The sequence below is a fragment of the Glycine soja genome, chromosome 2 (assembly GCF_004193775.1).
Source record: "Glycine soja cultivar W05 chromosome 2, ASM419377v2, whole genome shotgun sequence".
NCBI classification, from domain to species: domain Eukaryota; kingdom Viridiplantae; phylum Streptophyta; class Magnoliopsida; order Fabales; family Fabaceae; genus Glycine; species Glycine soja.
The window spans coordinates 1,380,758-1,452,458 of NC_041003.1; the positions used below are offsets into that span (position 1 = coordinate 1,380,758).

The window sequence follows — 71,701 nt, forward strand, 5'->3', positions numbered from 1 at the left end:
AAAATTAATTCTTAATTTAGAATTAATTTGACTTCAAGCAACATAAAGTAACTTTTGCATTGGATTATGTTTTTTAAAATGAATTTTATTACTAACTTGCTTTTAGAATACAAATATCTAAATATAAATCACATCAATTTCATTCAAAATCAATTTTGATAAGACTCACTCAAACATGCTAGGTTTACTTCGAAGAGTCATTTTTTTCTATAATATTTTTAGAGTATTTTTTTTAGGGGGGAAACAAGTATTTTTCAAAAATTAAGATGAAAGAAAAGAAACATGCATGCTCACAACTTCATACAGTTTTGTTTCTTTCTTCTTCTTTTTTTTTCTCTTTGATATTAATCTTTTTGCAATTTTTGCAGCAAGAATAATGTTCATTCTTCTCTTGGTCCTTCACCTTCAAGGAAACAATCAAACAGTGTCTCACATCGAACAGCAAGACATCCAGCTCCAGTTGACATGAAACGTAAAACTGGGAGTAGAAAGTAAACTTGTTTTGAAACGTTAAAAGGGTGATTTCTATTTTTATTTTTTATTTCTTTCCCCCTTTTTCTTTTTTTCAATTTTTTAGATGGAGGGCTTTTGCAATAATATTTCTTTTTATTTTTTATTTTTTATTTTTTGGGTTTATGCTTGTAAGTTTTGTAACTTGTATTTACGCAGATAATGGAGCAATAATGCCCGTTGCTTGTACCATGGGTCCATGACATTCTTTTCATTTTACACTGTAGCTTTTAGGTGATGTAAAAATTTCAAAACCACTGAAACGATCAAAATTGCAACAATGGTTTGATTTGTAAAGTCTATTTTCCTATGTCTTGATCTATTGGTTGCCCGTTGCCCCTTTTCTCGTAGAAGCAAAAGCTGTAGTGTCTTTTGAATTTTCCCTTATTTCTTTCCTTTTCTTGTTTGATGTATGGTGGAGTGTCTGAGTGTCAAGCAATAATGTAAATGAAACATGAATTTAATTAATATACATTAACTATTTAAAAAATAATGTCGTCATTCAATAATGCAATCATATTATTTCAATTAGTTTAATCAATCTTTTTTGAAAATTTATTTAATTAAAATGATTAATTTCAAGCCAATCAAAATGCCTTTAGACTAACTTATTTCAATAAAATAATAAATTAGATAATAAAAATAATAATAAATTAAATTAAATAATTAATTATATGTGTAACATCTGCATAATGTTAAGGTAGGGGTCCTAGGGGATAAATGTTAGAATTTAGAGTATGGATCCTAACGTGCTGCCAATTTTTTTTTAAATTCAAATTACTTTTCAGCAAATTTATCCAAAAGAAAATTTAATTATAATTATAATCAACTATACATATAATTAATTATTAAAATAATCTAATTTTCTTGTGTAATTTAATTTTTCCAGTTGTGATTTTCTTTTGCATTATATACACTACTAGTAACATTATTTTTATCCTAGTGATACACCAGAAATTTTACTAATATTATTTAATTTTATGAGGTAGTGTTAAAATATTAAACTTATTTTATATAATTTGTGAATATATTTATGTTTTATTTAAGATAAAATTATTATAAACGACTGAATTTTTATTTAATTATAAATTATGTTTTGTAAATATTTTTTTGAATATTTTTTAACATTTCTTCTAAGTAGATAAAAAGGTTACGAAATACTACAACGCACTTTTTCTTTGAAAAGATTTTAAAATGAAAAATCTATGTAAATATTCTTGTCAAAATCCATTTATAGTGTTGTATAGATCAAACATAGGTACTAATGATTTGCATGGAAAAGGTCAAAACCTTTATGGACATAGTCTAATAACATAACTTTAATAATTTAAAACAAAGTCTAATTACATATATATAATATTTTTTAAGCTTTAAATACTCTAGAGTTACTGAGGTTTCATATACTTAGACTATATATGTAGATGCTTAATTAATATAGCTTTCAACTTCCAACTAAATTAATTATTCGCGGAAAAATGTTTTTTATTATTGCAAAGTTTGGAATCATTCTATAAAATGTTTTTTTTAATAAAAGGTAGAATAATATCAAATATGTTCATTTATAACAACAGGAGATAAAAAAAAAATACCAATATATTAAGAACCACCTTGCCAATCAATATAATAAGCACAACTTTAAAGGTGTTTGAATAATGACTTATCCTTATTCAGTCATCTGTCATGTATATCCTTTGTAACAAATAACAAGATTCTGGTGCAATTTTTCGTCTTTATAGGATACAGTTTATTGATATATGAATATGGCGTATCACAATTATCTTATCTTTAATGTAATAATAATAATAATAATAATAAATTCTTGTCAAATTGCTCTGATTAAACTTGTACAATCCAAATAAACTATGAGCATATAAATAGTTATCAATAATAATAGAACTAGATTGAAAATTATAAAATGAATGATGCGAATGTAAGTATGTATCCCTCACTCTAACACCTTTATTATATATTACTGTGAGTTATAATATAAGAAGATGCATATAATATATGAAACAAAATAAGAATAACTTTGATTATGAAGACAAAAAATTATAATCATGATATTTGTATGAAAATAGTTATGTTCTTTGTATACAAATACACCATAAGTATATAACTAGTTATGAAAAAAAAAGCTATATTAATGTTCATTGTATCTAATAAAAAATAAATACTAAAATATTGGTGTATCACAATTTTTTTTTATATGAACATGATATTGGTACAAAATAATCCTCACCAAAAGTAATGATTAATTTTTATTGGAACTGTGAGTGTACATAGAATGAATATTTTTTTTTTAACATAATTTTTATTGGAACTGTGAGTGTATATAGAATGAATATTTTCTTTTTAACATAATTTATTTCATACCACTTAGTTAAGGGATACAGGTTGCTACCATTTGTGTAAATTCTTATTGGTCTTGAATCACAATGCTTAATTTGTCATCACAACATAATCAAATTAGGAAAATAAATTAGGATAGACAATTACGTAAAAATAGGTATAAAAAAATTGCACAAATACATAATAATAAGTAAATGGTAATTTTCCTTCAAATTGAAGGACAAATGAAAAGGACAACAATAAAATAGCACAAAAACAGGAAAACATTTTAATGTTCTCATAGTCTCCAAATACAATTTCTCAAAGGCAGGTGTTTTTGAGAAACCTATGATGACAAAGTATCAAATAGAAAAAAAAAACTGTAGAATTTTAGTATGCAATAGATTATCTTAGGTTCACCCCCAAATATCAATGACACTTGAATAAGATGTAAAAACAAAAAGAAAGAGTGCTTCTTGTTGGTAAAAAAAATTATATAGAATAAATGGCTTAGTAAGGGACTATTGACTAACATTTGAACCAGAGAGAGAAATATTAGCAAAATACTATTTTTTGTTGGTGAGATTCATATAGATTGAACACAATTAATAGAGAAAATAAATATTTTCGAAATAGGGATTAAGACCCGCGTAAAAAAAACACATATTTTCGAAACACAATTAATAGAGAAAATACAAAAAATGTTATTGAACAAAATCTAAAAGAAAAAGGTCAAAATGAGATATTAATGGCAATAAGAAGAGGAGAACGGAAAAGATAAGTGGATAGTGACTATGGAAATAAAAGAAATGAAAAAGAAATTAGGGTTTACAGTGCTTGAACACAGAAAGCTCTAACATAATAAATAAATCATTGATGAAATGTAAGGATGTGAGATTTTTTTGGAACCCATTTAAGAACCTATAGAGAACGGTTGGATTGGAGAAATTGGGTGCTTACGAGGTACTTAAGTTGAAAAGAGTAAAGATGATTGATTAATGTATACAAATTAGATCCATTTAAGCACCCAAAGGTATGTGTTGGGTTGCAGATGCTCTTACGTATCCACCTACAATATAATTTTTCTGCCTAATTAGAAGGAATCACAAGGTTTCGATAAGAATAATGAAACAAATTGGTACTGTAAAATTTGTTAGTATAGTTCTTACGGATAAAAAAAAATTGGTACAAATTAGAAAACTGATTTTAATTGGTCAGAAGAACGATGGTAATAGTCTGATAGATTTTTTTTATGTGGGAACTACTATTTATTATTATTGAGACTAATGGAAGGATCATAAATAACATGATGGAAAATAAAATAAAATGACAAAAAAAAATCTCAATTTAGTCAAGGAAAAATTACTCTTACATTACCTTGATTTTATTCATCAGGATTACTTTAATAACCAATTCTGCGAGACTTTATCTTTTCAATTTTTTCCCTCTTCCATTAGAGGTGTCTTTGGTTTCTTTTAGCAAAAATCTTTGAGAAATTGGATGCCCGACCACGTCCTGCCCGATCCAAAAAGGTGGGAACAAAAAATGTCAAGAGGTTGGGTTGCAGACAAAGTGGAAGGCAATTTTTATTTTATCACTTTTAATTTATTTTATCTTTCTCCCTTGTGCATTATTTTTTTATAGAAAAAAAAAGATTGGATCAAACCATCTTTAAAAGATTCTCAGAATAGACCAACTTTGCTTAGATTCTCCTTAAAGGGTTGGCCACCCGTCATAGTTGCATCACTATGATATAGATTAAGAATGTCAAATCAAAGCATGAGATTCCTTACAAGTTAAAAGTTGTTTGTATGATCCAGGTACCATCACACTAATTGATGTAACGTGTCACCCGTAGATTTGATGATAATGATCACCATGTTTTGCATGTCAGATGCGAGTTTAGTGCTACTTCCATAAGAAAGTTGCCATGAGTTGTTATAGGTTCCCAAGATGGGTGAAAGTGGTACAATGAACTACCATTGATGAAATTAGTGGTGACAAGGAAATAGCCGTGCCACTCTCACCATGTAGCTCTGTCTAGCAATTACAAAATGCTTGAGATGAATCAAAAGCACTAACCCGACATTGGGACAAGAATCTTTAAACCTTAGAGCATGCAGCACTCCCATGATTCCTACCTTAATTAGTTAAGGATTGGTAGCACTTGTCATTTATGACAACAAAACGATTCAAACCCTATAAGCCCAAAGGCTTTCCCTATCTTGTATTAGGGCACCATCCCCTTCCTCTAAATTTTATCAATCCAAAAAAAAATGCAATGTTAAGAAACAAAAAACAAAGATACTCTAGATTAATCCAGTGGTCTAACATAAAGATAACTATGCAAAGAAAACCGTAGTTTTGTCAAGACCAGCACACCACACACCCTCACAATGCCCAGCCATGGACAACAAATCAATGTAGCACTCCATATTATACATGGTAAGTGGAAAATAATATCTTGGGCTGTACACCAACATCAAAATTTTCTAGTACATGAATGAACAAATTGAGGCTGTACATAAAATATACTATTCAGAGACGGACTTTTCATGCACAGACAAGAGGAAGGTTCATTGAAATGTTGAAGAGAAAGAACATCTTTACATCAAGAATTTCCTTTTATTGGAAAATTGTAATGAAGTTCCTGATGGAATATGAATTTTGTGTCTCATGTACAGGTTGAATCAAAGGAATGACTAGATCCTTAGAGATGGCTATCTCATGCGCTTGAGACAAAACTAGATGACGGATGTAGGGAAGAAAAGCAAGAGGAAAAGTTTGAATACGTGTTCTGCAGATCAGGACATGGCTCAGGAAACACCTCCTTGGAGATTCCCATTACGTTAGAACAAAACCATGAAGGAGATGACTCGGAACTGGTAGAAAAAGTCACGTTTGAAAGACAGATAGGAGTGAAAGGCGAATCAACTATTCCTGAAAAATTCCCAGCAATAGCAATATTTGCACCAATCACATTCTCAAAAGTAACATTACCAACATCCGGAACTGCATTAGGATCATACTTGTCATCTGGATGGGAGCCAGAACTTCCCGTCATGCTGATACCCAAGTAAATATTTTCCAATTTTGCGTCAGAAATGAAAATGTTTTTCATGTAGCCACCTCTACCCCTAGTTGTCTTCAGTTCAATGCCAAAAGTTGAGTTGGTAATATGGAGCTGCTCTGCAATTATATCAGATATGCCTCCAGACATCTCACTTCCAAACGCTAGGCCAGCACCAGATGACGATTGTAGATAAACACCCCTGATGTGGACGTTTGAGGTTGGTTTGCCATAGGCAACTCCATATTCATCCCAACCACTCTTCAGCACAATTGCATCATGACCAGTGCTAATATTGCAGTTGTCAATGCAAACATGCTCAGAAGAATCTGCAAGTAGCAAATACTAATGAGATTCATAATGCCTACAAAAAATAGTTCACAGAACAGGCTCCAAGAAAAGCAAGATACATGAAACCATCACTGCCTGACTAAACCACATGTTGAATACAAATAGAGGAACATTTTTCAGAATTGCATAAACAAAATAAAAAAACCTGTGAAAGGGAATACACCAAATATGAGAACTGGGAACAATACCCTTTCTTCAATCATATTGAGAACTCTTACTGCTAACTAAATAAAAGATTTAGACAACTAAAAAGTTCATGATTCAAATGTGTGAGGGTTATGTACTGCATCACTGCTCTGAAAAGTCACAAGTAATAATTTCTCAATTTACCTGGAACTATACCGCTTGTGTAAGGGAACTTGGTTGGTGCCTGAACTGTTATCTTCTGGATTTGAATGTTACTGCATACATTGTGTAAAGAAGATACTTATAAAACAGAACAGTTCCATTTAAGAAGTCAGTGACACAAACATGAACCACTTGTACCTGCAATATACGGGATGGATGCTCCAAGCAGGAGAGTTTAAAAATGTCAAATTTGAGATTATGATATTATCAGAACCAACAAGTTCTATAATATGTGGTCGGCTATAATTTAAGGAATGAGTACTGATTAGGTCCCACCAAACAGAACCCTGCCCATCAATAATTCCATTATCACCTGTTGCATTTATTAAATACATCAATTTGAGTATGGTAGCACAGCAATGTTCATCCTATCAGAGAAATCCTAAAAACAAATATTGTAATGGAAGAAAATCCCTGCCTGTAATCACCACATCACTTAAGTTCTGTCCATAAATCAAACTGCGGTATCTCCCAACAGGAACATCAATACCTCGACCATAGGAGGGTAGGGGATCCATTGCAGTCCAGTGTGCATAATCCTGAAATTATATAAAACAAAAGGCACATGTAAAATATTCCAGAGCAAGCAAAATTGGCATTCCAGTAAATATTTTTCATTGACATTTTCCTTCCGCAGATTGCAGAAAATTCACTTCATGTACATTTTTTATGCTCCAGCAGTGTGACAGGCAGGATTACCAGAAAAGATTAGAAGATTGGCATTAAATAGTTTATCCCGCTTCTCCTTCTGCGGGGTTTTCACAGTTATTAAACACACTCTACTGGTAAGAATATGAATAAGGTGAACCTAATTATTTTGCAGTGCAAGTACAACATTGATTTGATTTAAAAATATAAATTGCTACCAAATACTGACTACATGAATTTCCCACCCTGATTGAATTTCCTGTGAGAAAATTTCAGTTGAGTGTAAGAAACAAATCTATTTGGTAACCTTCAGTTTTTGTCTATGAAATGGACAAGGTAATTGGAATTGAGGCTAAAATTCAAGTTAATGATTGAAACCTGTGATGCGATGATGGTTGCGCCTCTTTCAAGAAAGAGAGTGAGGTGGCTGGTAAGGTTAAAACTTCCAGTGAGCCACTTGCCAGATGGAACATATAGTTTAGCCCCACCTTTGTCAGCAAATGACTTGGCATAAAAAACTGCATTTTGGAATGCAACTGTGTTCAGTGTTTTTCCATCTCCAACTGCCCCAAACTCTAAGATTGACACGCTGTGAGGCCTAGGATCCAACACTTTTTCTTTACACGGTTCATGATCATCTTCTCCATTGCCTTCCAGAGCAGTGCTTAATATTATGAGTAAAAGCACAGTTACCTAGAAAGGAAAAAAGAAAAGGAGAAAATTTAAAGCACACCGACATTGCTAATTGGGTAAGAACTGCAGAGAGGGCAATGTGGAGATCAAAACATAAGATATAATGAAATTAAAGTCATCAAAACTTCAAAAAAATAAAATAACAGCTTGAAGAACAAAATAAATATTCCATTTCAGCTTCCTCTTGAAGAGATGTTGGCTTTCGCCCAGAGAACCAAGTACTGCTAGATAGTATTGATTACAGAAGCAAACGGACAAAAGATGCAATTTGATATTAAAGGCGCGAACACTTCATATTTTCAAAAGGTAATAAACAAGGGGTATTTGTGAAACACCCTAACAATTAACAACCTATACTTAAAGCAAACTAATTAAATTTGGATATAATTCTTAAAAACGTTCCAAGAAAATTGAAAAGTGAATACATAGGTATAAATACGATAATTAGAAACTGAACATGTAATTGAAACTAGCAGAGCATTAATAGAAAATTTCCAGCTAGAACCATAAACATTGACCGAAAAGATCTCTAGACCCATTTTTTCAGAGACATGAAAACAATGCCACAACGAACCTGCCACGGCGTAATCAATCACCAACCTATATATTCACTAAATTCGTTTCGGCAAAAATCCTTTTCAATAGGAGAATTGATCTTGACAACAAGGGGTTGACGTAATTCACGATTAAAACCCAGACATTATAATAAAATTTAACCTTGAAAGTCACTACAAAATCTAGGACAAACACCGAGATCAATTGTGGGTGTTGAGGTAAAAATCAAAATAAAAATTAAAAAAAAAAACTTTTTGTTTTACGGGTTGCAACATAATTCAAAACAAAATAACCCCACGGCGAAAAAAAAACATTTTTTTTTCTCTTAGTAATTTGTTGAAAACGTACTTACGAGCCTCTTCATGGGTCTGTGCCCCTCTTCTTCAAAGAGAAATAGGAAGCTCTGAAAGCAGTGATGGAACAAGAGTGAAGAAGAGGGTAGAAGAACTAGAAGAAGAACATAAGGACAGCACAAGAGGAAGAGAGCAAGAGCTATTTCGTATATAATGCCAAGCAAGTACTGGAAACAATAAAAACAAACGGGGGGAGGTAGTAGAAAGCGACGGCTATAAAGGAAAATGCCAGCTCCGCACTTCATTTTCCTTATTATGTAAATTTCCACGCATACAAAAAACAAGGACACTGGATTATAAAAATGTTATTTAATTAATTAATTAATTAATATCAAACAATAATTCCGGGTGTTTAATTTCCCATTAGTCCTTTGATTATCAAGAAAATATTAATTTATGATTCCCTCTTGCCGACAAAAAAAATAAAATTGGCTCTATCCACCAAAGGCTACCAAATGGACATTATTCATGGTCAATGTGCTTATGAGTAATGAATTTTAAGGAAAAAAAAATATATAGTGTGCCCATTGATTTTGTTAAATATGTAAACTAATTAGTTACGTATTGCACTTAAGTGAAATGTGACTATGTGAACAAGTGACAGGTTTGATCAGTTCTTCTCCTTCCCTCAATCATTGCTCTTATATGATATTTTAGAAATGTTACTTTTAATCCTTAACCACATCCTTCCCATTAACCCATTTAGCATATTTGGTTTGTATATAAAAAATATATTATATTTATTGTATTCATTGATTACACTTTTGATCTTCTAAGTGTATATTATATTTATTATATATAAAATATATGATAAATTTATTAATTAAATATGTTGTTTTTATTATACAAATTTATAAATTTTATATATTTTTTTATTAAATTATATAAAATTTTCAAAATAATAAAAAATAGTGGAAAAAATGTACAATTAAAAATAAATATATTATACAATTATAATTAAGATATATTTTATTATATAAGTCAATATAGATAATATCAATATAAACATAATATTATGTTATACAAAATATTAAAATAGTATTTATTAACTTAAGAAGTTGTATTATTAATACATAATTATTTAAAATATATTTTTTTTAAAAAAATATAAGACATTCAATAAAAAGACGATAAAAAATATAACCTAAATCTGTATCCAAAATACAACAATCTATTTTTTTAAAAATCTGAACTAATTAAAAGTAACTTCGAAGCGCAAGCCAAATTACTAAAATGGAATGAATCATAAACACTATCATTTTTTTTACAAAAGTCATAAACACGATCCTAAATCTAAATATAATGTTTATGACTTGTAAAAAAATACCAAAATGTCATTGTGGAGTACAAAAATTGTCAAACAATCTAGGAGGTATATTTTAGTTAATTAAATATGATGTGTGACTTGTTATAAATTTTTTGATAGAAATGTTCATAAACTGATTTAAAATAAAAGTTGAAAATTGATCTAACTGATTTTTTTTATTTGTTTGAATTTTTTTTCTCAAATCAATCCGTTAAGTTTAGTTTGGAGTTTTTGTTTTTGAAACGCAATAAAATCATAACATATTATTTTATTAAAATATGCTTTATGTGTATATCATTTTAGTTAATAATGTTTCATAGTGTTATGTATATGAAGGTTTACAATGTATATTATTATTTTTAGATGAATTTTTTTAAGATATGTTTAGTTTAAAATAAATGAAAATTTTGTAAATTTTTTATTATTATTAATAATTTTTAAATGTATTTTAATTTAAAAGGTGAAAAAAAAGTAAATAAATTTTAATAAAATAATATTTTAGTAAGAACCATATTAAATCAAACCGTAAAATATTGGTTTAAATTTTATTTTAACTAAAAATCAAATCAAACCGCATATATTTTATAAATTAGATTCGGTGACTTTGTGATAAATAACTAAATCAAATCGAGTATTCTTACTTAATTCTTACTGATACACAAATTATGAAATACAAGTGTCATAAAAACTATACCAATAATATATAATACATTACAACATTTAGAAGAAATACTAAGCAAATCGAGTAAAATACTCGTGTTCCAATTGTGTTTTTTTATATATATGTAACGTGTTGCAATTGTTGGATTTAAAATCCATCAAATCCAAAAGCTAAAAAAATTATACAATTCCTCAGAGTTACATCCATTTGAAATCGTTGATGTCATTAAATTAGAGAAAGTTCAGGAGAACTTCATTTTATCCATCTAATATTCAAACCTAGAAGCTAATGTCAAGGAAAACGTGCAAGTTCAATGAGCTTCCAAATCACGCAATTGTTGACTAAAAGGCATATATAATTGGCAAAAACATAGCTAAATATGAAAGTTGATTTGTAGTTTTCAATTCATCATTGGCCTATAAACAGTAGCACCTCAAAAAATATGAAAAATAGTACAAGCCTATATGGTTAAATTATAATTAGTCAAAATAAACATGAAGTTTTTTTCTATACTAGAGGAAAAAATAAACATGAAGTTTTGGTATGATAGATGCGTACAGACAAACAAGATTTAAGCTCTTTATGGGGCAACGATTTATAGAAATAATATTTGAAATTGAATTGTTCCTAGTATAGCTATGTTTGGTTTAAAGTCATAGAAGTATTTTACGAATTTCAATGTAAAATTATGTGTTCTAATATATAAAATGAGAAGAAAAAATTTATTGTTTTGGAATAAAACTACTTTTGAATTCTCAATATTTTGATCCAACCATACACTATAACAATGTTAAACATTCATTTATTCATAGTTACTAAAATTAAATTTAGATTCATAAAACAACTTAGTAGTGTTTATTTGCGTAAAAAAAATGTGAGATGTCATTCAATTTGGAAGAAATGAAGGAGATTCTATCTCATGTTTTCATCTTTTGTTTTTACTTTATAATTATAAATTTGGCACCTTATTTTTAATTTGTTTTATGTTTTTAAAAATTTGTACATGAAACAAAAAAACAAAAAAAAATTACTTTTAATGTTTCTTGCACAATTTTTTAAAAACAACAAATATATTAAAAACAACGTGACATTTTTTTATCAGGACAACGTGAAAAGTTTATAATAAAAAAAGAAAACAAAAAATAAAAAACACAAGGACATGTTTTGCTATGATTTTTAGTTGTAAGTGTTAAAATTTTTAAAAACAACAATAAAGTTTTAGTTTCAAGAATTTTTTAAAAATCAAAATTTAAAATTTAGTTAGTTTTAAGTTTTACTCTAATTTTTAGTTTTAGAATAAACTAATTTTAAAAGTTGAGTCGTATTAAAATTATTTTAACAATGTTCTTTTATGATATATTGGTAGTGACAATAATGATGATGACAATGTCAATGATAATAATGATAATGATAGTGATAGTGATGATAATGATATTAACAATTTTGTCACCGACAATAATAAAAAATTCACAACTACTATGAGATATGTCCTTAAGCAATCCTTCCCAAGATTTGCTACCTTTACCTTTTCAAAAATTATTCTCAACTTACATTTACATTATAAAATAGTAAATTTTAATTTATTATAATTTTTTGTTCCTAGTTAGGAGAGTACGAGTGTTCCCCAACCTATTAAGTTAAAGGTTAATCTCACTCGAAGTAAGTGATCAAGAGAATTTTATACATGATAAAAATCAAACACAACTTATTCTATTAAATAAATTTTTTCTATTTATATAAACACAACATATTCTTATATCATTTTATCAATTCTTTAGATTATTCTAATTTATTATAATCAATAAACTTAAATTTATTCATATTTAAAATATAACTTCCAATCACGAATTAATCTTTTTTAGCATCCACTCCTTCACATCAATGCTTTAAAAATTAATTTTACTAAATATAAAATAAGCTTCTCATTACTTAGTCAAACATGGTATTAAAAGCAAAATTACGAAATTACCATTTCTTGGATGATTTTTTTTATCTACCTTGTAATAACTTAAAAAAATATTTATTGCCCGCATAACGAATAATTTTATTTTTTTGACATTGCGTTAACTTTTTTAAATATATATTTACGGTAAGAAATAAAACTCGAAAAAAACACCTATTAAATATTAATAGCACTGAGAAGTTGGAAAAGAAAAACTCTAGATTGAAAATAGCATTATTGCTAGTATTTAAATGAATTTTTATTTTGTATGTGGGGATTATTAGATACTAATTTTTAATTATTACGTATTTATTACATTGCTTAAATTTTATAATCTGTTCACTGCATTATTTTACAATTATTACAAGAGAATGTAAAACTGGGACCCACAACAATAATGTGTCGAAAATGCTAGGCTGGCCTTACTTGGCTTGCCAGATCAGAACATGGGGGATTTCATTGACGTGTCCCACCAAACCCATTCTTATTGAGTCCATCTAATTTTTTAATACTTTTTTTTAAAGGTCTAATTTTTTAATACTCAACCTTTACATCAAATTGAAACCCATCTTATGATTTTCTTTTTATTAAAATGAAACCTATCCTTTTTCTGGACTCCATACAAAATTTAAAATTGTAACAACTAACTTGTAAGATAAGTAGTTGCAAGGTAAAATATAAATAAATCACTTAAATATATTTGAAGAAGGTTATTAAGTTAATTAATGTAAGATTACTCTATTAATTAATTATCAAAATTATAAATTAAAATACAAAATATGAATTTGTAAATTTGAACAATATTAAAAATCAATTTAATTCATATTTTGGTAAAGTGGGAAGAGAACAAAACAGGAGAAATTACAAGACATGGGCTAATTCATATGAAGTGACTTAAACTAATGATAACTTATAAATATTTATTATAATCAACATTAATTATATAATGAAATTTGAATCTTATTTTAAAAAATGAAGATGTAATAATATCTTTTGACTAAAGTAATTATCTAAAAAAGTATTGATTATTTAACTTGAGTTCAGTACATATATATATTTTATAAAATAAAAGATGTGACTGGGACAAAAATTATATATTATGACAGTAACCCATTTTAAGAATACGAATTCAAACTTATATATTACGTGAAGGTAAATGTTATGTCCTAGGCCATATCAGGTCCCCTTGTGAAATTATACCCTTTCCCTACTCATTCATGAAAAATACTAAAAACAAAACAATTTGTTCTGTTTTCCTTCTTCTAAGTGTTGCCTGGCCATAGTTGTACAGTTGACCCATCATGAGATTTTAGGTTGATTTAGTGAAAGTTAAAAAAAAAGTAAAGAAAAAAAGAAGGAAAAAGAGATCCCTTATTCAAATCTTCCAACTCATATTTTTAATAAAATTAACAAATTTAACATTTATGGATGATCGATCATAGAAAAAAATGATTTTATGGTAAAGTTTTTAAAAAAAATATCCACTTTACTAGATTTTGAACTGAGCTGATGCAAAATTCTGACGATCAGACCTTGATTTAAATTTAGTAGAATGAATAGTGATTTGTGATCCCAGAAGCCAAAACAAAGAGACAAAAATGGAGAGAAGAGAAATAAGCAAAGTTCGCATGATAAATGGCTGCTGATAGTGATAAGTGGTTGGGTGATGATAAATTGGCAGAACAACAAAGTTGAATGAATAGCACACGTAAGTGTATATGAGAGTGCTAGGTGCAGTGTATAGCTGGCTGCGGTGAGAAACTCCACACCAGTGACACCACATGACATGTGCACCGTTTTAAATTTGGCACTACACTTCATTTAAATTAAACGTATTTTCTATTTTGGCTATGAATTTGATAATGTGGTTTTTTTTGTCATATACTCTTTTAAAGGTGTCGTCGTTATTGCCAGAGTCTTATTTGGTTATACTTTGCAGCAATGTCAGGGCCCCATCCTTCTGGAGAGATAAAGAATCCAAGGATTTTGCATTTAACCAACTCATTGCATACCTATTCATGTGCGTGATGATGCTGCCACTTTAACCAATATTTCAGGCCTAAATAAACCAGAATTTCATATGTTATAATATAATATAAATTATACAGAATGCATGGTTGGTTGCATATCCCAGATTGGAAAGGCATAACCTTCCTGAATTAGATCGAGTGACTGTATTTTCTCCCATATATCTAGCAGTATAATCCAATCTTTTTTTTTTTTTTTTGGGTTTAATAATAGCAGATAACATTGGACTTAACTTTTCTTTGCTGAATATCAGCTCAGTTGTATCAAATTAAAATTGGATATAACAAGTGTTTGATATAAAGATGAATATCTGTTTGTTGGCATGGGCGTTCAAGAAAAATGCGTTCTATATTTTCTTCTTCCATTCATTATATTTAGAATGTGTGCAAAAAAAAAACTTCAATCTTCTATTGAAAGTGTGAATTAACTGACATAGAATTATCTCATTTAACTAATGATCTTGAATTTAAATTTTGTATAAGCAATTACATAAAATATCCATTGGAAGAGTTTTGTTTCTCATAAAAGACATTAACCATCTAATTTTCATAGCAAACATATATTATCTTCATCACAATCATTCCTATATATAAAAGTCCTTTTTAACTAATTCACAAATTTTTTTACAAAAACAAACTAATTCACTTAAATTAAAAAAAGTTAGTTGATTTAAATAGTCAATTAAGTTTATTGACAACATGAAGTATTTATAACAATCCACTATACTGATATAAACGGTCTATATCGAGATAGAAAAATAGAAAAAACTTACAATCTCGAGAAAGTGAACCAATTTATTTCATCATTCCAATATAATTTTATTTTAATTTTGAATAAACATGTTTTATTAATTTATTAACCAATACCGACACTTATTGATGGGATTGCATATATTTTGATTGTATTGTTTTTTAAAATGTAATGTTCTATTGAAGAGTGACATTCAACTAACAATGAAAGGTGGAGTGTGGAATCACTGTGGAGCAGCAATGGCCCCACGTACTAGGCCACTATCAAACCATCAATAATGTCTTTGCAAATGCTCGTGTAAGGCATAAAAGTGAAGTTTTGGTGGCAAAAAACGTAAAGAGAAGGCTCATTTTCATGCAAACGGCAAGAAGCGATGACTTATAAGAGTTGAATTAAATCCATTTCGTGCTATTTGCTTTGGAGAAGAATGTGCAACAAGGGCATGCAGACAGTTTAAAAGTAAAGCATGTGAGTGATGATGAGGCACGCCTTACATAGTCAAAATTGTCTTAACGAACTCCATAGAATAGAATAGAATCCAATACAAGCCAAGACAATTCATAAGACAACGCGTTTGCATGATTCCATGCGAATTACCAATGAGACAACCACCAAGCCAAGACAAAAAATTGAATAAAGGGAATTGGAAGCATGCTTCAAAGTTGTAACAGCAGAAGAACGGTGAGTGATTGATGTGTTTAGCGATTCAAACGATATTTATTTAATTTCATTCCTGAAAGACGGGTTACAAGGTTTGGTTTTTTATAAATTAAACTAAACTAAATTTAAATATGCATATTGAATTTTAAAATCAAATCACCTGTTTTTTTTATTTTTAAAATAGTTTAATTTTTGATCAAGAAGTGCTTAATTACATAACCATTAAATCTGCAACGAAACTCATGTTTTTGTGAGATGAATATGTTTCTTACCAAGTGAACCAGCATTTATTAGATTTTAAAAGTTTAAGATAATACCAAATATAGTTTTTAATTATTTTAAACATTAGTTATTATTATTTTAATTAACCAAAAAAATTGTAATGAAATAATAATAAAGGATCTTTGGTAAAAATAAATAAATAAATAAATAAAGGAACTAATTTAACAAATAAGAAGAAGACTAAATTGAACAAAAATAAATGAATTAAATGATCAAATAATAATTAAATCACAACTAAGGATTTATTGATAAATTTAATGTACATTACATATTAATTATATTTTTAATTTGTGCGCAAAAAATTTAAACGACAAAATTGATACGTTGTTATACTATTTAGTGAAATTAATAACACGTGAATGATTAAAACTCGTTATGATAATATATAAATATTCAATAAATAACAATACAAAATTTTTACGCTTACAATGATTAAAATTAATTTCAAAAAAATGAAGTGGTGGGTATAACGTATAAGAGTCCTAGCAAAAACTAAAAAGTGGAAGCTAGTAATGAAATGGATCTTAAAGAGAACCAATACTTCCCGCAGTTCAATATTGGGTTATTGCTTCATGCAATTCCCAGGTTGCTTCCTGCACTTTTTTTATAATTTTTTTTGACATTTTGGGATTATTATTCCAGAAACCAAAAAGGAAGTTTGTTCTAGAATATAATTTTACATTTTGGATTGATCATTTGAGAAAGCAAAAAGGAGTGCACCAAGCAATAGCCTCAATCTTGTCTTGTTTAACTATTTTTTTTTTTCAAATGATGTTTGCATATGATGTTTTTCGAGATTTTCTTTAAGAAAAGGGGTTGTTAAGCCACTCACGAATTGTGTAACCCACATGTCCAAAGCAGATGTTAAATTATTGGGATTTGATATTTACACTTCCTAATTAATAAGTATACTTTCTCCTTCGGCTCTCTTGTGGAACTCAGATATTTTCATAAGCTTCCATTCTTTGGGCTGACTATTGGCAGAAAATTTGTTCAAGCAGGTAGAATAGTTATGGCGACAAAACTATTCTTTTAAATATTTAACACCATTACATATTATATACTCTGTTCAAGCTTAAAACTGCACAAATTAAGTTTAAATAACTCCAGACACAAATAAGAAATGGAAAAGAAAGAAACATTTTTGTGTTAAATGGAACACATCTTGATAAAAGCGTTGCTTGTGAGGTGTTCGTGTATGTCTCATAGACATGCCAATTATTGATTAGAAACTAGAGACTGGTATTTGAAAGAAACGATTGCTTAATTATAGTATTAATTTTAGAATCTATATATTTTGTGAAAAAACTATTCATTTACTCATCTATCTATCATTATATTAATTAACTAATTAATATAATATAAAAATAATTTTAATTAATACATTTTTTCACATTTTTTTAAAGGAATACAATTTATCAAAATTTGTATAAAATTTATTTATTTTATCAGCATGACATTGGTCTAGAGAATCCACCATATATTTTAAAAGTTTAATGCTTTATACTTTTTATTGTCTATATCAATTATAATGTGACATATATAATAAAAATTAAAAAAAGAATAAAATTTTAATTTTTATGCATTGATTGATAGTATGTAAATAAATTTATCAGATATAATTAATGATATGATAATGTAAAAATCTAAATAAACTATTTACCAAAAAAAATCAATAAAAGGTATTTATTATACATAAAAAAAAACTATGCAGTATTTAATTTTGAAGTACTAAAATTACAAAATCATGAATAAAACGGATGGAATTAAAAACAAGTTAATTTGAGCTAGATCCTTATTTTATTGTCTGGTTGCAAAAGCTGGTGTAAGATTAGTAGAGTATTCGTGAAGACCAAATCCGAACATTTGGCTGCGGTATCTATCTGGAACCATCTCTTTCTCTTTTTTCCGAGTTGCCACTCAGCGCTGAGAGCTGAGTCACTTGGTTTTTCACTTTGGTATACACAATTCATTTCCTGTTTCCTCTTCCTCCCTAATTTCTGTAAGTTCCCATTTTGATTCTCCTAGGTTCAATCTAATGTTGCATTTTACACTGCATCCTAACCTCACTAAAAACGTTTATGAGAAATACTAGTTACACTCTTTCTATCATGAAAATTATTATTTTTTTGGTAAGTTTTAGTTTTATTTAATGATTCTCTCATAATTTATATTAAATAAAAAACAAAATCTAAAAAAAAAATGATGTTTCTCAATAAATTGTACCTGAGAGTCTTCGAGAGAGTACAGAGAGGTTGCCCATATCATTCCTCATCAATCGTTTCATTACTATTGGGCCTTTACACAAAAAACGAGGGAATTGCGTTGCACACACCCAGTGACTTTTCTGTTTTTCCAAAATCACCCCTGGTAAATTTACATAATCCATATGGGCTCATACAATTTTTTTTTTAATTTTTAAAAAATATGTTTTATGAATTAATTTAAAATTAATGATCCATGCAGGATTCAAACTTGTGACTTTCAAGTTATTAACATGACATTCTAACCAACTGAATTAATATATCAATTATGTTATAAAATAATTAATGTCGCTATATATAACACTAAAATTTCTAATGTATATTTAATGTATATGTAAATTTATATAATAAATTTTGTGATAATTAATTTTGTACTAATATATTTAATGCACCAAAATTGTCACAAAATTTATTATGTGAATTTATATGTACATTAAATAAATATTAGAAATTAATGCAACAAAATTTATTATATAAATTTAAATATACATTAGAAATTTTAATGTTATATATAATGACATTAATTATTTTATAACATAATTGATCTGTTAACTCAATTGATTAGAACATTATATTAATAACCTAAAAGTCACAAATTTGAATCATGAATGGAACTTTAATTTTAAATTAATTATTTGTTAATCCACATGGGCTCATAAGAGATTGCCAATCTGTAATGGATCCATACAGATTACGGATCCATAATGGATTCATATGGATTATGGATCCATAAATTTGCCCAGGGTAATTTTGGAAAAACAGAAAAAGCGCTGGTGCACCAGCAATTTGATGGTGTGCAAAGAAATTCCCCAAAAACGTTACCAAATCCAACTAGCAACGGAAACAAAAAAAAGTTGTGGCCCATTTTATTATTGCTTTTCATGGACACGAACAAAAAATGAAAACTGGTATGGGTTTTTGCTGAACAAAAATACTAGACTATTCATTTGGGGTCCAACTTGGAAGAAGACTGCGGAATCGCGTATCCTGATTGGTCAGACAAGTGTTATGCTCCGGTGACTCCTTCCTTCGCCACCCCCACTCAAATTCAACCATGGCGTTGTACGTGCTCTCGCGTCGTTTATCAGCTGGATCCAACTCAACCACGCTCCTCGCCTTGCGTTTTGTTTCCTCTACCAGATCCTACTCCTCTTCCTTCAGGGAAGAAAGAGATACCTTTGGAGCCATTCAAGTTCCCTCCGAGAAGTTCGTTCGTCTTCCTTAATTAATTTCGCTTTCTGCCATTTCCTCTTTTTTTTTTTTTCACTTCTTATCTGATTGTGTTGTGTTTCTGAACTACTGTTATAGATTATGGGGAGCACAAACTCAAAGATCGTTGCAGAACTTCGATATCGGTGGGCCCCGCGAACGCATGCCCGAACCCATCATTCGCGCCTTTGGCGTCTTGAAGAAATGCGCTGCTAAGGTCAACATTCATTTTTTCACTTCTTCTACTTCCACTGCAACATTTTCTATGTTTAGGTATTTTGGTCGTAGATTTCGATTTTGATTATTATTCCATCCTCTTTCAATTGATCAATGGTTGTTTTGATGCAGGTGAACATGGAGTATGGTCTTGATCCCGCCGTTGGAAAAGCGATTATGCAAGCGGCACAAGAAGTGGCCGAGGGAAAACTAAACGACCATTTTCCTCTCGTTGTATGGCAAACTGGCAGTGGCACTCAAAGTAACATGAATGCTAACGAGGTTAATTAGTTACTGCTTCCTACTATTATTTTTGAGCTGCACCTAACCTTAATGTTCTGCATATAAATATGTTATAGCTAACATTTAAGGATCTTAGATTAGTGTACTTGTGATAATACATATTTATCTTCATTTTATATTATAGATAGTTCATAATTGTATTTAAGACTTGAGAATCCATTTTCTTTTTTCTGATCTTTTCAGGTTATTGCAAACCGAGCAGCAGAGATTCTTTGGCATAAGCGGGGTGGGAAGTTAGTGCACCCAAATGACCATGTCAATAGATCACAGTCTTCAAATGATACATTCCCAACTGTAAGCCTCTTGTAATTATATATATTCCCGTTTTTTTTTGTTGTTGATATGTCTCGCCATCTGTGTAGTGCAACTCTTGATAGACTTTCTTAAACTTTGTTTATCCACTGTACAGCTCTTGTTTAAAGTATTGATTTCTTTTTAATCTATATTTGTTTACTTCTTTCCAGGTAATGCACATTGCAGCCGCAATGGAAATAAACTCAAGACTAATTCCCAGCCTGAAAACCTTACATGGTACACTAAACTCAAAGGTTTGAATTCTAGTTCATACTTTTAGACTAATTATAATTTATAATATGTTGGATATATTACAGTCCCCCTCTTGCCATTTTGTGAGTTGTGTCATTCTGGTTACAGAGGATTCCAAGTGATTTACATTAGACTTGATATGTTTTTATCATGCTACATTGAAATCTGTGATATAAATGTAAGAATTCTGGTGAATTGATATATTCTTCAGTCTTTATATGATTATCTTATGGCTCTGGGCTTCTGGCCATTTTACCAGTACTAATACAGGGCTTCCTTGGTTGTATTATAGCTAGATACAATTTTCTAGTTCTATTCTAAGTTTGTTGTTTACTCTGGCTCTTTATCTCAATTTTCTTTTTGGGCTACCCAGTATGCAATTCGGATTGGAAATATCTAATGATGTTATTATGACAGTGGACATGTTAGGAACCTTTTAACTTTGATAAAATATGGAGCCTCTAAAATGGAATTTTATAAACTGAAAGCATTTGACTTTGTATTTAGTTTTCTTTAATTGGTTTTTATCATTGTTTTTGTTTTTATCAGTTTTAATTTATTTTTTGCCTCTTCTTTTTAAAATATACCAGTCAATTGAATTCAAAGATATTGTCAAGATTGGACGCACTCATACTCAAGATGCAACACCTTTGACTCTTGGACAAGAGTTTAGTGGGTATACTACACAAGTAAGCTTGCTTATGTTTGGCTTGTGCTGTTTTGTATTTTTGCTATAATGGATGCTGCATTGTAAAATCCTGACAGTTCGTGGGGTGTGATTTCTCATTACTTTTTTCCTTTATCTGCAGGTGAAGTATGGTATTGATAGAGTAATTGGCACTTTGCCGCACATGTATCAGGTTAGATTCAAATGCAAAAGCTAACTGCTTGTTCTTCACTATTTACTTTTAGAGTTCTGACTAAAGCAGAGATTTTGCTTGAACAGCTTGCCCAGGGTGGGACAGCTGTAGGGACTGGATTGAATACAAAGAAGGGGTATGTATGCTTTTTGATAGCTAAGTGGGGGTTCTTATATTTTATTTTTATTTTGTAACATGTCAGTGTTTTTTTTTTTTTTTTTAAATATGCTATTTGATGTTTTCCAAAATGGATTTGATAGCAGTTTTCCTTTTCATTCTGCTTGGCTTATTATTACATATGATATGAGATTTTCATCACAGCATGGCCTTTTTTCTTACCATCATTCAATACCAAAAAGGAATGAACATTGCCTGGACTGATGTGCATTCACATTTTCCACCATTGAGTTTAATAAATTATGGATGTAATTGTTGAAAATTAGATCTTAGATATTTTCTATACCCTCTAGAGACCTTATGGATATGGGTTTGTTTTATCATGGAAATAATTACTACAAGCTTGTAATTTTATGCTGAAGAAAATATGTTGTTTAACTTTTAAAGAAATAAATTTGGATAAACAATGATAATTTCCTGGATAAAATTCAGGTTTGATGCCAAAATAGCAGCAGCAGTAGCTGAGGAAACCAATCTGCCTTTTGTTACGGCAGAAAATAAGTTTGAGGCCTTGGTTTGTTACTATAACCCCCCCCCCCCCCCCCCTCTCTTTATATTTAATGCGTCATGTTATTTCATTACATCAGCTTTTTTCATTGAAATTGCTTCACATGCAGCAAAACATTGGCTTGCAGTGTGTTAATATTCTCCTTTTGCAGGCTGCCCATGATGCTTTTGTTGAAACTAGTGGAGCCCTTAACACTATTGCGGCTTCTTTGATGAAGATTGCTAATGACATACGGTTGTTAGGAAGGTAGGTTGCTAGTTATATGACACCGATTGACGAATTTCTTTTTCATGTTCAATAGAAAATTATTTATATTCATGGGTTTTCTTAATACTATCCTATTATAGTGGTCCACGCTGCGGTCTTGGTGAACTCATTCTTCCTGAAAACGAACCAGGGAGCAGTATCATGCCTGTAAGATCCTCATGCTGACTGAATATAAATTTGTTACACAAACCAGCTGTTTTCTTGTCACTTGCTATAGTTCATTAATTTATTTGTCTTGCAATTGGAATTTGACTCTAAGCCACAACTGTATTCTGTTTCAGGGGAAGGTTAACCCTACCCAGTGTGAGGCTTTGACAATGGTGTGTGCCCAGGTAGACATCAATTCACTTCATTTTATTAAAATACTTTAATGTTATGACTTATGAAATACTGATTGGCAAACACAGTTTCTATGACTTGTAATAAAATCACACATATTGAATTTTATGGTGACTGGGAATTTCTGAATTGGTGTCATGAATTTCAGGTCATAGGAAACCATGTTGCAGTTACAGTGGGTGGATCAAATGGTCATTTTGAGCTTAATGTGTTCAAGCCAATGATTGCCAGTTGTCTCCTGCATGTATGTTTTATGTATAACTTTTGTGGTGTTACGTTATTTCTAAATTATCAATTACATAAAGGGGAACTTCTGACTAGGCATTATTTTGGTTCATTTTTATTTTTTTTGTGAAATTAGAACAGCTAAAATTTTGGCTATAGATTACTTTGGCTCTTAGAAATTAGAATAATACTATCAAAACATTTCTTTTCTGTATACTTACGCCTGGACTTTTGAACTGGTTCAAAGCCCACATGGTGCATAGAAACCAAGATGTTCAAGCAGCACAAGCTTGGTATATGGGAGCTGTTAATTTCTTTATTGTTCCTCTGACAGTTTGGCATCAGAAAATTTATGATACAAGTCTGGTGGACTTGGCTGGAAAGTTAGACGCTCTTTGCTATGTCAGTAAAATAGGAATTGGGATGGAAGATACTTTAGATACCATCATGTTTTATGATTTTTTTTTTCTACACTGCTTATGTACGTGTCTGTTGCGATGACATGGTATATGGTGATGCCCCAGAAAAAAAAGAAAAGATAAAAGGCTGCAGTGTGTGCTATATAAGCACACCACGTTGGCTTTTATGTTATTCCAAAACTTTGCAATATGAAATCATATCTCCTACTGCATTACCTGAAAGATGTACCGAAATGCTTAATCTTCATTTGGATTTTGATAGTCACTGAGACTGCTTGGAGATTCATCTGCTTCCTTTGAAAAGAATTGCGTGAGAGGCATTCAAGCTAACAGGGAAAGAATTTCAAAATTACTGCATGAGGTGAGTTGTTGACTTATTCGAAACAAATCTCAAATGATGCCAAATGTTAGATTTACATCCCTACGCTAATTTGCTGTGTTTCACTTTTAATTCACCTTGCAGTCACTAATGCTTGTCACATCCTTAAACCCGGTAAGTGTCCTCTTGTCTTCTCCGGTAACTTGCTAATTTTCACATATTTTTTAAACGGAATTGAATTTGCCTGTTTCAGAAAATTGGTTATGACAAGGCAGCAGCAGTTGCCAAGACAGCCCACAAAGAGGGGTGTACTCTTAAGGTGATGATGTCATGTTATACTTGTTTTTCTGTTTGTCTTGCTTATTTTGACCTCTTTTTGAATATTAAAAAAAAATCATGTTTGACATATTAATTCTTAACAAATTAAGTTTAAGAACCATATTCTTTATGCAAGTATATCCTTGCAGAAGCATTTCAACTCTTGTATCCTTTTTCTTCCATTAATAGTTGTGATGTTTAAATGAATGAATTGATCCCTTCTTAATTTGTGTTTTTCGTGGATGTCCAATAAATCTTGGCTAAATATGGAAATTGAAATATTTGTTTAGGAAGCTGCATTGAAACTCGGAGTGCTCAGCTCTGAAGATTTTGACAAGCTTGTGGTACCTGAGAAAATGCTTGGACCATCTGATTGACTGGCTCGTAATGTTTTGTTCTAATTATTCCTTGTTTTATCATCGGCTACATTGAGGTAGTATTTTTTAGCCACACCCGTTGATAGGTTTGAGAAATGGCAATCCAATGAACAATAATTTGGCTTCCTCAGTTGATATTCGCGAGGGAAGAGCTCTTCCAAATTTGTAATGAGACAATGTATTGCAGAAATTTACTGACCCAAATAAAGGGAAAATTTGTATTCATTGTCCTTGCATTATATTTCCAATTATTTCTGGATTATAAAATGTCATAATAGAGTTATTAGTTTTTACATAGTGTTCTGTCTTGCTTAGGCGATGAATCCGTGTCGATGATAAAGAGAAGGAGTGGTAAAATAGGTGTTTAATAATTTTACTATAGTTAAATAAATCTTTTTTTTATAGCAAATATAGTTAAATAAATCTTAGGTTCGCTGTTGTTTTTGTTTCAGGTTCATCTAAGGTGTTTTTTAATAATATTTTGTAAAAGGATAGATGATTAATAGAATGTATTTTTTGGTTTTTCCCTATAAATTTTGCATGGAGCCTATTCTAATTGGTATAAATGGCTTAAATCTACTCATTGACTGAAACTCCCCGTTTTCTATTCCTTTTCTTATTTATTTTGTAATAATAACGGGGTTGAATTTGGACCGTACACTTAACCAAAATTTGCATACTCGGTTTTTGGATTAATAGAAGGATCAACCCCTATTTTAAGAATTATTCCTGATCTTGCTATACCCTTTATTACAGGGCTGGTTACGTGCGTCATTATGGGAGCGGTTAGCTGTGATTAAAAGTTATGCCAACGTTAATTGTGATTAAAAGTTATGCCAACGTTAATGTTTGATTGGTTAAAATTATAAAAACTTTTACATATTGCTGTCTAATAAACTCTTTCCCTGATTTATATTTGATATTATAAAGCTATTGGTAATTTTTTTATTAATTGTGTAAAGAGGGCTAGAGTCCAAAACTACCCAAGATCTAATAGCAATTTTGCACAACGTTCTGGGAAATGAAGACCTATATCCTTCTAGTGATGTATGTATAGTAACACATCCCATTCTCTTCTTCATAGGAGGTCGATGGATTTAACAGGATATGCACAAGAATCAGATTCTATATAGCCCTCTAATAAGTTGTCAACAACTAATTAAGAGTATAATTTATCCTGAATCTCAGTAATCCTATATAGGTTCACAAGTTGTAAAGCAGATATAATGGCTCACCCCACAATTGTGATCTAAACACTCGCCCCATATTTCGAACAAAACCGAAAACTTCAGGTAAACATCACTCTAATGATATTAATAAACAATTATTTAAGGATTTGATTTCTATGAAAACTCAGTTCTTTAGTTTTTAAGGAGGGAGGGATTATGTACAAGAACATATATATGACAATGCAAGAGTTGAGCAATTCTTAAATCTTTCGCTTCCTTTTTATTTTTGAAAATTTTTTGTGTGTTTGATTTCCATTTTTAAAAACTGATTTTAGTTTTCAAAAACTAAAAAATAGAAAAAAAATTGAATGGTGAAAATAATTTTTTTAGTAAGATTAAATTGGAAATAGCAGCTACCGTAGCCTCCAGCGTATGTTTGTCACCTCGTGCCATTTTTTTTCTGGCTTGCTGCCAATGCCATTTTCCCCCGTCTGTGTCTATTAATCCGAAAACAGAATTTGACAAAGGAAGAAACACACAATCAACTCAAACCAAGCGGATCTAATTCAGTTGGTTAAGTTGGTTAAATAAAATAGGTGAATTATTGTAAATATCTTATACCATCTAACTTCAATTACTACAAATAAAATAAAAAGAACTTAACTCAAACCTAGTAGACATTTTAATTTTTAACCCATACGCTATCATTGAAAAGTGGAAAGTGAAAAGGGAAACATCTTTTAGCTGGTTTTTAAAATATTTTTTAAAACTTAAAAGACCTTACATGAGAAATTGATTTAAAAATAAAGACAAATTGTTTTAGAAAATAGTTTTTAAAAAATGAGAAGGAAATCCGACCCTAAATATTTATTTCTCGAGAATAATCAAGTTAAATCTATTTTCAAGTGCAAATAAGTTTATGTGCACAAAGTTGTTAAACACAACAACTTCATAGTTTAGGAAAAGACAAAACTTAGAATTGGAATTATGATTAGCTATCTTATACACTCAACGTTCATCCGGAAAACCTAGTTAATTAAATGTGTAATTATGATTAGTTTGGATTTATAGGTGTTTAAAATTAAATAAATACAATTGTATACAATGATCAATATGTGATTTATACTAATCACTTTTAAGGTACAGTTAATTGTTGTTAACATTTTAATAACTCCACAATATTTTTATTTATTTGTGAGACAAAGTTAATTATAGTTTGAAATTTCAACACCGTACCCTTATAACATTATTAATCACATATAAATGATTGTATACAATCACGTTTCTTTACTATTAACCAGTTGTTAGACAAAGTTAATCATGTATGGACATGTAATCGAATCATATTATTCAGGCTCGATTTAGGTAAATTTTTTCATAAATACTTATAAAAAAGAAAATAAGAAGAAAAAATAAAAGAAGTTTTTCAATAAATTAAAATTTGTTTATGCATGAGTTAAAAATATTTATCCTTTTCTGAAATGTTGATTTTAATTTATTCATGAGCTAATTTTTATTTATAATTTTTTTTATCATAGTGATGTTGGTGTGGATATTTGTCAATTTTGTGAATAATTAAAGTTTGTCAAAAAAATCTAATTGATCATTTTTAATAGAGTTTTCTATTTTAATTATGTTTTTTTTATCCATGAAATTTAAACTTAAAACTTTACTAAAAAAAATTGAAGTCTGTCTCATTCCAATCAATGACTTGTTGGTATTTTTTTTTTATAAAAACTTATGAAGAAATTTATCTAGACACATACTTTATTCTTAGTTACTTATGAAACAAAACTAATTATTATATTTATACATACAATTAACATTTGTTCAATGAACACCAAATACGCACATGAGATTTGTTAAAATACACATATTTATTTTTTAGTATAAATATTTTAATAAGTTATAACTAGATACTAAAAAAACAAATATTTATTAACAAGTATTTAAACATTATTAGCACATGTTTGTAAAATTTATTAACATGCACATCCTTATTTTTTTTTAGTATGAATGCATTAATAAATTATAGCTAAAAATTCTCTTAAAATACATAAATGGTATAGTTAGTAAAGACACTTATATTAATAAAATAAAGAGTGCATTAAAAAATTTATACATGACAATATATATGTGTACAATTATTGAAAGAGAATGTAAAATAGGGACCCGCAACATGAAAGTGTCTAAAATGCTAGGCTGGCGTTACTTAGCTTGTTAGATCTGAACATGGGTCGTTTAACAACTTTCATTGACGTGTCGAACCAAAAAGTGTTCCAAATTGAAACCCATGTTAGAGTACTCATGGTAGTTGTCGCAACTAGATCCACCTTAAAACAAAAATATGTTAAAAATAGAAGAGTCCCCACTCCCGTTAATATTTATTAAAAAAACATTGAAAAAACTTTTTTAAAAAATAGTCTTTAAACATTAAATTTGGGATTAGAAGTGAATTTTGTATAGAGAAGGTGTTAACACATTACCATGTTTGTCCTTTAATTTGTTGGATACAAGGGAAAAGAAACTTTAAGGGAGGGGGGAGAGACAACTCCAATGAGATCCAATCCATATCTTGTTCGTCACTGGCGTATCTTATTTGGAGGAACCAAGGGGGGCATGCCCCCCACCAATTATTTTATAAAACAAATTTTTATATATATATTAAAAATTATTTATATTTTTAATAGGTCCTTATCAGATTTTTATAGTATCCGTAATTTAAATTTATTAATTTCTTAATTACTAATAATTTTATAAAAAAAAGTGAGTGTTTGGGTGAGGCCTGAGTGGAGTAAACCGCGGTCGAACTGGGCCGGGTTCTGGTGGCTGGACACGTATAGTAAATGTTATTTTCCTAGGCTGTATATTAGGTTCCCTCTTGTGTCAAAGATTGTACCCTCCTCTTCCTATTGATTCATGAAATACTAAAAACAAATAAACAATATGTTATGTTTTCCGATCGTTCTTTTGCCCATATATATAGTTGTACAACAGATCGATGAGGGAAATGAAACACAAATAAACTTAATGGTATAATTAAAAAAGCCATTGTTTTATTCACTTCACTAGATTTTGAATTGAACTAAATGGGAAACTCTAACGATCGATCTATCAGATCTTGATTTAAGTTTTAGAAGGAGTAGTGGTTTGTGATCCCAGAGGCCGAAACTGATGAAAGAGACAGAATGGAGACAGGAGAAATAAGCAAAGTCCATATGATAATTGATTGCTGATAAGTGGTTGCAACGTAGGGATGATAAATTGGCAGAACAAGAAAATAAAGTAGATGGAATAAGTCTATTTGGTAATATACAGTATGAGAGTGATAAGTGCAGTGTAGGGGCCCCATCAATAATGCTTCTGCAAATGCTTATGTAAGGCATAAAAGTGAAGCTTTGGGGGAAAAATAACGTGAATAGAAGGCTCATCATTTAAAGCAAACGGCAAGTAGCTAGCGATGAGTTGTAAGAGTACTTGAAATCAATCGTGCTATTGGGTTTTGGATACGAGTGTCCATTAAGTGCATGCAGATTGCAGACAAGTAAAGCATGTGAGTGAATCAAAATTGTCTTGACTAACTCTATATAATAGAATCCTATACAAGCAAAAGACAATTCATACTTTCATAGGAATAGGTATTTGCTTGATTCCGTGCTAATTATTAGTTGAGTACTTTTAACTTTTAACCTTTAACTGAGAACAATATTTATTTACGATTTATGCTTCTACACTAATTTTTTTAGGTGACATATTTTTTTTCTAACCGTCTCAACATGTCATCATTAAGGTTTGTTTCGGTTCGGGTAATGTATTCCCATTTTACCATTTTTTTCTTGATAAAAAAAAGATAAATAACTATTTTGATATTTAAATATGTAAACAAGTGATAATTTAATTATTGAAAGAATAATTTTTTTATTTAATTCCTTGTGTAAATTTAGCATCAAGATGTAATTATTATATTTTTTACATATTCCGTTCTTGCTGTATTTTTAATTAAATTATTATCAGTTTAAGAACTAAAATATTGTTTATACATAAAAAAAAAGACAACGACTAGGCCAAGACAAAATATAGAAGAAAAAAAAAAGAGAGAGGCGACAGGAGTAGAAATAGCAAAACAATGGTCAGTGATTGATGTGTGAGCGATTCAAAGGTATAATTTTCGTACATAAAATTCAGGACAAAGAAATGACGTCTCAACTGATTTAATTTATTTTTTCTACATAAAATTCAGGACAAAGAAATGACGACTCAACTGATTAAAGGCAGAAAAAAATTCTCCAAACTCAGTATGTATTTAATTTAAATGTAAATATATTTTGGATTTTAAAATCTAATCAACTTTTAAAAAATTTAATTTTAGATCAAACCATATTCAAATCAAACTAGGAATAAAATTAGATTTTCATCAAAACTGTTTTTAAAAAATTAAAGTTCTTTTTACCATCAAATTGATACAGAATATTCATTATCAACAAGACCTTGTTGATGAATAATATTAGTCAAATAATCTAACTAATAATCACCTTTATTATGGAGTTTTCTTTTCAATCAATTTTTTTTCATCTACACTCTAGAGAAGGAATACATCCAATTTAGTTTTACTTTGACCAACATGTTAATAGTTAAAACTTATTTAAAGAGAAAATAAATTATGCACAAGCAATATAAAATAATTTTATATTGTTATTTAATCACAATTCATCATATATAATAAATTTGTTAATTTATGATAATTATTTTAAAAATTATATTGATTATGACGTGTAATTAACCGGTAGTGTAAAACTATATTACACATGATCGTTGAACTCTATTTTAAAATAGTCTAAAATTAATTTATAATAATTTTAAAATTAAATTTTGTAAAAAAAGAATTTAAAATCCATCTTAGTAAAAAGAAAAACTAAGGATTAATTGGTTTGCATTTTGGTTTGCTTTTTTTTTTTTTTTTGGTTATAGTATAACCGTCCGTTAATAATTAGAGTTTACTTTTAGAAGTTTTACTATCTCTGATTTTTTTAACTATCGCTTTGGATTAAGAAAAGTCATTTTATTTATATATCATTTTAAAAATTTAAGATGTTGTTAAATATTATTTTTATTATATTTAAATCTTAAAAACATTATTACTTTAATTAAACAAAAGCATAATTATAAGGATAATAGAAAAATAAAATAATAATTTATTCAAAATTTAATAAAAATATTAACATATAATTTATTTTATAATCTATGCACAATATTTAAATGAAAAAATAGCAATATATAGTATGACATGTTGATGTGTTGTGATATTATTTAATGATTTTTTTCTTTTCTATATCGCTTTAATGATATTTTTTCTATTAACATGTCATAAGTATAAAATATTTATATGATAAAAATGTACTTTTTTTTGCATGTTTTGATTAAAGTTTGCAAAATCAGTTAAAGTCTTATTTTTATAAAACTAAGTTTGCATACATGTTTTTTTTTAATGTGAAAACATATTTTTGGAGGTAATCAAACATGTCACAAAAATAAATTTACTCTTCAAACTAAGTTTAGAGGCCTAAAGAGAAAACCAAACATTTTCTAAATATGTCACTAAACTAAGTTTACTTTCCCAAATTTGAAACATCCCAAATCAAAAACCAATTAAACATAGCCATTATTTGATAATCCCGTTGTTCCATTATAATAGTTATTCTAAGTTATTATTTTACACGGATAAAAAATAATAATAAATAAATAAAAGCGAGTAATATTTTTATATCATTATTAATTCATTTATAAATTTGATTGTCTATCATTAATATTAACATATAGAAATAAAAAAGTTAATTAATATTATAATGAAAAGTTAAAATGATAATAATTATTTTAATTTTTTCTCTTTTACACAATAATTATAATGATTATAATGAGATTGAGAAAATACATCCAATACGTAAATGACGTAATGATTTTATATGATACATTAAAAGAAAGAAAGAGATAAAAGAGAATATATGATGAGTAATATAACAATATGAATAAAATATAGAAATAAATAAAAGATATCAAATAGCAAGTGTATGATATACGAAGTGTGTATATTATTCTTCAATTTAAAATGCTCTTGTTAGCTCAACAAATTATACAAACCACTTTTCTTTTATGCTAAAACTTTCAAGACTGCAGCTTCGCGTATTTGCATGAAATATTAACCACAAAAACCAATAATTATTATGCAACTGTAGAGCCTAGCTGTCTATCTATAATGTGCAGGAAATCCGAAATTATCCGATCCCTGGTCCGTCACGAGCTGCTTCTTCTTCTTCTTCAGTATTATTGATATGTATTATTGCATCCTGTAGGGTAGGAGTGAGACTGACCACATTGCTCGCTATGATTAATGTGCTTTAATTTCTCGGAGAGACATGATATTTAAACACTCATAAATTACAAATATTTCATCACCATCTCAAATTTCTTTTTATCACATATTACATCACCAACAATCAAAGCAATCACTTTTTTAATTTTATTTTTTCTTTCTTTTCAGGTGTAAACACACAAAACAAATAATTTTCCTTTCGATAGGGGTGGTAATATTTAGACTTTTATCATTTACAAACATCTTATTAATATTTTATTTTATTTTTTTATCTATTTCTGTCCTGTCATATAATCAATCTTATTAATCATGTATTTTCATCTGTTTGTATTTCTCTTATGGTGTTTATGGGATCTCGAAAAATCATTTTTCATAAAAGTGACAGGTGAGGTTAGAAGAGTGGCTAATCACTGAGAGAACTACACCTGTAAAGTGTGTAACCTACGAATATTATCGTATGATTCATACTAAATATATCTATATAGAGAGAGAGAGAGAAAGATTTCAGCTCCAACTTCCAACGAGACTGCGTGTGGTATCCTTATAGATTGGCTGCAATATTACCCTTTTTCATTTTTGAAGTATCGTTTGAAATTGAAGTACAATGGCACTTTCCTTCAGGGAAGAAAGAGATACCTTTGGAGCCATTCAAGTTCCCTCCGAGAAGTTCGTTCGTCTTCCTTAATTAATTTCCCTTTCTGCCATTTCCTCTTTTTTTTTTTTTCATTTCTTATCTGATTGTGTTGTGTTTCTGAACTACTGTTATAGATTATGGGGAGCACAAACTCAAAGATCGTTGCAGAACTTCGATATCGGTGGGCCCCGCGAACGCATGCCCGAACCCATCATTCGCGCCTTTGGCGTCTTGAAGAAATGCGCTGCTAAGGTCAACATTCATTTTTTCACTTCTTCTGCACTGCATGCAGCCATGCACCATCCCTTCTTAGCTACTTGCTGCACAGTTACCCCAGGACTGTGGTAACTACTAGGCAAAATGACACAGTTGTCATAGTTTTGACTTTTGAATTTTGATATATACTGTGTCGTACATCTGGTCATTAGTAGTTGAATAATTCTAAATCCTCTTACTTCTTCTCTTAATTATTACCTTTTAATGATAAGTTTTAAATATGTTATGTACTTTTAAGACATTAAATGTTTTTATTTTTCCATTCAATATTGCAGGAGAATGAAATAAAAGGATATGACATCATTTCAATCCAAACCAAATTTATATATGTGCGTAATTTTTTTTTTTATAAACAAATAACATCTCTCCTATTTTTATTTTTATTTGTTATATATTTGTAAAATTATTCCATAAATTATAATAATTTGTGAAAAATATATTTAGTTAAAGTTAATAATTTAGTAATTATTCGAATAAAGATATATATATATATATATATATATATATATATATATAATTATTAAGTTTGGAATTTTTTTAATAGTATATATTTAAATATTTATACTACTGTGAAATATTTTTTTTACAAATACTATTAATGATATTATGACTTATAAATGAAATATTTTATATTTTATTTATTTTTCATTATACTTATTATACATCTTATTATTTATTTAATATTTCCTTAAAAAAATTAATTCAATCAAAACCCCTTTAGATTGAATATGGTCAGTTTAGATTGTTTATTTTAAAACAAACTGATTGAATGGTGAGTTAAGAGATTAGAGTGATTGGATTGATTAATTTTTCACTTTAAAATCAATCCAATCGGTCCACATCTAAGGATGACAATTAACATAGTATAATGTATACGTTCCTCATACTTGTATTTGAAAAATATACATGTACTGACTTTATACTAGTGTGGTGGGTAGCAATTTTAATTTGCATCTTTGTACCCACTAGATATATACATACTCTTATTCGCACATGTTATCTGCATCTTCTTAAGTGTAGAGTTGTGACAAAAAACTACAAGGTTTTAAGCAAAATTATATTTAATAATTAATTTAATAAATTTATGAAGTTTTATAATTAAGTATTTATAACATTTCACTATCAATATATAAAAAGATAAATTCATTCAATTTATTCTTTAACACATTTAATTTCAAATAAAATTTAAATGATTTAAAAAAAAACTACATTTAGCGGTAATAGTAATTACAAGTATGATCAGTAATATTTTAGAAATAAAAAGCATGTATCTAAAAATATACTTTTTAATATAACTTAATATTTTTAGTAGAGAATGAACTATTTTAAAAATTCAATTTAATAAAATGTCAATGCAAAAGGCTTTTATACGGCCATTTAATAAAAGTTTGATTAATATAATGTTACGATATGGTGAATTCTTATTAGTTTGTAAGAATATTTTACACTAACAATACAAATGAGTTAAATTCTTTTTTCTCTTTTATTTCTTGTAATATTTTTATTTTAAAAAATTAAGATATTTAATATTTTAATAATCACTGTAACTTATCTTTTATGTCAGAAAAAAAACTACAACTTATCTTTTAAATATATTACAATACCTATTTTTGCTGGTCCCGGGCACGGGGTCCCATTGAGCAGTGTTACTGTGTGAGTATTTTTTTTTTCTTAAGATATCCAGAGTCTAGGTAAAGTTATCCTTCCTTTTCTTAAAATATATTTATTATTAATTTAAAAAATCATATCACAAAATTTATTATGGTAGAATATATTATTTGTTAATATTTTCATTAGTAAGATTAAATTTATGTTTGAAAAAATTAGCTAAAAAGTTAATTAAAAATTGAAAAGTGAACTGAAAGTTACATAATTAATTGATAGTTGAAAATTAAAATTTTAAAAATTAATTTATTAAATTATAACAGTTGAAATAATTAAAAAATATAAAATGACATAAAAATAATAAAATTATTTTTATATAAAAAGTATAATAAGAAAATTTAATAAAATGTGTTGAGGATAAAAATAAAAGAAAATATAAAAAATTAAAAATTAACGTTTTAAAAATATTATTTTAAATAACATTTTAAAAAATTTTAAAAGTTAATTGAAGTGTTGAATATAACTTAAGTAATAATAAGATATGTGTGCAAATGTAATTATTAAAAATTTAAGTGTAATTTTATTATTTATTGGTGAAAAATAATTTTGTATTTTTACGAACAGTACTTCTCTCCCTCTAAAAAAGTAATATAATTTATTTCTATACTATAAATCTGAATCTTAATTATGAATGAGAGTGTTTTTAAGAGTTGTTCTTCAACAAAAAGTATTTTTAGGATTTTTGTTTTATTAAACGAGAGTATTTTTAGATGTTATTACTCTCGTTGAGGCACCTTTCTTATTCTAATATCATATATTGTACATAAAATTTTATTTTTATTTCTTATGCACTTCTTAATTTTAATTTCAAACTTAATTTGATTTAAGAACTAGACTAAGAAATTTCTTTCTCCGCTATCACAAATCACTATCATTATATCCTTAACTATATACTTGGTCTTTTGTAATTGCTTGCTGCGTTCAATATAAATGTATCCTTTCATTTTAATTTCCAAATTGAATTTTAATTGTTTTTATAAAATTAACAATAGTTAATAATAACCTCGTATCTCAATATAAATTATTTATTATAAATTTAAAATATAATTTATATTTTAAAAAACATGTATTTATTATGAATTTTTATTATGACATAATTTATATATATTAAAAAAACATAATTTATATATTTAAAAATACTTATTTATCAGGCATTTTTTTGTGACCATTTGTTATGCATTCTAGTTATATAAAAAAAATATTTACTTTTTGCATTACAATGTTAGAATACTAATTTGTATTAAACTTAAATTTCATAAATAAATCTATAATATATATTTAGGGTTCTAACTCAGTTGGTTCAACCGTAATAAAAAAAATTATTCATAAGAATTGAATTTAAGTATAAAAAATTCACAATAACTCATATATATTATTTAATTAGTTGAAGTAAACTCCATTGATAATATTGTATTTGTATTGATTATTTTGTATATTTATTACATTATTTTGAGTGAACCATTTTTCAGAATATGAGATCATGATAAGATTAATCTTGATAAGATTTTAACTTCCAGTGTCTCTTATAATATTAAAAATCTTGATTTATTTGAAAAAAGAAACATTGCAATAAAAAGCTGGTGCAAATTTCTGCTAAAATTATATCAAAAGATTATATTTTTTTCAATTGGTCTCTTAAATTATTATTCCATCCTCCTTCAATTGATCAATTATAGTTTTAATGCAGGTGAACATGGAGTATGGTCTTGATCCCAACGTCGGAGAAGCAATAATGCAAGCAGCACAAGAAGTAGCCGAGGGAAAACTAAACGACCATTTTCCTCTCGTTGTATGGCAAACTGGGAGTGGCACTCAAAGTAACATGAATGCTAACGAGGTTAATTAGTTACTGCTTCCTACTATTATTTGTCAGCTGCACCTAACCTTAACCTTAAGGTTCTGTATACAAACATGTTATAGCTCACATTTAAGGATCTCAGATTAGTGTACTTATATTAATAAATATCCCATCTTCATTGTGTATTAGATAGATAATTCATAATAGTCTTTAAGACTTGAGAATCCATTTTCTTTTTTCTGATCTTTTCAGGTTATTGCAAACCGAGCAGCAGAGATTCTTGGCCATAAGCGTGGTGAGAAGTTTGTGCACCCAAATGACCATGTCAATAGATCACAGTCTTCTAATGATACATTCCCAACTGTAAGCCTCTTGTAATGATATGTTCCCAAATTTATTGTTGAATTGGTTCACTGTCAATGGTGTACAATTCCTGATGAATTGTTTTCCTACTGTGTTACCTGGTATACAATTTTTAATCTATATTTGTTTACTTCTTTCCAGGTAATGCACATTGCAGCCGCAACGGAAATAAACTCAAGACTGATCCCCAGCCTTAAAACGTTACACGATACTCTAAACTCAAAGGTTTGAATTGTAGTACATACTTTTAATTAGACTGATCATAGTATTTTGGATAGATTACAGTGCCCCTCCTGTGATATTGTGAGTCGTGTTATTTTGAGTGATTTGCAGTATTATAAATGTGCGATATAAAGAATTCTGGTGAATTGATCTTCAGTTTTTATCTGCTTATCTTGTGGTTCTGGGCTTCAAGGTTGTGTTTTTCTCTGGCTCTTTATCTCAATTTTCCTTTTGCTCTCAAGTATGCACTTTGCATTTGCATGTTAGGAAATTAACCTTGACAAAATATGTGCCTCTTAGATGAAATTTTACAAACCGGAGGTATTTGGCTTTGTAACTGATTTTCTTAAAATGGTTTTTTATCTTTGCTTTTGTTTTATTAGTTTTTATTTAAATTTTTGCCTTTTCCTCTAAAAAAAATATCAGTCAGTTGAATTTAAAGATATTGTCAAGATTGGACGCACTCATACTCAAGATGCAACACCTTTGACTCTTGGACAAGAGTTTAGTGGATATACTACACAAGTAAGCCTTCTTATGTTTGGCTTATGCCTTATGTTGTTCTGTATTTTCAGTATCATTGATGTTGGATGGTAATATCCTGTGGGTAGTGATTTCTCATTAGTCACTACTTTTTCCTCTATCTACAGGTGAAGTACGGTATTGATAGAGTAATTGACACTTTGCCACGCATGTATCAGGTTAGACACTTAAGTACAAACCATAACTGCTTGTTCTACACTATTTACTTTTGGAGTTCTACTAAGCAGAGGTGTTACTTGAACAGCTTGCCCAGGGTGGTACAGCTGTAGGGACTGGATTGAATACCAAGAAGGGGTAAGTATTCTTCTTTTTTATATCTAAGTGATGGTTCTTATATTTTCTTTTTGTGACATTACTGTGTGTTGTTTATTTCTGTAAGCTATTTGATGTCTGCTAAAATGAATTTAATAGCAGATTTCCTTTCATTCTGTTTGGCAAATTATTCCATTTGATATGAGATTTTCATCAAGCTTGGTTTATTTTCTTGCTAGTTACCATCATTCAATACCAAAAAGAATGGACATTACCTGGAATGACGAGCTTGCACATATTCCACAGTTGATTTTAATTTATTATGGATGTAATTGTTGAAAATTAGACATTCTCTACCCTCCAGAGATATTATGGATATGGGTTTGTTTTATTATGAAATAATAAATACCAAACCTACCTTTTAAGGCTGAAGAAAATATGTGGTTTAACTAAAGATAAACAGTGATAATTTTCTAGATGAAATTCAGGTTTGATGCCAAGATAGCAGCAGCAGTAGCTGAGGAAACAAATCTGCCTTTTGTCACGGCAGAAAATAAGTTTGAGGCCTTGGTTTGTCACTAAAACTTTATTTTCCCTTGCATTTAATTTTTCATATGCTATTTCATTACATTACGTTACATCAGTTCTTTCATTAAACTCGCTTCATATGTAGCAAAACATTGGCTTGCAGTGTCAGTGTGCTCATATTCTCCTTTTGCAGGCTGCCCATGATGCTTTTGTTGAAACTAGTGGAGCCCTTAACACTGTTGTGGCTTCATTGATGAAGATTGCTAATGATATACGGTTATTGGGAAGGTAGGTTGCTAGTAATATGGCATCAACTAACTAATTGCTTTTTCTTTTTTAATGTTCAATAGAAAATTATTCATAATATTTAATGAGTTTGCGTAATGCTATCCTATTATAGTGGTCCACGCTGCGGTCTTGGGGAGCTCATTCTTCCTGAAAACGAACCAGGAAGCAGTATTATGCCTGTAAGATCCTCATGCTGACTGACTATATTTGTTACACAGTGGGCTGTTTTCTTGTTACTTTCTATAGTTCATTATTTTATTTGGGAGTTGTCTAGCTCACCCAAGTAAAAATGGGATTAAAAAACTCCATATTGAATGATTGGTAGGGAGAAGACTTTTGTTAGGAGTAGTACTGATTTTGGTGGTCTGTATGCCTCAAAAAGAATTAGGCTTCATTTCGATTTTAGTTTGTAAACAAAAGTTTGAATGAAATTAATTTTGCAAACTGAATTTGTAAAAGCAACTCTCCTTTTTACTTCCATTTCAAACTAATTAAGTTTCAAGTTGTAACAAAACTCAGTTTAAAATCAGACTCAACTCAAAACCAAACAAGATGTCTTTTCAATTTTACTTCTTGAACATACTTTTGAGCCTTCAAAATGACAATTAAACATGCACTTAGTCTTCAACTTATAGTTGGGAGATATCCTAATGCAAACAAAAGAAAATGATTAGTTCAATTCTCTATGTATTTCTTAATTGCACCAATCATTTATATTTTTACTAGGGATAAGTTAGACAACACCTTCTATGTGCCTTACAATTGGAGTTTGACTCTAAGCCACAACCTTATTCTGTTTCAGGGGAAGGTTAACCCGACCCAGTGTGAGGCTTTGACGATGGTGTGTGCACAGGTAGACATCACTTCATTTTATTAAAATACTTAGTTATGACCATTGTAGTTAGCAAACAGTTTCCGTGACAGGCAATTTCTTAATTGGTGTCATGATTCACGAATTTCAGGTCATGGGAAACCATGTTGCAATCACAGTGGGTGGATCAAATGGTCATTTTGAGCTCAATGTGTTCAAGCCAATGATTGCCAATTGTCTCCTGCATGTATGTTTTATATATTTCTTATGTTATTTATAATCTATCAATCACATAAAGTGGAAGTTCTCACTAGTCGTTAATTAGGTTCAAATTTTTATGAGATATTTTGACAGCTAAAAGATTAGTTAGAGAGTACTTTGGCTCTTATAATAATATCATCAAAAGGGAACTTCTACATACTAATACTTGGACTTTTGAACTGGTCCAAGCACACATGGAGCATAAAAACAGAGATTGTTCAGAAAATTTATGATACAAGTCAGGTGGGCTTGGCTAGAAAGTTGGATGCTCTTTGCTATGCCTATGTCAGTAAAATAGGAAATGGGGATGGAAGATACTTTAGATACCATTATGTTTTATGATTTTTTTCTTTTCCTGCATTGCTCGTGTAGTCATTTGTCTGTCGTGTTGACATGGTATATGGTGATGGCCCAGAAAAAGAAGAAAAAAGGTTGGTGGGTTAGTGTGTGTGCAATATCCTGCATTTCCTAAAAGATGTACTGGAATGCTTAATCTTTATTTGGATTTTGATAGTCGCTGAGACTGCTTGGAGATTCGTCTGCTTCCTTTGAAAAGAATTGTTTGAGAGGTATTCAAGCTAATAGGGAAAGAATTTCAAAATTACTGCATGAGGTGAGTTATTGACTTATTTGAAACACATCTCAAATGATACCAAATTAATGTTAGATTCAGATCCCTATGCTAATTTACTTTGTGTTCCACTTTTATCTCACCTTGCAGTCACTTATGCTTGTCACATCCTTAAACCCAGTAAGTTTCCTCTATTTTACTCCTGAAACTTCCTTGTTTTCACATTCTTTTGAAACTGAAGTTAATTTGACTGTTCCAGAAAATCGGTTATGACAAGGCAGCAACAGTTGCCAAGACAGCTCACAAAGAGGGGACTACTCTTAAGGTGATGATGCCATTGTTATTCTTGTTTTCCTGTTTGTCTTGCTTATTCTGACCTCTCGTTTTGAATATTAACAAAAAAATTATGCTGCCATATATTAATTCTTAACAAATTAAATTTAAGAAGTACACTATATATACAAGTTTATTCTTGCAGAACCATTTCAACTCTTGGATTCTTTTTTTCATTAATAGTTGTGATATTTATATGAGTGAATTGATCACTTAATAGTTTTTGTGTTTTTGTCCAATAAATCTTGGCTAAATATCGAAATTGAAATGATTGTTTAGGAAGCTGCATTGAAACTCGGAGTGCTCTGCTCTGAAGATTTTGACAAGCTTGTGGTACCTGAGAAAATGCTTGGACCATCTGATTGATTGGCTCGAATGTTTTGTTCTTATAATTCCTTGTTTCATCATCGGCTCCATTGAAGTATTAAGTATTATTTATACGAAAGCAAAAAGCTTATATACATATATCCTAGAACAATGCACCAAAGACCTTAGGGTCAAGGTTTATAAAATTGTGGTTATGATTGCAGATGCGATTATCGCGATTGTGGTTATTGCAGCAGCTACAGCGGGAAATAATCTTATGTTTGTACCTGATACTAAAAACATGTAATTCTTTATGTACCTTTTATTTAGAATGTTATATAAACTTCTTCTTTTTTTTTAACAGAATGTTGTATAAACTTTTATAATATTAGTATAATTAACCTTAACTAAGCCTAACTCTATACTAAGAAGTATGAAGTAAATATAAATACAATTTAAACTTACGTATCAAAGGAGTTTCTACCAAAATTTTGGCAGAACCGTCCCAATAATATGGACATCCAAAGAAAGTTTAAGCATATGTAGAATCACAAAAATACCAATTGAGCCGATACAAACTCTTAAATGAACCAGACAAATTCTAATTAAGCTTCTAAAAATCTCGAGTGCAATGCAACATCGCCACAAAGAATTTTACAATTACGATTTCAAAACGACTATTTTAGAAGAATCATGAAAACGAAAGTCATTAAAACTTCATTCAAAGCTAGAGGAGGAGTCTTCAAGTAGAAGATTTAGTTTCTTTTTTCTTCTCCCATAATGTGATCCACCTATTCTACTATCCCTTATCCCCTATAATACTAATAGAATGAACTGTGCTTATTAAAATCTCGAATTAACTCGCTAACTCTTACGAATTTAGTCCTTTGTGAGTTAATTCTTGAGTAAATTCTTTTTTTTAGTAAACTCTAGACAAACTCTATAAACTCTGAGTAAACTCGATAGACTCTCGAGTTTATCACCAAGTCAACGAGCTAGCAAGTTAAAAAAATTAGACCAAAATGTAAATAATTTTTTATTGTTTTCTCTCTGTATAACATTCAATTATTTAGTGTGTTATTCTCAAATACAAAATCCCTACCTTTAATAATATCAAGCTTTTGTTCTCTAATGACATTAAAACCTCGATGAGAATGATCTACCACTATTATAACTTCTGCAAGTTATTATCTAGTAGTGATATATTATTACTAGACTTGATTAATTAAATATTTTGAACTTTATGATTCACTATTTTGCTTTATTATATTGTTGAAATGTTTAATTAGTATGTTATTTATAAATATTTTGTTATTATTTTTATATGAAGTAGACTTTTATGAGTCTACGAGTTAAGTCTCGAGTTTATGCAACTCTCGCAAGTCTACGTAAACTCTTTAGTTTGATAACCTTGGAATGAACCATATTTTGCTTGTAAGTAATCATTTAAATCACCAAGTTCCTACCATGCTTATTATAAGGCATCTTTTGTTCATCATTATCACCCTCTACGACGTTTACATTATCACCCCTATCACTTGGACTTAAATCACCATCATTTTCATTAAAATCTCATCAATATTCACATTTTCATAATCAATTTCCTTCTGTTGTGAATAATCAATAACCAATTAAAGCAAATGCAGTACCCCACCCCACAATTGTGACCAAAACATTAATCAATGAACAGTTATCCGAGGATTTGCTTTCTAAGACACAACTCAGTTCCATTTTTAAAGGGGGAGGGATTGTATAGAGGGACATATTGCAAGAGTTTTTAAACTCTTTCCTGTTACTTAATTTTGTAACTTGCTGAAGTTGCTCACGAAAGCATGCAAAGTGATCCAAACATCCCTCGTAGTCTTCATCAATACTGAAAAAAGCTCATTATAATTGCATATGGTATAATTGCATCGTGGAATTATTACGAGCTACGCAAGAATGCTTATTGAGACAAGAAACTTCATAATTGATAAAACAAATAACAGGCCAGTATTTCGAAGCCAGCAAACCCATCTTCATAACAAAATAGCATAAACAAATAAAAATAATACAAATTGCAGATGTACAACTTAAATTTCGAATGAAACTAACAAGGTCTAAGAAAACGAGACAATCTGTCAAAAATACATATGCCACGTAACTCAGGATGTCAGCCACATTGAATATTCAATGCCCTTCCTTCCAATCTCCAAAAATGTCACTTCTTTGATTTCTTTGATGCTCTGCACAAAGCAGATTCATTTAGACCACAACATGGCCAACAAATAAAAGAAGCTATTTAAGCAAAGGCATGAACCACAATACTCACTGGGCTGGCTGGGATGCTGTTGCAGATGGAGCACTTGGGGCTGCTGATGGCTTCTCTCCAGGGCCCTACACATTTAAGAGAAAATGGGTCAAATTCTTCCATACAACTTTATGGACAATTCATAGTGGTGATGTAAATTGCCAAGCAGAGGGGCTAAGAAAATACAAACTCATCAATATATAGATGAACAGATAGATTCTCAAAACATTAGAAAACTCACTTGAGCCAAACGCTCTTCTCTCCTAGCAATTTTCCTTTCCCTGCTTGCCTTGTTCTTTGCCCGTTTGGCCTCAAACTGGTCAGATAAGGTCTTCTCTCTTGCCTTCTCAGCCTTTGACTTGTGTATGCTCTCCATCAAGACTCTCTTGTTCTTGAAGACATTACCCTTTACCTTCATGTACATATCATGGTACATATGCTTGTCAATCTTCTTTGCTTCCCTGTACTTGCGAAGCAATCGTCTGAGGACACGCATCCTCCTCATCCAAAGGATTTTGGTGGGGAGCCTAGCCTCTCTTGTACCCTTACGCTTACCTATTAATTTGTATTTAGGCAAAAACTGTTAATGCTTTTTGTCAGTGCCAGGATCATATAGCAATTCATGACATGATGCCTAGACAGCAATATTCCATTTTTAACTAAATGGACAACTTAGTCCCTTAAATTTGGGATTCATTGTCACTTTAGTTCCTAGATTAAAAAAAAGTCTCTAAAACTGTAAATCATTTCATGTAAATCCCTAACACTAACTGCCAAATTGGTCCCTGAACATATGTTCATTTAAGTCTCATGTTCTATTGCATAAAACTTTTGGTTGACGGATCACAGTTTCGAGGACTGTTGGAATTTAGATAATTCTTGGACTAAAGTGGAAACGAATCACAATTACAGGAACTAAATTGGTCATTTACTCTTTGATTTTCATATCCATTATTAGTCTCTACTAGCCTAGAACAGCTTGTTCAGCCTAAACTATTAGCATGTCACATCTATTACATTGGTCTTTCCCATTGAAATGCAACTCAATTTAACCTAGTGAATCCTACAAGGTGTCAATGTTTGATGACCACAGACTCATTTGCAATTTGCATAAACACACTTGGTGTTAGAAAAAGTTACATACCATATCCAGAGTGGCGTCCCTTCCTCTTGGCCTCCTTCATTCGACGAGCACGAGAGCGAGAGTGAATCTTAGTTGGCTTCCTGATAATAAACCCATCCTTAACCAACTTCCTTATGTTTAGTCCTGCAAAAGGAAACACACCAAACTATCAAGCCAATTCGCCAACAATATAAATCAAACAGCATCATATATTGTATGACTAGCCTTGAACCAGAAATGTTGGGCGAAAAACACATCAGAAAACTTCAATTGTTAGGTACACTAAGAAACTTATATACATATTCCAATAAGTGAAAAATGTCGTAGAATTAAGTGAATTCAGAGAACAATAATTCAGTGAAAAGAAGCTAATGAGAAGTGCGTACGAGAATTGGCCATGGAGATTTCATTGACCTCATTAGGGTCAAGCCAAACCTTGCCTCTACCACACTTGAGAACGCTTGCGGCAAGCCGCTTCTGAAGTTTCAGAGACACCATCTCCCTCTCCCTCTCTCTCTCTCTCTCCGGTGGAATGGGAGAACGGAATGAGGAGGCACGATGTATATCACTCGCCTCTGTCAGAAACCCTAGGTTTTGCTTCTTTTTGCTTTTTTCCTGTGCTTGCAGCGCAAGGTATTTTAATTTGACCGTTTACTGGGCCTTGTTGACAATATTGGGTTTGACATTATGTCACGCGGTCCATTTTCGTAAATACTACTCCTTTAGAGCACTCATATTTTTCAGGTAAACTTTTGTAGTTACAAAAATAAGATAAATTTTACATTTGAAACCCTAAATCAATTTTCTTTTTCATTTTTATGTTGATAAATAAAAAAAATATTCTTATTAAAAAAATATCACATAAGTACTTATAATGGGTTTAATTAGGAACAAATTCAGAAAACATTCAGGACAAAAATAAACAAAATTTTAGATTTATAATTATATGGATAAATTGTAAAATTATATTTTTTTCTACGAAAGCTTATGATTAAAATTTTAAAAGAAATGATGGAGGTAGAACTTATAGCATTATATAAACAACCAAAGGATTATGTTTGAGTTGAGTTTGTTTAATGGCCATAAGATTATTTTTCTTGTTGTTTTAACTGTTTCTATTATGATAAACTTACTATAAAATGATATTTTGTTGTTGTTGTTTTAACCGTTTCTAATATGATAAACTTGTTACCAATGTGTCTGATTTTCAACTGTCCGTTTACAACGAATATCCAAACATGCATTAAGAATATGTTTGGTTTAGACAAAAGAAATATAAAAAAATTAAATTAAAATAAAATATAAGAAGTGTGAGTTTCACAAAATAAAATATAACTTTTTTTTGTTATATTATTTCTCCACTCATATAATAGGTGGGAAAAAACAGGGAACCTCTAATGTACCATACAATGACAGGTGACAACAACTTATTATTACTGTAGTATAAAACGAAGCTCGATATTTTAATTTTCATAAAACAAACTGTTAAATGCAAAGGAAGAGAGAGAACATACGCGGTGAAAAAGTTGGCATGAAATGATGATAGGTGTTCGATGTCTGGACAAAATTTATATAATTATAGATTATTGATTACCTTCATGTGTTAGAGTCCATGAAATGGAAAAATTAAAGATGATATCCTTTTGAGCGTATTTTTGGTTGCACGTTTTGATCAATTAAACAAGAGTCAGACTGAAGCACCAATTCTTAAATTCTAAGTTGCACAGGCTTTATGAACCTATAATATATGATTTTAGCACGATAGCTCATTAGAGTTCAGGATCCACGTAAGGGTGATTTTAACTATCACTAGTCAAGATTTATTTTATTTAATTTTTTCACACACTTCCATAATATTTCACCATTTATTATTTTAAATAACTTAACTAATAATTTAGTGCAATCCAGGCATCTTTAAGAAGCTTCTTAAATAAACCTCACAACTTAAAACATCAACTTATTCAGCAATATTTAATTTTAAAAAATAACTGTCCAAGAATTAAAAGTAACTATTTGATCCGTCAACAATTGAAAAGCAACAATTGCTCACTCTACCAGTATTATGATGTGCAAATATAGAATTCTCTCCAATTATTGACAATTACTTTCAGAATTGGTTTTGCAAGAACAATTACCGATATTTGTTTCCTTCTAAAAGTTGCTTTATGGCTTCTCGCTTAATAATCGGAACAAAATATGGTTTCTTTATGAATGAAAAGTTGGTTGCTAATAGAGGCTCAAAAGTACTTTTGGTGTCAAAGCAACATTCATTCTTCATTTGCGTTTTGGAATTCAAAAATATGCATTAGAATTTATATAAAAAAAAAAAAAACATTTCTCACTTTAACCTGAACTTAGCACATATTTCTTATGTGCATAACTATTGTTACAAGTTTTATTATAATTTAGTAAGTAGCAATTTGTCAAGGGTATGCTTTGTTGAGAGGGTCCAAACTAAAATCATTGGTTATCCTCTCCTTTCTCAGCTATTAATTTAAAACTCGAACCTTAAGTGTCTTCTTGTTACATATACACAGCTCTTTTCTTAAGTTTTTATCTTATCTGTAGAGATCGAAGACAATATCAAAGGGTTTACAAGAACTCACATTTTGTTCAATGAACTGAGTTAAATCCCCCTTGACTTCTTTTCTGAAATTTAAGCTTGAATGTTAGTTTACAAACAATGATCATCACCAACGAGAATAATGAGTGCCCTCATTGCCAATAGTCAAGGAAAAAACATCAGCCACAGCCTACGCCTCATGAAAGAAACAATTGGTAACCAGACCATATAGAACAATTTTTTTTAAGAATCATAAGAACTTTACAAGTCCAAACCATTTACTCCATGCTATATTCAAACCAATTTGGATGAATTGTACAAAATTGGTACATGAGGTTGCACTAAGTTGCTAGTATTTTTTGTCAGACCTCTGACTATCTCGACGAAAATAACGACAGAAATTCTGTAGTTGCAACTAATCCAGCTAATATTCTTGTTGAATTGTTTCAAGGGTAAGCAAAGGCATAAAATCAAGTAATTTGTATTTAGTTGTTGTCAGCATAAGGTGAGATCAGTAGAACGTAAGCACACAAGGGATGACATAAGTATCTCATCAAAATCATGAATCATCATAGCAAAAAAGTAGAACAACGACAACAAACAAAGGACAAATAAATCTTATTTTTCCATTGATAATACCATGGAAAATTTCATCAGTAATGCATATCATAAAAAAAATATCCGATAAATTCTATGTTAGCTATATAAATGACAAACATAGGCAGAGTAACTAAAAGACTAAAACCAACAGAAAGAGACGTGACAAAAATTACTTGAGCACGGTAACTGAAGATGCCCACATAGATAAAGAGCCGCCATCCACCAAATCTCTGATCACACACTCACTTCTTGGATTTCTTCAGTGCTCTGCATAAAAAAGGCTTCACTTAGATCACAACAAACAGAACATAGCAGGAAGCAATACTTCAGAAGCAGACACACAAAAGCATAAACATAATACTTACTGAGCTGGCTGGGATGCTGTTGCAGGTGTAGTAGTTTGTGCTGCTGATGGCCTCTCTCCTGGACCCTAGACATTAAAGGAAAAAGACTTTTTAATTACTCATTACAATATCTGGTGACAATACTCCTTAGTGCATTAAATTGCCAAGTGCAATGCTTAAAAAATATAAATTCAGCATATATTCACACAGATAGATTCTCAAAACAGAAGAGAACTCACTTGGGCCAAGCGCTCCTCCCTCCGAGCATTTTTCCTCTCCCTGCTAGCCTTGTTCTTGGCACGCTTCGCCTCAAACTGGTCAGACAATGTCTTTTCTCTTGCCTTCTCAGCCTTGGACTTGTGTATGCTCTCCATCAAGACTCTCTTGTTCTTGAAAACATTACCTTTCACCTTCATGTACATGTCATGGTACATGTGCTTGTCAATCTTCTTTGATTCCCTGTACTTGCGAAGCAAGCGCCTGAGGACACGCATCCTCCTCATCCAAAGGATTTTGGTGGGAAGCCTTGCCTCCCTTGTACCCTTACGCTTACCTAATTGTATTTAGGCAAACAATTAATAATCAAAACCACAATACCTTCTACCCAAAAGGCCAAAACAATAGAAATTCGTTACAAGTGCAGCCCAACCAGCAAATAGCAATGTTCATACAAGATGCTTGATTTAATTTTTGTTTTCATTTGATGTGTTTTTACTAACAATCACCCAAAAATGCCACTTTATTTCACCTTACTTCCTGTTTTTTTAACAATTTACAAAGAAAATAGTGAAGACAACAAAATCTCATTTTCACCATTTCCTTCCCAACAACTGGGAACCAGGTAAAGATCTGCGGTAACATTTTTTTTTTTTAGATTATAAACGACAACTAAATCACCTAATCTAGAAATAAGATCCGCTGAACTATTTAGAAGAATTACGACACTGATCTTTTAAATTATAATGCAACTCAGTAGAGTGTTGTGAATTTTGCATGCGTGATAAATGAGCATTAGCTACCAAATTACCAGGGAATATTCAGCAATGTGTAATGTCCAAACTCATGAATTTGAATTCATTAAAATTAATGTTGAGGACTTGAGGATATAAATACGAACCATAACCAGAGTGACGCCCCTTTCTCTTGGCCTCCTTCATTCGACGAGCACGGGAGCGAGAGTGAATCTTAGTCGGCTTCCTGATAATAAACCCATCCTTAACCAACTTCCTTATGTTTTGTCCTAAAAAAAGGCACAAGGAACAGAGCACGTATCAAACATAACTTAACAACAGTATCAAATCAAAATTATAAGAAAGCAAAACAAGGAGAGAAAGAGAGAGTACGAGAATTGGCCATGGAGATTTCATTGACTTCATTTGGATCAAGCCAGACCTTGCCCTTGCCGCACTTTAGGACGCTAGCGGCGAGGCGCTTCTGAAGCTTCAAGGACACCATCTTCTTCTTCCCCTCTGTGCCGTGCAACTGTTACCTTGCAGAACCACAAAGATACAATTTAGGGTTTCAAGGTCTCCGCTGGGCCTTCTGTTGTTAATGTGGAAGCCCACAAATTATAACTGAATAGGGCCTTCTAAGACTATCACTCGCCCACTTTTTTCTTCTTTTTTTTTTACATTTTATAATATGAAAGTTGGAGTTGAGCCCACAACACAACAAAAAAACGAGTTAAGAATAATTTGAGGGAAAAAAAATTAAAAAGAGAAAGAAATGGGGGCGTATAACTGTATATGTAAGATGGGAGCGGGTAAATAGCAACTCCCCCAATCCCAAAAATGTAGATTTTAGTATGTCATCACCCTTGTTTTTTTTTTATCAGCAAATAAACTTTTATTTATTAAAAAACAAAAAAATAGGATACAAGGAGTATCCTATCTTTGATTTGTTACTGCAAACAACTATCCGTAGTTCCTACTGATACCTCCTCAATATATATCTTCTTTCCATCCCTTGTTCCTTTTAGTCATTGGCCATTATTGAGGAGGATTAATTATGTTTTCATTCATTTTTTTTTGTCAATTCTTGTGTTTAATCTCTAAAAAATTTAATTGATGATAGTTTCTTATAAAATTCCATCTGCCTCTTAAGTCTTTGGTTTAGATCATTAATACAATCATGATGATGTGACTATCACATTGACATCCACATTAATTTGTCACTGAACGTTATTTTAGTCTTACATCATAGCTACGTGCCAAAATATTGTTTTTAATTTTTAATTTTTTTTTGTGGTTCAAACTTGTCGGAGAAGATAAATTGTGAAAACGGTCCCTAATTTTATCATGATTTATGTTTTTAGTCTAAAAAGATTGTTTATATTTTTAATCTCTATAACTTGAACTATTAAACTTAATAGATGTGATGAGTCTGTCAGACTAGTGTAAATCCATCCGATTGTAAGGCTTAGCTTTAATTTTTGAACTTGAATGAAATGCAGGCCTTTTTAGCTCAATCCAATGAAGCTCTGTGTGATAGTTACACTACTAATTTATTTTATTATTTCACTTAAGAAAAAGAAATAAAAGATAAATAGTAATATTATTCTTGATGTGAAAAGCTCTTTTAGGTTCATTCTTAACAAAATTATACAATGTAGTAGACAACCCGATCGAACGTGGCCAAACTAGCCTTACTCGAGTCCAATTACGACACATGTTTTGTGCTAAACCGTAAATTTATATGAAAGGCCACAATAATTAAAGTGGTTAATTGCTTAAATCGTGAAGTTCAAGGTTTAATATTTAAAAACTACTAGACTAAAACATCCTCTAGGCATGGCAACAAAAGGGGTGGGGACAGAGATAGTGTCTCCCCATTCCCGTTTTACCGTGTTGCCATTTTCTATTTCATTGTGAAAAATGAAAGTACAAAAATGTAGAGTGAAATGTGTAAAAAAACAAATCTCTTGCAAAAAACGAAGAAGTAAGTTTATTTAAAATGACAAATATATTTATTCACTGACCTCTCTTTCATTACATTGAAAAAATAAAATTTATCTATCATAAATATATTTCTCCTCTTTATTTTAACCAACATGAGAAATATAGAATTATAAATGCTTATTATTTTCTCATCGAAATAATAAAAAATATCAAGTTGAATCATGTGAAATAACCCATGATTGTAATTAAAAATATGAAAATAAAAGAAGACAGAATAGTTATACGATATACTTTTAGATGTTATAGTATTATCTTTTAATTAAATTTAATCTCAATAAGTCAAGCATTCAAGAGGGAAAATAGTTATATGTTTAAGACTCATATCCTATTTGTTTTAACTCATACAACTTTATTTTCGGATACGTGAGTTGAAAATGTCTCATTTTATGTGTTTGTTACATGTTATAAAAAATTATTCTCATGCAAGATCTATTTCCAAGAATAGATATTGCACATGATTTTCTCTCTCTTTATTTCCATATAAAAGAGTGGGAATGTTATATTCTCAGGGGAATGAAAGATAACTTTATATTTTCACTTTATTTATTTTATTTTTAATTGAAACAAATTTTAAAATATGTCAAGGAATGTTAAGTAGTTACCAAATACGTTGATAGGAAATAATATTTGAAGGAATATGGAGTATAATTTAGTCTGAAAAACAAATGCCTCCTAAATTATGATTTTTGAATAATTTTTAATTAATAATAAAGATTATTATTGTTAAAAATATATTAGAGAAAGAATGTATTAAAAATATAAGTTTTGAAAGTGAATTGCGGAGCTCTACTGGATGGAGACAGTGTTGTCGGTTCACGCTGTGGTGCATACAAACACGGGTTTTATACTAGAGATACAAGCAGAGCTGACCTCGTACGATGCTACTGTGGTACTACGATATAGTACAATACAACACAAGTACAAGGTTTTTAACCCAAATCCATAGGCGCCCACCGGCCGCCGCATCTGTTGTTTTGTTTTGTTTTGTTTATTTCCTTCCATGAAAGAGAAAGAAACTTGCAACTTCCCAAAACCAGCTGCGCTGCGCCACTTGATTCTTTATGTTATGTCATTCTCACCATATGCGTGTATTGACTGCTTTGGCATCTCATCGCCTCAATCATCCAAAATATTATTACGTTATCCACGACAAGATCCCCCCCCCCAACGTAATCTCCAACTTCAATGATTAACATTTTTTTATATTACAAGAGCATGTCAACCCCGTTTGATCATCCAATCATAAACTTCTTTAATAAAAAGTTTCAATATCTAACAAATTATCAATATTAAAACTTCATCTCTTTGATCTTAATCCAAACATAGTAAAAACATTTGCAATTTTTGTCGAGACAGTATATTAAATGTTTTTTCCGGCGCGTAACCAAAAATGCTTGGAATATTATTCCCATTGTAGGACCTCACGCGGTAATGCTTGCCCGAGTCATGCTCTTGACTGTTCTCCATCCTCGAATTAGGGATGGAGACGACATTAACATAAACAACAAGTGGTATGAATTAATAGATAAAATTCACCGAAAGAATAATTGGAATTGGAATTCAAATAGACTTGAATATATCCAGTAAAATTACTGTTCAACATACCACCAAAACAAAAAATTACAATTCAACAAAACCAGATGATAGCATAGCACTAACTAATGAGACCATTTCTACCGAAGCACTCAATTTAAATTCCTGTGCATCCCTGCCAAAACGCCAGAGATGTTAGTTTAGTCAGCAGAATGGAGGGAGAAAGCAAAAGCTTTCACAGCATTGACGAAGAAACAAAACACATGCATGAAAAGAACATCCTTGATATATTCCTCGCTAATCGAAACTCCAGAGATCCCCAACCAAGCTTTCCTGAACATTATTCGTCGTGGATTGTCCATCATAGTACGGAATCTGATAAAACTTCATGTAATTTTCGTACGCCATCAGCTCCTCAGAAAGCTCCAGCACTTTGTTCTTTTCTTCTTCAGCTTCAATAACCTCTGTCTCTTTCTCCTTCTTCTCCATTACCGTGCCACCCAAATAACCGTTCCCGTTCTGAACGGACCCCATGAACTCCGTTGTCGAATAAGCACCCTCTGAACCCGACGCTGACCCCGAATTTTCATCAACGGAGACAACCACCGAGTCAGCGTTGACGGCGTCCACGCGGGATGGGAACGCCTCCGCGTGGTTCAGGTCGTAACCGAACTCAAAGTTGAGATTTTTAGGGGCATTGTTGAGATCGCAACGGTACTGTTGCTGGTACAGGGGAGGGTGTTGTGGAGCGAAAGGAAGGGGTGGAATTGGATTACGAGCTTGAATGGAATATTCGTCGTCCTCGTTGGGGAAATTCACCTTAGCCTTTTTGCCTCGGATTTTTCGAGCTTCACGATCGTAGGCTCTCGCGGCTTCTTCTGCGGTGTTAAAGGTGCCCAACCAGACACGAACCCCTTTTCTAGGATCGCGAATCTCCGCGGCCCATTTGCCCCACGGACGCTGCCGAATCCCTCTGTAGAGATTCTTCCTCTGCCTCTTCACCGGCTTATTCTCAACCTGCTCGCTAACTGTTCGAACAAAATCACAGTAGAAAAAGAAAAAAATCTTAACATGTTTAAAAAATTAACAGGGTGAAAATGAGCGAGTGAGTTAGTGAACAAGACTAACCTTTGGGAGGTTGGGACCTTTTGAGAGTGGAGGGTTGTTGGGTAGCGATGTGGGAGTAATCCAAGTCAAAGTCATCGTCTTTGGCGAAGGAGTTTGGCCAGAGCTCGGAGGCCGTGAGGCGGCGGCCTCCACGGCGGGGTATGAAGTCAGCGATGATGGCACCGCCACACATAATGATTAATCTACGTTAAGAAAATGAGTGAGCAAAAGAATGGGTTTTTGTAAGTTGGGTGTGGAATGAGTAGAGTAGAAGTGGGTTGTGAGAAATTTTGGAGAAAGGTTTCAAGAAAGGGTTTTTATCTGTAACAAGTTTGAGAATTGAGAGTGATAGGACGTGAGGAATAAAGAAGGGGTGGAGTGGCTTATGTAGTAGGAAAAAATGGGGAAAGAGTGCGTGACAGATACATTGGGAACCTTCCTTCCTACAATTCGCTTTTGTTTTTGTTTTTACTTTTACTTTGCCCCACCAAATTGTGGCTTGTGTGGTTGGCAAGCAGCCCTCAATATAATATAGAGTCTTCTTAACCGGTGTTTTTAAAATATTAATTAATTTAATAAAAAAATATTTATAGTAAAAATCATAAAAAAAAAACATAAATAATATCATAAATAATCTAAGTTTATACATTTCAATAAAAAAATTATTTTTTAATTTCTAAACCAATCTTCTAATCATTAATTAACATTTACCTATAATATAAAGTCTAGGCTCTACGCACTTATAGGATATTCAGCACATTTTATTAAGACCACTTGCGACCGTGTACAAGCCGCATTTTGAATACATTGCCATAAAATATCTACCTTGTCTTAATTCAACTCAAATTCTATATAGTCGTTCTGCTAACTTTCAAAAAAAAAATCATTTGGTCAAAATGTAAATTTTTTATGAATTAAAAATATAAAAATAATTGTGTGCTTGCATAAAACAAATAATTTTTTTAATTAAAAAATATAATTATTATTTTAATGTTTATTCTTATTTCATAATAAGCGTTTTATCATTATAATTTGGATGAATTAAAATATTTTTTTTACCATTAGTATATAAATATATAATATTGGTGATAGCCAATAGCCATTTTTGGTTACTACTTTCTTTACTCCTCAATTGTAAGTAATAATTAATCTCACTCTCTCCATTTTATAATTGAAATTTCATCTCACAATTGCACATTTTCATTTCTTTATTTAACTTTCTATTTATATTTTTGTTTTAAAAGAAATATAAAGAGATACAAAGTGCCTTTCTTGCCCCTGGTATAGCAGTGGTGATTGTGGAATAATATATATGTAGTAATTGTAGAATTATAGATTTTGTTACATGTATAATTCCATAAGAAAGATATATTTTTTGTATAGTTATATTATCACCCTAGTAATCATTACTAATAGAGTGAATAATTTTAAATAATAAATATATCATATTGTCAATTTTATTATATTAAAAAGGATTTTTAATTGTTTTATTTTCTATTTTAATATTATTTATAATAGTTTTTAGATTTAGATTTTATTTAGTATTATATTGTTCTCATTTTTCTACCCTCGTGAGAAACCAAGTGTGTCTCCTTTTGTACACCTTATAATCTCACATTAAACCAACAAACTTTAGTGATGTCATTTTGTCAAAAGATTAATTGCGCAAGAAGAGAAATTACAAACATCACATTTCCAAAAATTTAGATGGCACCGTCGTGAAGCTTTATTCTCTCACATTCTCGATGTTTTTAACCTTCATTTTTTTTATCACCGTATCCTAACTTAAAATAATCAAACTCTCCATTTATTCATTATAGTATCAAACATCACTTAATTTCAACAAATGTATTTCAAGGAAGCAAAATCTATGACTATTTTTTCACTAGTAACCTCATTAATTATTACTAAAAACAACGAAGAGGAGGGTTAATTAATGAATAACGAGAATAGTAATTGGGTCAAAGAGGAACAAGTCAAACTCAACATGCTGACCAAATGGTTAAAAAAAGGCAAGCCTTAAGAAACTGTCGTGAATAGCTCATATGCTACATGATAGATTTGAAAGAAGAGAGATTTAATAAAGTCACCATAAGCTGTAAACGTCTAGATGTGATGAGAAACTACAAGCACATCGTAAGGCCAACTCGTGGGCAAAATCCACATGTTGGTAGTTTGATTAAAAAGACGTCAAAGAGTTTTTTAGACTTTGAATATTGAGATAGGTTGCTAATAAACATATAGTTAGACTGCATATTTTTCTTTTGTTCTTTTAGCAACATTTGCATGGAGTTCGCAACATCGTGAGTTTATAATTTATCGTGTCGTTACACAATTTAATTATTATTAAAGGAAAACACGTGTTGGTACTCCGACAATAAAGAAGACATCAAAATAGCCTTTTTGACTTTGAATGAAAAAGATTGCTAAATATATAGGGAGTTTGCATTCCTTTTATTTCATTTTAATAATATTGCATGGATTGGCAACGTTTTGAGATTATATTTTATCCTGCCATCCTAACATTTTAGTAATATCAAATAATAAATTATCCTATTACTATATTAATTATTTTGTACCTTTAAATTGGCAGTACTTTCTGATATACTAATTATTAATGTAAAGGGCTTCACATGTGTTCTAAACCCAATCCAAGATTCTGGTCCGAAATGCAGAGCAACAAAGATGGGTCCCTAGCCCAGCCCAAATTTGAACAAGTTGCTCTTACTCGTATCTTGATTTAACCCACAAAGCAACCATCTCTTAAAAATCAGTTTAATTACTATATGGATGATGGATCCCTATTTGTTTTCTATTTAATTGAGTTCCTGAACTTGCTTTTTTTTTAATTAGATCTTTAAACTTGTATTTATTTTTTAATTAGATTTCTACATTAGATACATAATTAAAAAATAAATATAAATTCAAGGACCTATTAAAAATTGTCAAAAAGCTCATAGACTCAATTTAACCTTTAGAATATGAAAAGTGATATTAATATACTGTTTTTTTTAACAAATATCAATTTAACTCACCCCTTCTAATATTTTTTATTGTTTAAAATTTATCAAAAATTATAAAATCATGAATATGACTTATTAATTGAATAAGAAATGGGCTTCATAAATCTTTGTGATTTTTAATAAAGTATAGTTAATAATAAAACATATACTTAAAAATATATGTTAAAAAAATTTTGTTGCAAACATTTTTCTTTAAAATATTTCCAGTAGCTTCAACACTTAGGATCTCACAATTTTTGAACTATTGGTGCGGATGAGCGTTTAAGAAACTCGACTTTGTTTGCATGGTTATAAGCATATTAATTACTTGCACCTATATCTTATATATAAAGAATAGAGAAGCACCATATCTGGCAGATGAGTTAGCACAAACAGCTCATGTTAGGATGGACTCTTGAAAGAATCGGGCGAATTTATGATGGACCCATAAATTATTAGTTCATAAACAACTAGTCTTATTTGGTATGATCGATAATCTTTATTATTTTAGTTCTTTTCTTCAAACATTGTATAGAATTTGATTGTAAATATGTAGCCCATAAGAAATTTGGATTAACATACTTACTTTTACACCTGGACTCAATAGACTTTGATTCAACGTGGTCCATCTTATCACCTCTACCTAAGGATTGATATGAATAAATTAAAATAAGTTATCTTTATCGAGTAAAGGTGAGAGTTGTCTCTCCCTATACACACTATTTTAGTTACATCATTACTTTTTAGTTGATGTGGATCTTTAATATGCATTCCTCATGTGAATTGGACATTTCAAGCATGAAACTTACAAGAACATACATTTGTGGGTCGGATAATAGATACAATAATAATCTTACAACATTCGTTAAAATAGACTATAAGTTATGAGTGTAACTCAAAATTACAAAATTAATTTATAAGATAAAAGCTGCCTATTTATATACACTATGTTGTCCTTGACATAGGTCTACTTGAGATCTCCAAGATAACTCCCATAATTTCACATTAAGTACATTAGTCTCTGGCAAATATTCTTGCCGTAGGCAGCAAATTTTTTTATTTCTGGCTTTGTACTTTTTAACCACTTCTGGCTTTGTATTTGTACTCTACGTTCACATGGCACTATATTGCCTGACTTTTGAACATATATACATATTGTATGATGCCAAGTTATTCATCATGGTAAATAAGATGTCGATCAGTAGTCCTACGTTTATGAAAACATGCTTACCTAAGAATTTATCCATATGCAATCCAATACGGTATGTAAAATCCGAATCGTGCCAATTAACTTTCAGTTTTATAGAAAATTTCATATTTTTTAAGTGTATACACTTATTTTCGGGTGCAACGTGTTCTCCATTAAATAGGTGACCCAGTCATATATTCATGTATTTAAACTTTTTCATGAAAGGAAACACTCTGCAAATGTAATCCAATGCCCTGTACAGTATCTATAGATGTGAAAATCACGTTCTAGGCCACTCAGGACATGCTATTGACCATGAATTTTGTGGTTTCGAAGTCCTTAACGTGCTACCAACTATCTCGCTGAATCCAATGATTCATATTCATATATTATTACAATATACCCCTTAATTTCCATAATGCATTGTGAGCTTGTTAGAAAGTGATTAGACTATAAATACCCAAGGCATCCGGTGAATTGGGTACCTCATCACTACTTTGAAGCATTTCTTTGTACTCCTTCACAAAACCATTATAAATGGCTTTCCTTCGATCTACCTTGGCAACCTCAATGGTTCTTTTAGCAATGCTATCCATTGCCTCCGCAACTGACTATTATGGATATGGTCCAACACCAAAGCTTGAGAACCCCAAACCCAAAACAGATCACAAATTTGACGACAAACCACACCCTACAGAACCAGATTATTATGCAGTGCCCAAATCAAAAGGAAACGATGAACTACATCTGCTTCCCACAATCATTGGTGTCCAAGGAGTTGTTTTATGTAAATCAGGCTCCAATTATTCCCCAATTCAAGGTAATTTTTTCATTGATGTAATTACCCTATGTATTTTTTTACAACATTTCTCATGGCCTATGTTGTTAATAGATGTTTATTTTCATTCTTTGAAATCAAAACTAATTAATTTGCTACCTCTTTTAATTTTTAGATACATAAATTATTTTTTACTTAAATATTTTCTCTTTAAATATTCATGAGAAATAATTAAGTTAATAGAGAGATAAGTAAAGATGATTTTAAAATAGTTGAAAGAAAATTGTAATTAGAAAGGGAAGGAGCAGGTAAATTTGGACTTTGGTGATGTATATTTGGTTTGTTTGAGGGGTGTAGGAGCCGTGGCACGAGTTACATGTGGATGTGAGGATGAGCAGGGGTACGAGACAGGTCCTACATCAGTGTTGAGTCATGTGACAGATAGTAAAGGTTATTTCTTGGCCACATTGTCATTTGGATCTAAATTGAAGATCACTGAGTGCAAGGCATACTTGGAGACTTCTCCATTGGAAACATGTAAAGTTCCCACCGATGTCAACTACGGGATCAGTGGTGCTCGCCTCTCTTCTTATCGCCTCCTTCAAAATAACATCAAATTGTACTCTGTGGGGCCTTTCTTCTGCACCTCCCAACCACTCCCTAACGGTTATTAATGAAGAGCACCTTCTCTATGGCGTTCGTTGAAATGGCTGCAAAGTGAAAATGATGATTTTATTCTATTTCTATTTGTTGTGTTTTTTTTTTCTTCTGATATTGTTTTGTCAAGTGTTGATTTCATATGTAATTCATTGGCACGAAGAATTGATTAAGCCTCCTTGCCCTTTAAGAGATTTAAGTTTTAATATGTTGTTATGATATTGGTACCTAAACCAAAATAAGGTTCTCTGTCTTGTTTAGTTTTCTGTTTCCCATAATTTAGTCCCTGTTGGAATTCAAACCCTAAGACATCTAATACAATTGCCCGTAAGATTGAGATCTCATTTAATGAGAAACATATCAAATATATATTTAGAATTTTTTTTATATATTTTATAAATACTCTGATTCACAAGGATCATGATTAAGAATTTTTGGATGCCTTTCTTGAGAAAGAAGTTACAAATAATCAACTATTGTTACTCGAAACTTTAGTGAAACCTTGATTTAATATCCCATTTTTGTTTTTTTGTTTTTGAAAAAACACTGATAGAATAAAGGGTTTCTTCAAACAAGACCCAAAGCTTCTATAGCTTCCATGTTTTATCTTTGAGTGGTCCTAAAAACATAAGAAGAAATGCTCGATTAACTTGTAAATCACATTTTTTTTAATTTGTTTTATTTACATCTGTTATTAACTTCGTCCCAAACATTCTAAGACTTTAAATGATTTTTGCTTTTTAAAGTAGTTGAGAACTTTTCTTTATTTTCATCCATTTAGGGGGAAAAAAAATCTTGCACCTGTTCTCAATCAATCTCGAAGAAGGAAAAACTTAACAACATATATAGAGGGAATTTGGTCTAATGGAAACTATGACTACAAACTGTAAAATGACATACATGTTGTTGGAAGTGTTTCAAAATCAAGAGTTTTCTAAGGAAGGGCAAATCTCGTTCACTATTAGAATTTACCTATCACATGCAAATTTCCCTACAATTTTTTTTTTATTTTTTTCGAAAATTCACAAAAAACATGTTTCGTGTATTGTTTCACATGCAGGAAATTCTATTGTGGATAGCAAGTTTCTTATGGATTTCAAGATAACGATTTTTGAAAAATAATTAACAATAAAAATGAAACAATAGATATATAAAATATGGATTTGCAAACTTACACACGATTTTTTTAAATATATGAATGCATTAACAATTTATAATGAGAAATCAACTTAAAATATATCAATGATGTAGTTTTTTAACTCACTCATACAAACAACACAAGCATGTATACATTAGTAAATACTTACAGCATTTGTTAACATATACATACTTTTTTTTTAATATAAACGCATTAAAAAACTATATTTAAAGATTCAGTTAAAATACATCAATCAACAGTATAACTTACTAACATACAAGTACTAAAAAAATAAGTGTGTATGTTTAGAAATCCCTATAAAATAATAGCTAAATATTTTTATTTCCTTATTAAAATGTGTATTAATAATATTTTAATGTTTTCACATTCATTATATGACATAAAAATATTTAAATGTATATTGTTAGCCTTCTTGAAATTAATAATCACCAGCACAAATTTATATATGCACAAAAAAATACCGACGTGGGTTCAAAACAAGTAAAGTAAGTAATTAATAAAAGAAAAAAGAAAAATACAACATTATGATAGTTTGAAATGAAAAATAGGGGGAAAAAAATGAGACATACATTCTTAATTTTTTTTTTTACAGCAGACATACATTCTCAATTAAACCTTTGGCTTTTCTTTTCATTTTCTAAATATAAGATAGAATTAGCTAGCAATGCTATAGATTAAAAAAATAGGAAAAAAAATACAACATTATTGTTTGAAATGAAAAATAGGGAGAAAAAAAATGAACACTCTATAACCCATATATATTTTAATAAAATTATCTATATTTGTGTCAATATTTTATATTTTTGTATTTCCTCTCTTATTTTCAAGATAAATAAATACACTCTTATTTTTATGTTAATATCCCTCACTTATTTTTATGTGAAGATAAATAAATATATTTTTTATTTTAATATTTATACCTCTTATTTTATGTGTTTGAATCCATTATTTTTTTCTCACTTTCTTACATGTTTATTATTATTTTATTACATATTGATTTGAAAGTCTAGTTTTATCTTTTCTCTAATAAAGTCAATGTTGCTTATCTCATACATTTCATTTCTCACTCTCTTTATTTTCTTTTCACACATTTTTCTTCCTTTTACGACTCTTGGTTCCTTTGACAATGCTTTGTTCCTATTTTACATTGTGTGAGTAAGTTATAGCTTGATTCACCACTTTTTCTCATAGACACATCTTGATTAAGCATGACAACTCTTATTTGAAATTTGTGATTTTAACATTTGTCATAATTTTTATATATATGATAATTTTTATTAGATTTTTTTAAAATACATTTTCTCTCCATTGATCCGGATCCTTGATCTGCCACTGCATTCAAAATACACACGATGTTTTAAGAGTTTAACTTTTGAAAATTAACATGATGTTTTAAGAGTTTAAGTTATGTTTTTGATATATGAAAATACAATATTCCTTTTCGAATTAATATCCGTCTTTGAATGGGTGGAACCTATTAATGCAATGAAGTTCAAGGCAGTGGCACTGACTGACTGAGTTGAGCAGAGTGGAGGGGTGCAGTTGGGTTAACATACGTTGAAAATGGCTATTTAAAACCTGAGGTTTGGGTCAAGTTGCAAGATTATGATGAAATTTCGTGGACGAAAAGGAAAGTATGAAAAAGAGTGTATTGGTATTCAAATTGTATGAAACTATAACAATCTCTTTATCTCTCTTTTTATTACATGCATCACTCGTCTTATATATTTACACTTCTTTGGAATATAAATTGTTGTCAAACTTTATTGTACAAACAGCATAATTCAACTTTAAATTGATAATACGAAAGAGTGTGTATTAATTGTTGGTCCTTCTCAACAGATTTTACGAATGAAACACGACAATAAATGGTTGCGAGGATCGAGCTCAGCCATCGAAATGATATATCAGAGTTAAAAAGTAGACCTTATAAAGGCTAACTTTGATACAAATATCTCCCACAGCTATACGTATTTTAAGCGGAGTGTAACATATATATATACACTTAACATGAAATAGCTAGGTATCCTATGCTGGCAAAGTGTTAACCAAGTAATAACAAACGTAAAAAAAGTTGGGTCCTGAAGTTTTAGACATTTATTTCTCATGTACATGGGTATATATAAACATTAAACAGGTTGCAACCCCGGCCCCAGTAATGGGATTGTTTTGTTTTAAATCCATAATAGATAGGACAAAACAAAACCACCCAGAAAAAAGGATGGCCAGTGTTAAATGACCCAAGTGTTAGTAGAGCCATTTGATTTTTATTAGTAGGATTCAAATAGAAAATGAGACAAGGCAGAAAACATTAGTTCACAAGATTGCTAAGTATGTGTAAAAACAGTTGTTTTTACCTTCAAACATATGGCTCAAAACCAATAACATCGGTGAGGGATACCCCAAACATCCTCTTCTTAAAAAAGTCATGGGAATTTTTAGGATTCCATGGAGGAAGAGCATATACCCATGAAGGGAAGAAGAGACAGTCCCTTTTGCTTGTAGAAAACAGGAAGCCTTGAAACCACCATGGAAAGTTCAGCCAATCCATTAAACATAGTCACAACAACACTATAGAACAATTTACCCACATGTATGCCTCCATGAGTCACCAAATCTCTGTGCATATCAGTTCGGAAGAAATTGGTCATGGCCATAATTGCCAATACAACAAGCTGAAAGGAGGGGAAAGTTGTTAAATAAGACAATAATAGCATTAGATGATAAAACAATAAAATGAAACTTGCTAATCCTACTTGGCAAAGCTTTAAGGTGTAGACAATATTTTCTGGATAAGCAAGCTTTTAACAGCTCCGATTTTCCCACTCCATACTCTCTGGTTGTCAATGCAGCTGGGTGGCTTAGTCAAATTCGGCAGCAAGTTTTTGATCAAGGCTTCTCCCAAGACATAATTTTCAAGGTCAGAATTAAACTGTTAATACTAACTTATACTATTGTAGACAGAATAAACGCAAGGACACTTCTTGCAAAAAAATGGGCCATACCTTTCCTCTCAAGACATTTAAAACCCCATTAATTCGAAAAATTCAAGCATGTTGTTCACACTCACAGGGACCCTGACTACAATGTTTTTTTTGTCAGAAATAATTTTATATATGGCACAAGCAGTGCATCAAAGTACAATAACATAAATAATAGCACCCACCATCCATAAAGTGCCAACATACACTACCCATCCGTCATTTACTGCCAGCAAATAAAGCCACTCCAAAGCGCACCTAACTAACAACATAAGAGCAATGATCTTAACCTATACAACAGCCAATTTAGACTTATGAAGTGCTACAGGGTCATGAATGAATTAACTATTACTGTACAAGTGTTTCAATATTTCCTTCATATAAGCTTCACCTCCCAAGCGTGAAATAATCTGAGCAGCCCCTCCCCATGTGGTACCGATGTCAATGACCCTTGCATATACAACCAATAAACTATCCATGCAGCCCTTATGACAACAAACCGTGGTCTCCGTCCATAATGCAAACACCTTGTATTGGCAGTACACTTGGTTAAAGGGATAATTCAAATCCTTTCCTATACCAGTGAGCCACGACCATGACAAAAACAAGATCAGATGCACCCATTTACATGCTTCTCAAAATACTTTCCTTTGAAAATACAATCATTTCTATAAGGCCACAAACACCAAATACCAGGCACACCATACAATTGTCCACCTTTCTATAAAATGCTTAAGATTGCAAGTCTCAGTGTCATAAAAAATCCATTAGTGCTGGCTGCATGGGTGAGATGAGTGTGGTTCCTTTGAGAATGTGAACATATTGCTTGAGTGACATAATTTGAAATTTGAAAGCCGTTGAGCTATCCAAACCAGGGGATATTTGATAGTAACAGAGCAACACCAGAAGAAGAAATAGAGAAAGCAGCAGACATGAACACAGGGGTACAAACAGCAAAACCAAAAAGGAAGGTTACCAGGCCCGCGTATCTCAGAGATTATGCTTGAGGAAGGAATTACAAATGATGAGGAGCTGAGCTGGCAGCACAGGATTTGCTAGATCACAATGTCTTTTGTTAGGAAGCATCGAGAATCAAATTCCGTTATGCAGATATTCCTGCAAATCTGGATAATTACATGTAGCAATTGGCATTATAAATATATGTAAATAACTAGCAAATGAATAAGAACAATTACGCTCCTTCTTCCTCATTCTCGTGATTCTTTCTCTGCCCTTTTCTTCTTTCTGGGAGGCCTCTGGCCCTCGAAGCCAGCACTCGAGCACGAGTCTCGTACCAATATTTCATCGATGAAAAGAGCTTTAGCTGATCCCAACCAGCATCCATGTATTTACAAATTTATAATTATTAAAGAATATGACATATAATCAATTTTCTGGTGATTAAACAATATACACTTCAAGTTTGAAATCAGGTTAATTTTACCTGTTGTAACACATTTCCTTTGTCCACCAGAGTTTCCTCTTAACATTGCATTTCCTACAACGTATCAGTGCAAATCTCTAGTCCCAAAATCTGGAAATGAAACAAGAGACTTTCAAACAAAATATTACGATCAATTCGTGAAGATCAATGATGGCTTTTAAATTATAAATTTTACCCATAGGACATAATCTGTTATCAAATTTGCCTTATAGCCTTCAGATGCTATAGCCTGAGCATTGAGTCAAAAGAACAACCACTTAATTATCAGACATTTCTATATTGTATGGAAAAGAAATATATGGTGCACTTGATTTCAACATAACTAACTGCCACTGTAACTGAGATTAGAAATAGCTGTTCTGTTTGCAGTGATCACCTACAATTGGTGAGAAATTTTGAAATAAATAGCAAGCAGTAGAAGAATGGAATCTCGAAAAACAAACAGCTATTGATATTAAAAGGTTGTCATGTTTTTATCTCCCTTGGGTTTGAAAGGTTACCAGCTATTCAACAATATAATAGGAGGGACAACAGATGCATGTATATCCCCCACAAAATAAATATGTGGATCATGCTTGATATTTGCCTCTTTTTCTTCTGGCCAATTCCACTAATAAAAGTTTGCAATGCCAAACGTATTATACACAATCAAAAGTTAATTTTCATCTAAAATGCCAGTCTTTGTTTTCAATATTGAATTCAGTGTGTAAGCATAAAGAGATCCAACTCCTTGGACTCTTGGCAAGAAGGCCAAGGTTTCTCTAAGTGTCATTCATCCAGATGCAGACATTTTGATGGACCAGCAGTTCTTTGGGGTACAAGCTCATTCTTCGCCTGGTCATTATAAGTTACCTTTCTAGAGAAGTAATCACGAAGTTGTACTAGCTAGAGCTTTTATTAGGTACGAAATTAGCTAGAGCTTTAAAGATAAGAAAATAGAGCTAAAAACATGAAAACATTGTTAAACAAAATATACTTTTCCCCAATGCTCTAACCTTTAATTATGGATCAAGTTTCCAGCCAAGGCCAACAGGAGTGTGTTTTTCCCAGAACTTGTAGGGCCAAAAAGCAATGTCATTCAGGAGAAAAGCAAATGGAAAAACAAGTTAGATGCATTGGTTCCAAAGGTCCTATAGCTAATTATGGTTTTGTCCTCCAATGAGAGATTAATCAATACAACACCATTAGAGTTGGTACCAGTCAGGCTTCCACTAACATGCTGGAGAATGTTTATATGTTGTTTTGTACTTGGAAGTATATGAAGATAGTTCAACATACCCTTTAACAACAAAAGTGAAACCAAATTGACAAGTTAAAATCTCCTTCCGTAAGATCATTTACCAAGTTCTACTATTATATACCACTATATTTTTTTCATTTTACCGAACATTTATTAGCTAGTAATTCCCTCAAAAACAGAATGGTGAAATGCTCCTCTACAACAAAGTTGGCCAAGACAATCTAAATCCTTATTATTTGAATGCAATGAAAACTGAACTGTAGCACAAGAAATGCCACTATCCAGTATAAAAGAGTCTGATATAAAGAATATACCAAACTAAATAAATAAAAAAGAAGTAAAAACCTCCAACTAAAGGAGCAATACTTAAAGATATATAGATAAACCCCACAGTGCATAAAAGAAGCTAATACTTGCAAAATCATTACAATATAAAAGAAGCAAAGATTCCTTAAGAGGAGTTAAGGCTAATCAAGTGTCTTCCCGAAATTAAATTGATTTATCTTACAATCAAATTGAAATTGTTCTAACTTCTCATTTTCTTAAAGTAGGGTCATCATTCATCAAAGGCTCTTACCGTCATCGAAAATCCCATCGGGATTAAAATTTGGAAATTAAGAATTCAATTCATCTTGAAATTGAATTCACTAATAAGAGTCACCGATCCCGATTCAAAATTTTGAACAAAAATTCAGTCAGATTGAATATTGCATCAAATACTGCATTTGGCATCATCAAGAGTCATCAAATATCCTATCTGGAATTAAAATTTCGAAATAAAGAATTCAATTCATCTTTAATAGGGTCGTTTGGGAATTCATATAGAATTCAAAATTTCGATCAAAATTATAAACAAATACACGTCATAGTTCCAATAAGGATCCTGACTGGCTATTCCAATTAGGGTCATTGAGGATTGAGGGTCATTTTGAATTCATAAAGAATTCAAATTTGTTCAAAATTATGAACAAAATTCACATTATAATTTCGATTAACATCATCAAGAGTCATTGAATCATAATGAATTTTAAAATAAAGAAATTGTACTTGCTATTGAATTTAGGATCAATGAATTCACCAAAATTTATAACAGAAAATCAGTTCTCTTTACCAGAAAATTAATGGTCATAAAGAATTCATAATAAATAGTTTATTCTTGTCACACAATTTAAGATTATCGAAGGTCATTAATTCATAATTATGTAGACAATGTGGAAATTTTGTTTGTCCGATTTTATTGCAAATTATATGTGCATCGGAAATTGTTAGTGTGTTACAAGCACTCTTTAAAAAGAAAAATGCATTTTAAAACGCACAATACAACACAAATAAAGAAAATAGAGAACAGATGCCTTAACCAAGACTCATCCAAATCCAATCTTCAGATACATTCAAATGAAGAGCTTTAATTTATGACTGGAGCCTGTGATTTTCTTATAAGCACTTTTCAGTTTTCACAAGCTTTTATGATGCAAGATCTTGTGAGATGAACATATTTGATGGCGTACTTCATTAAGCAGTTTAACAAAATGCAATGCACCCTCTATTTATAGATAGACCAAGCACCTTCGATTACCAAATTATCAACGACGTTGTCACAGGTCACTTGCAGTTACGATATCTCAATTCAAATGCACGTGTAATTGGCATATACTTTCAACTAGCGTAGAACACTTGCAAGTTAAAAGAAAGTTAGTTCGTATTCAAATTAAAAAATGGGGTTGTCTAACTTACCACAAGTAAAGATTTGTTAATTCATTGACAAGTATACCAATGTCATAAGTAATAAAATTAAAATGAAAGTTAAGTGTCAAATCCATGGGAGTCATTGGTTGTACTTAAGTTGCAAACTCAATTATTAAGCAAGAAATTAGAAAAAGTAGAAGGGATAGGAAATTATAAATGTGAAATTTGGAGTAAGAGAAGGAAAAAAAAAAAGATAACACTAAAAATAAACAATGATTAAAATGAATGTTGGGACTTAACATGCCAAAACTACTAGTAATGCAATGTTAGAAATTTTCTCTATCTAATGAAATCCTTATTTCTAGTCACATCTACTAAGACATTATATCTTTGATTTTCCGCACGAAGAGTCTAGTTTATTTATTATTTTTTTCAAATTTCTTTGCAAAGATAAAACTAATAAATCACATTAAGATAAGAGATGCAAAATTTGGGCAAAACAAATATCAATCTATTTCTAGCAATGAATTTATTTAAATACATTTTTCCAGTTCTTTTATAAAATAATCATTTTTCAATGTATTACTGTTTAAATATTATATGGATGATCAAGCCATACCATAATAATAGAAAAGCATGTAGAAAAATAATAGAAATAAAATTACATTAAGTAAATAATAGACAAAGTTACATTAGAGTTTGGCATGCCAGGCTCCTACCTATAGGAGTTTAACCTCTCATAAACATGAGAGACTTTACACTTCAGGGACTAAGGTGAATGGAAGAAAGGACGGTATGACTAAAAGAAAGAAAGGGAGGAATGACTAAAGTAGCTTATGCTTCCTTATGCTTCCTACTTCTTTTATAGACCTAAAGTAGTTTATTTTTTTTCACACTTTGTCCTTAGTGTGGGTTTTCGAGTTAAGCGCGTATTTGAGTTTTCTTGTAAGTCTTCTTTGCGCTTAGCCTGGATTGCGTGCTAAACGAGAATACGTGTTAAGTCTGGATTGCGCGTTAAGCAAGCTGTCCAATTTTTCCAACTTTTTTTCAAGACTTTTTCTTCAATTTTTGCATCAATTTTCCTCTAAAGCACTTGAAATCTTCTTCTTTTGACTTCTGTTAATAAATAATTACAAAGTGAAGAAATTACAATCATTATTAATTAAAATTAACTATTAAATTAACTCAAATTTCACAATTATTAAAATACAACCATCTTTATGTACATACAGAATTGCACCAATCGTCTAATACATACTACCACATTTTTACTACTTGGGGTCGGTTAGACAACCACTACTCGGTATTACATGTCTCATTTTATATGTACACACTTCTTTGGAGTGTAAATTGTTGTCAAACTTTATTGTACAAATAGCATAATTCAACTTTAAAGATTATACGAAAGAGTGTGTACTAATGGTTGGTCCTTTTCAAAAGATTTTACGAACGAAAGAGGACAATAAATGGTTACGAATCGAGCTCAGCCATCGAAATGATAAATCAGAGTTAAAAAGAAGACCTTATAAAGGCCAGTATAACTTTGATACTAATATTTCCGACAGCTATACATCTTTTAAGCGGAGGGTAACATATATACACTTAACATGAAATAGCTAGTCATCCTACGCTTACAAAGTGGTAACCAAGTAATAACATAAAAAAATTGGGTCCTGAATCCTGATAGTTTTAATATATATATATATATATTAAACAGGTGGCAGCCCCGGTCGAAAGAGTTCCCCCCAAAAAAATTTAATTAGCAAGCTGGTGGGTTAAGTATCCCTCCAAAAACAGCTTTAGCATTGGAGCAAGAGGATACAAAAGTTGTATTGTGAGGACCGCCAGAATAAGCCAAATCTACATCGGCTATCTCAACACCCTCGCAGGGGTTGCTTGTGCTGCATTGCAGAGACACTGCAATGTTTGAGACTGTAGTTCCTTGTATCTTACGGAAATGAATATTGCTGATCTTCCACACCGAAGTTGATGGCTGAACATTTACATGCATACATTTGTAGACATCATAGTTAGATATATAAGAACAAGGGTACAGGAGTTTCACTCAGAATTAAAACCTGTTATACATAAAAAGTTCATAACTCTGCTGATAAATAAAATTGCATGGCTAAAAGTTACGCTTGAGAGTTTATTTTTTGCTTTTAATTTTTGAAAATAATTTTTATTTTCAAAATTTTAAAATTTAGAAAACATCTATCGAAAAAAATATTACTATCATATTTTTATTTCTTCAGAAAATTAAAAGTCGAAAATATAAATATGTTGTTTTCAGTTTTAGAATTATTCTTTAAAATGTTTTTATTTCTAAATTTAAATAAGCATATTTTATATTTTCTTTAAAAATAAAAAAACACTCCAACTAAATGTCATCGAAGTTGCTTACCGTTGTCTTCTTGTTGGAGCCATAACTCTGGTCAATAATGATAGGATTCTGAACACCCTTCATGATGAGACCTTCATAGGTAATGTTCGTAGCTTCCGCCGGCACTGTCCCCATCCACGTTTTGATTCTGGCACCGTTGGTCGTATTCACGAACGTGCAATTCGTAACGCTGATGCCGTTCACGCTTCGCTCCTCTGGCCTCTTACCAAGGCTTCCGACGCTGATGCCATGACCGGGGCCGCAGGTGATGTTGGTGATGGCAATGTTGGTGGTGCTGTGTCCGATGGAAATGCAGTCATCGCCGGTTCCGATAACGCTGTCGAAAACCTTGATACTGTCGCTCGAGCTTATGTGCATGCCGTCTGTGTTCGGACTGTTCCCCGGCGCTGTTATGTTGATGTTTGACAGTGAAAAGTTGCTGCATCCGTGAATGTGGAAGTGGAACTGCATGCTGTTCAACGAGGTGATGTCCGTCACTATGGAATTGTTAACCTTGGCGAATTTCAGAGACTGCATGCATTTACAAACTTGTCACTTGTCGCTGAAACCTTGCCAATATATTCATTCTCTCCAAAGCTTATTCGTTCAAAATAATTTTTTCTATCACTCAAAACTCGAAAGTTTAGACTTTAGAGTATTAAGAGTAAAATCTTTTGAATAAAAAAACATAATTTAAAAAAGAAACTTTATTAAAAGTAGTGAATTGATTACGTTGATAAAAAATAGTTATCACTAAAGTTAATTCATACCTGCACCTATAGCATAATAATTCAAATTTTGTTGTTGTTTCTTTATCTTGATTAAAGAAAACTTAATTTTGCCTTTGGTCTAGGTAAATAATCAAAAGAAACTCTTTGCAATTTTATGCTTGTCATAAAAGAAAAAGTGTATTCAAAATCATCTATTTACTAATATGGAGTTGCAAATTTAAGAATATGCTTACAGCTGGAAGGGGAGCACAATCGCCTTTGGTCTTGGCGCAGTCGTTATATGGCCAACTAGCGGCTCCTTGGCCATCAAAAACTCCATTGCCAGTCAACACAAGGCCGTCAATGTCTAGAAAGCTGAACCATTCTGGAGTCACATACTCAGATGGATCTGTGTTCGCTTTAACAGTTCCTATAACTTCAACAATTATAGGTTTTGGGCTGGTACATGGCCCTGCAAACATAGTTTGTGCTGCACGAAATGTTCCCGCTGGGATCAAAACCTTTGCCTGAGTAGTACTGTTTTTGCATGCTTCTCCCCATGCAGCCCTAAATGCCTGCATACATATACATATATATATATATATATATATATATATATATATATATATATATATATATATATATATATATATATATATATATATATATATATATCATAGAATATCATTCATTAAATATGTCTTCCTTGACTTTATGATCTTGTTTGTGAGTTTCA

General features: G+C 30.8%; 8 protein-coding genes, 1 long non-coding RNA gene and 1 pseudogene across 10 annotated transcripts in view; 4 read left to right on the plus strand and 6 right to left on the minus strand.

The window, feature by feature from the left end:
* LOC114378688 (kinesin-like protein KIN-14I) overlaps window positions 1-820 on the plus strand; it is a 6,758-nt gene extending 5,938 nt beyond the window's left edge. The window contains exon 19 of the mRNA XM_028337331.1: window positions 369-820. Within this exon, the coding sequence (XP_028193132.1) occupies window positions 369-495 (127 nt within the window). The 3' untranslated portion in view covers window positions 496-820. The remainder of the gene's footprint in view (window positions 1-368) is intronic.
* A 4,302-nt stretch (window positions 821-5,122) lies between these two features.
* LOC114378695 (probable polygalacturonase) lies at window positions 5,123-9,008 on the minus strand. Its single transcript, XM_028337339.1, has 6 exons — window positions 8,856-9,008; window positions 7,634-7,948; window positions 7,026-7,146; window positions 6,746-6,920; window positions 6,590-6,660; window positions 5,123-6,237 (listed from the first exon to the last, which is right to left on the minus strand). The coding sequence occupies exons 1-6, from the start codon at window positions 8,865-8,867 to the stop codon at window positions 5,564-5,566; spliced, it is 1,368 nt and encodes a 455-aa protein (XP_028193140.1). The 5' UTR covers window positions 8,868-9,008; the 3' UTR covers window positions 5,123-5,563.
* A 10,692-nt stretch (window positions 9,009-19,700) lies between these two features.
* On the plus strand, window positions 19,701-25,057 carry LOC114378704 (fumarate hydratase 1, mitochondrial-like). Its single transcript, XM_028337343.1, has 17 exons — window positions 19,701-19,955; window positions 20,058-20,175; window positions 20,307-20,456; window positions 20,661-20,771; window positions 20,942-21,025; window positions 21,614-21,712; window positions 21,833-21,883; window positions 21,970-22,019; window positions 22,493-22,574; window positions 22,720-22,814; window positions 22,916-22,982; window positions 23,117-23,167; window positions 23,323-23,418; window positions 24,081-24,179; window positions 24,282-24,311; window positions 24,391-24,456; window positions 24,746-25,057. Exons 1-17 carry the CDS (start codon window positions 19,804-19,806, stop codon window positions 24,830-24,832), a joined length of 1,488 nt encoding a protein of 495 aa, XP_028193144.1. The 5' UTR covers window positions 19,701-19,803; the 3' UTR covers window positions 24,833-25,057.
* Window positions 25,058-32,689: 7,632 nt separating this feature from the next.
* On the plus strand, window positions 32,690-41,580 carry LOC114378710 (fumarate hydratase 1, mitochondrial). The gene is made up of 17 exons (XM_028337349.1): window positions 32,690-33,034; window positions 33,137-33,254; window positions 36,631-36,780; window positions 36,994-37,104; window positions 37,246-37,329; window positions 37,753-37,851; window positions 37,977-38,027; window positions 38,114-38,163; window positions 38,610-38,691; window positions 38,843-38,937; window positions 39,050-39,116; window positions 39,740-39,790; window positions 39,900-39,995; window positions 40,524-40,622; window positions 40,731-40,760; window positions 40,840-40,905; window positions 41,193-41,580. The coding sequence occupies exons 1-17, from the start codon at window positions 32,973-32,975 to the stop codon at window positions 41,277-41,279; spliced, it is 1,398 nt and encodes a 465-aa protein (XP_028193150.1). The 5' UTR covers window positions 32,690-32,972; the 3' UTR covers window positions 41,280-41,580.
* Window positions 41,581-43,164: 1,584 nt separating this feature from the next.
* On the minus strand, window positions 43,165-45,252 carry LOC114378720 (60S ribosomal protein L19-3-like). Its single transcript, XM_028337357.1, has 5 exons — window positions 45,019-45,252; window positions 44,654-44,776; window positions 43,751-44,064; window positions 43,531-43,595; window positions 43,165-43,444 (listed from the first exon to the last, which is right to left on the minus strand). The coding sequence occupies exons 1-5, from the start codon at window positions 45,128-45,130 to the stop codon at window positions 43,420-43,422; spliced, it is 639 nt and encodes a 212-aa protein (XP_028193158.1). The 5' UTR covers window positions 45,131-45,252; the 3' UTR covers window positions 43,165-43,419.
* A 2,545-nt stretch (window positions 45,253-47,797) lies between these two features.
* LOC114378713 (60S ribosomal protein L19-1-like) lies at window positions 47,798-49,667 on the minus strand. The gene is made up of 5 exons (XM_028337351.1): window positions 49,483-49,667; window positions 49,257-49,379; window positions 48,379-48,692; window positions 48,161-48,225; window positions 47,798-48,062 (listed from the first exon to the last, which is right to left on the minus strand). The coding sequence occupies exons 1-5, from the start codon at window positions 49,592-49,594 to the stop codon at window positions 48,038-48,040; spliced, it is 639 nt and encodes a 212-aa protein (XP_028193152.1). The 5' UTR covers window positions 49,595-49,667; the 3' UTR covers window positions 47,798-48,037.
* Window positions 49,668-52,627: 2,960 nt separating this feature from the next.
* LOC114378725 (ethylene-responsive transcription factor ERF073-like) lies at window positions 52,628-54,114 on the minus strand. Its single transcript, XM_028337362.1, has 2 exons — window positions 53,758-54,114; window positions 52,628-53,657 (listed from the first exon to the last, which is right to left on the minus strand). Exons 1-2 carry the CDS (start codon window positions 53,927-53,929, stop codon window positions 52,927-52,929), a joined length of 903 nt encoding a protein of 300 aa, XP_028193163.1. The 5' UTR covers window positions 53,930-54,114; the 3' UTR covers window positions 52,628-52,926.
* Window positions 54,115-58,398: 4,284 nt separating this feature from the next.
* Window positions 58,399-59,622, plus strand: LOC114378735 (annotated as a pseudogene). Its single transcript, XR_003659392.1, has 2 exons — window positions 58,399-58,747; window positions 59,063-59,622. The product of XR_003659392.1 is annotated as a proline-rich protein 3-like (transcript).
* A 3,191-nt stretch (window positions 59,623-62,813) lies between these two features.
* Window positions 62,814-63,421, minus strand: LOC114370336. Its single transcript, XR_003657819.1, has 2 exons — window positions 63,278-63,421; window positions 62,814-63,196 (listed from the first exon to the last, which is right to left on the minus strand). It is a non-coding gene; the product is annotated as an uncharacterized LOC114370336 (long non-coding RNA).
* A 5,960-nt stretch (window positions 63,422-69,381) lies between these two features.
* Window positions 69,382-71,701, minus strand: part of LOC114370342 (exopolygalacturonase clone GBGE184-like) — a 2,866-nt gene continuing 546 nt past the window's right edge. The window contains exons 2-4 of the mRNA XM_028327657.1: window positions 71,220-71,540; window positions 70,277-70,786; window positions 69,382-69,865 (exon numbers count right to left, since the gene is read on the minus strand). Of these exons, the coding sequence (XP_028183458.1) occupies window positions 69,632-69,865; window positions 70,277-70,786; window positions 71,220-71,540 (1,065 nt within the window). The 3' untranslated portion in view covers window positions 69,382-69,631. The remainder of the gene's footprint in view (window positions 69,866-70,276; window positions 70,787-71,219; window positions 71,541-71,701) is intronic.

Coding starts and splice junctions, on each gene's coding strand:
- LOC114378713 (XM_028337351.1), bottom strand. CDS start 49,594: ATGGTGTCCTTGAAGCTTCAGAAGCGCCTCGCCGCTAGCGTCCTAAAG. Junction 49,380..49,482: donor AATCTCCATGGCCAATTCTC/GTACTCTCTCTT, acceptor GCCTTTTTTTAG/GACAAAACATAAGGAAGTTG. Junction 48,063..48,160: donor ACAGCATCCCAGCCAGCTCA/GTAAGTATTATG, acceptor TTTTTTATGCAG/AGCACTGAAGAAATCCAAGA.
- LOC114378695 (XM_028337339.1), bottom strand. Junction 6,921..7,025: donor AAGTGATGTGGTGATTACAG/GCAGGGATTTTC, acceptor TAAATGCAACAG/GTGATAATGGAATTATTGAT. Junction 6,661..6,745: donor ATCCATCCCGTATATTGCAG/GTACAAGTGGTT, acceptor CAATGTATGCAG/TAACATTCAAATCCAGAAGA.
- LOC114378704 (XM_028337343.1), top strand. CDS start 19,804: ATGGCGTTGTACGTGCTCTCGCGTCGTTTATCAGCTGGATCCAACTCA. Junction 21,884..21,969: donor CTTTGCCGCACATGTATCAG/GTTAGATTCAAA, acceptor TTGCTTGAACAG/CTTGCCCAGGGTGGGACAGC. Junction 23,168..23,322: donor TGACAATGGTGTGTGCCCAG/GTAGACATCAAT, acceptor CATGAATTTCAG/GTCATAGGAAACCATGTTGC.
- LOC114378720 (XM_028337357.1), bottom strand. CDS start 45,130: ATGGTGTCTCTGAAACTTCAGAAGCGGCTTGCCGCAAGCGTTCTCAAG. Junction 44,777..45,018: donor AATCTCCATGGCCAATTCTC/GTACGCACTTCT, acceptor TTCCTTTTGCAG/GACTAAACATAAGGAAGTTG. Junction 43,445..43,530: donor ACAGCATCCCAGCCAGCCCA/GTGAGTATTGTG, acceptor TGCTTTGTGCAG/AGCATCAAAGAAATCAAAGA.
- LOC114378710 (XM_028337349.1), top strand. CDS start 32,973: ATGGCACTTTCCTTCAGGGAAGAAAGAGATACCTTTGGAGCCATTCAA. Junction 33,255..36,630: donor TGAAGAAATGCGCTGCTAAG/GTCAACATTCAT, acceptor GTTTTAATGCAG/GTGAACATGGAGTATGGTCT. Junction 40,761..40,839: donor TTGTCACATCCTTAAACCCA/GTAAGTTTCCTC, acceptor TGACTGTTCCAG/AAAATCGGTTATGACAAGGC.
- LOC114378725 (XM_028337362.1), bottom strand. CDS start 53,929: ATGTGTGGCGGTGCCATCATCGCTGACTTCATACCCCGCCGTGGAGGC. Junction 53,658..53,757: donor AAGGTCCCAACCTCCCAAAG/GTTAGTCTTGTT, acceptor TTGTTCGAACAG/TTAGCGAGCAGGTTGAGAAT.